The following is a 72,089-nucleotide window of genomic DNA, read 5'->3' as shown; positions in this document are numbered from 1 at the left end:
AAACATACTTTATTGAGTCGGAAAAGTAGTCCACCTTTCGTTGGCCATCGCAAAGTGAACAAAAGAGTATACCAAGCATTGCAGGAACCATTATGAGAAAACAGGAGTGGGATAAGTGGAGTGCCTCCTTTCTTTTGATGTCCAGGCAACATCCCACATACCCAGCAGTTCGAAGTATTCGTCATATTATGAGTATGATGCAGAATCTGAATGAAACTGTTGTTCAAATAAGTCTGTCTGTGCCGCTCCTCATGATAAGGCAGAGTAAAATGAAAATGTTCAGATGGAATTGGCGTAGGTGGCAATAAATGTTCTCTTGCTGGCACCAGCAACTCTACCACCCAAGCTATAACTGCAATCGCCACAATTGTTATAACAAAACGCACTGCACCAAGAATTCTCTTATTTCGCATTGCGGTAGATGCCATAGTTCAATGTTCAAAATGTCTTTAAAAAAAAAACCACACAACTAAAAAATAAAAATATGAGTGCTGAGCTCCGAGGTAGCCGTTGGTTTCTTCTCCGAGATTCAAGACGGGTGTCGCTACACTTGGCAGAACAGATCCCCCCCTTGATATTCCCGGCTTCCGTTTCACAAACCTGGAGCGGTAACTCAACCAGTCTCGCACAAAACAGCTGCTTTCCTTGATCGCAGATTGTATCTTTCTTTACCAGAGACAGTGTGGTCCGGGAGGGCTCCCTCCGATTCAGTAGACGTAACAGCTGGGCTCTTCTCCTCGTCCAAGATATCTCAATAATCAGACAGCACAGTTGGGCTCACCAGATCCGAAGAGACACGGCGGCAGTGAGTGGAATGCACCCAACGCTTCCTGTTGGTAACTCGCACAGCCGTTCGGGTTGCAAGTAGCACTTGCTCAGAGCCACGCCACCTCGGCTCCAAGCTTCTTGTTCTCTCAAAGGACCTGACCATTACATGGTCACCAGGACGAAGATTGTGAGCCTCTCCAATGGAATTGTCGGGGAGCGCTTCTCGAACCTGTTGATGAATGGAAAGTAAATCATTTGTTAATCATGCCAAATAATCGTTCATCATTATACAAGGCACATCATGTAACAATCGAGGCTTAGGAACTCCCCATATATTCATAGGCCTTCCAAACACCATTTCATAGGGTGTGAGGCCAGTTCGGGAATGGGGCACAGATCTGATAGATAACAATGCCAGAGCATCCGGCCATTTCAAAGATGTGGATGCCACGATATTTGCTAATTTCAGAGTAGCATTATACCTTTCCACAAGACCTGCTGACTGCGGATGGAATACAGCATGGAATTTCTGCTGAATTCCCAATCCCTTCATCACATATTCCACAACTTTCCCAACAAAATGAGGACCATTATCATTCCACAAAAATTTACAAACACCATAGCGCGGGAAGTACTCCTTGAGCAGGACCTTAGCTGTTGTCAGCGCTGTATTATCCTTCGTGGGGTAAGCCTCAATCCATTTACTGAAGGCACACACCACCACTAGGACATATTTAAGGTTATTACAACGCTCAAGCTGAATATAATCCATTTGTAGTACCTCAAATGGTGCAATAGGTGGAACAAAACCTCCTTTCGAAGTATGGGTCCCCTTAGCAGGATTGTGCTGCAAGCATATCAGACAGGTCTGCACTACTCTTTTGGCCGTATTGGCAATCTCAGGATGCTCCCACACTCGCGTTAACAATCGAGTAATTTCAAGAGCTCCAACATGTGCCAATCCATGTGTCATTTGAACCATCGCTTGCAAGTAAGCTGCAGGCAATTTCCATCTTTCCATATCTTTACTTCTCCAACAACCCTCGTCATCCAGCACTCCCTCTGCTGCCCAGGTTGCGAGTTCTGTTTCAGACGCTGATTTCTGAATGTCTAGTATCTCCTCTCTAGCATTATGCCATCGCTCAGCCTGTGATTTCACTACATACATTGGCGAGGCACTTCGTGACATAGCAGTTTCCCTCGCTATACAATCTGCGAAAGGGTTTCCCTGTCCTACTTTGTCTGTCACCTTCTTATGCGCACTACATTTGATGATCGCCACTTTCTTTGGACAAAGTAGCGCATTCAAAAGATCACGCACTAATTCTCCGTGCATGATGTGTACTCCGTGACGACCTGCTGCTTTATGTGCGAGACCTCACTGCGGTTCCGGCCGAGCTATCGGACATCTTCCAGACCTTCGCGGAGGTCTCGGGCCTCAGGGTCAACTGGGCCAAGTCCGGGGTATACTTGTTCAGCCGCGACCAAGAGGAATGCGATGTGCGTCTTGGAGGAGCCCGGCTCGCTTGGTACCCGACCACGTTTAAATACCTAGGGCTACACATCTATAGAGACCCACAGGACATAGTAGAGGGCAACCTGGTGCGCACCATTTCCTCCCTGCGAGCCCAGATGTCCTTCTGGAAAACTCTACCGCTGAACGTGCCCAGCTGGATAGCCCTTTCTAAAAATGATAGCGCTCCCTAGGCTACTCTATCACTTTGCGAACATCCCCACGTATGTCCCCACGCGGATATTCCGCGACCTGGAATCAATGCTGCGCGGCTTGATCTGGAACGCGGGACGATCACGAGTGGCGCTGGCTAAACTGTACTCCCCGACCGCAGAGGAAGGATTGGCTGTCCCCAATATGGAGCTGTATTACCTAGCTGCACAGCTCCAATGGGTGACGTACTGGCTCAGCGATACGCATCTAGACGATACGGCCACTGCGGACTACCAATGGACCCACCCCCAGGTATGCGCCTTGTTTCACCCATTGACCAAAGGACCCCGTCCTCTGCCCTTGCAAATGGCCGTGGCCCGCAAATGCTTTCTCCGCAGCCTGAAGCTGACACAAAATGTCAGACCGTATGCTCCTGCCCTCCCCCTGCTGGGCACCCCCAGGAGGAGTGGGATGGTTACGCCGCGCCATCTGGACCACTGGATCGCAGCTGGAGTAGAGACCATGGGTGACCTGTATGCTGACGGGGCCCTGCTCCCGTTTGCGGAACTATCGGACACCACGGGACTCCCGGCCGGACAATTCCTATTCCATGCGTCGGTACTACGGGCATACACTGACTCCTGGGGTGACATCCAGGATGAGCCGCCGATGCACCACCTGATCCAATATCTACATGTAATGGGCAGAGGCTCACATATCACGCATTGGCTAGCGCAGGCGCTTCTCATCCACACGCAAAAACCCACACAGCAGATCAGGGCTAAATGGGCGGCGCACCGAGGAAGGGATTGGACAGATAAGGAGTGGAACCTGGTACTAGCTAGTCCCGTGAACGTCCCCCGCAATTCCCGCTTCCGTATCATTGAACTGTACATATTGCACCAGGCATACCTAACGCCGGATAGAATAGACAGACACTTCGCGATCGACACTGCCGTTTGTCCCAGATGTGTCCTGCTGGGCGCAGATATCCTGCACATGCTTTGGCACTGCCCCACCCTGACCGCGTACTGCGGGGAGGTGATCTCACTCCTGAATCACAGCACGGGCCCGGGTCTGCCGGACACGTGGGAGGCGTGCATTCTCTGACTCTATAAAAGAACCAAGCTGAACAAAACACAGGCACGGTTCTGGGATCTGGGCCTTATCACGGCCAAACGGCTGCTCACACGACACTGGAAACGGCGGGAACCACCCACCCCGAAACACTGGTTCACATCCTTTACTAACTGGGCCAGGGCGGAAGGCACGGCGCTCCACCGGGAAGAGATAGCGGGCCTGAGGCAGTTCCCGATAGCACAGCTCTGGGATGGCATCCTGGGGTCCCTGCAGGGGGAGGGCGCTGTCAGGGGGCTCACGTAGAATAAGCGACACCGGAGGTGGGCCACAGAGGCTAATGCTCTATCGCAGGAACCACCGCATGGGGCGCCGCCCTTCCCCCCCCCCCGACACCGACTAGAATCACCCAGCGCGTAGACCTCAGACACGGCTCGACGCCCACACGGGCGCCCACCAGCAGTCATTGCCCAGTACTGAGCCCCGAGCACAGAGTTGCAGACACCGCCCCCGCGAGTACACTCCACCCCCCACCCCCTTTCACATATATGTTCACATGTTTGTAGTATCGGACCCCTGCTCACCGACGGTGGCCTCCCTAACCCCCCATGCTACGGTGGGTGGAAGCCGTCGGCGGCGCTCCAGGCGGCGACTGCAGGCATAGGCGCCGCTTGATACACCGACAGCGAGGCCACTCCACCTGACTGCTACATACTCCACTAACCAGGCCGGCGACCGGCGAAACACCATGGCCCAAAGGAGCTGACCCACTCTAAGTCCGAGAACACTTGCGCATGCACACCTCTGATCTCCTGATGTACTGTAACAACATCGACAAATACCACATCGATTAGAGGTGTCTCCCACTAACACCGTGCAAGTGGGACAGACTTTAAGCGGTGAAGTTGCGATAGGAACATTGGGACATACCGATACGAAATGTTTTGTTTAGTTTGCCGATTTCATGGCTCAGTTCTAGAAAAAATGAAAAAATAAGACGTCATTTCTGGACCTTTTTCTTTTCCTGATTCGAAGAAATGTGACTATACTATCTGTGTCCAAGTGCACCAGGGACACAAGGGGCGCAAAGACACACCCTCTTATGCTGACCTGCACCCTCACGATGCACCGTTCATTTGCAGCCGGCCCGCAGGGTTGTAGGCTTTGCTATATGTACTGCACCCTTGAACTTTAATAAACGTCTTCAAAAAAAAAAAATGATGTGTACTCCGTGTGAAGTCAAAAACCCTCGCTCTCTCCAGAGTAGGCCAAAATCATGCGCTACTCCAAAGGCATACCGGCTATCAGTGTAGATGTTCACACACAAGCCAGCACTCAATTCACATTCTCTTGTTAAAGCTATCAGTTCCGCTGCCTGGGCCGATTTCTGTGGTATTCGTGCTGTTTCTACCAGTGTCTTAAGTGTCGTGATCGCATATGCTGCGGATGTTGTACCATCTGGCAGCCTTAAACACGATCCATCAACCCACAGTTCCCCATCCGCATCTGGAAATGGCGTATCCTGTAAGTCAACACGACCCTTTGTTTGTTCTTCAGTCAGGAAAACACAATCATGGTGTTCTTCCTCCTGGCCCTCAGCAACTGGATACGGCAATAAAGTAGCAGGGTTCAGGGTAGCACATCTCTTTAGTGTGATGTGCGGCGCCAACAGTGTGAGCTCATATCCTGTTAAACGTGCGCTCGTGAGATACTGGGTCTTTGTTTGGTTTAACAGAGCATCTACCGCATGGGGAATTAACACCAGCAATTTATGCGACAAAACTATTCCCTCACTCTGCCGTATAGCTACTGCTGTTGCTCCGACTGCTCGAAAGCACCCAGGTAATCCTCGTGCTACAGGGTCAAGTATTGCCGAAAAATACGCGCAGGGCCTCTGTTTATCTCCGTGTGTCTGCACTAGGACTGACAATGCACACCCATCCTTCTCGTGTACATACAATGTGAAAATCTTCGTGTAGTCTGGTGTACCTAACACTGGTGCAGAACAAAGAGCTTGTCTCAATTGTTCGAACGCATTCTGACACTCATCTGTCCATTCAAGTGAGGTAATATGAAATGTTATGGTCAATTGTGTCCCCTAACGTAGACCCCAACGGCTCCATGTACGTGCTTTAAGTACATGTATGTTCCCTCCACAACCAGCTATGAAGACGCAAATACATTTGCGTCCAACGTTAACATGTCCTCTTTCAGATCCACCATGAATGGGTCGAATATTCAGTTCCTAAGTATGCCTTGCCACCGTCTTTACATGGTGCACTTTCACATTTTCCTGGCTCTGGCGAGCTAGGCCCTGATTTCTGCCATTGAGCCTTTTCTACCTTCTGCCTCTGAAAGCTGCAGCCAGGACCTGGATCTGTACCCCTGACCCTTACCTTACTCCCTGCGCGGCGAGCGGTGCCCGGCTCGGCCTGCTTGCCTGCCAAAACTGTATTTTGCCTTCAAGTTATCTGCTCCGCTCCTCGAAAATACATTCCTGTCTAGTAGTTTAGGTAAACATCCTCCCCAGCTGCAGAGCAAAGGGCCCGGCCTTTCTGTCTCCATGCAAGTAATTCATAGCTCCCGTTACCATGGTAGACCCATGGCCCCCTTGCTTTACACGTAGACACGTAGTCACATATGCACGCACTAGCAGTCAGTATAGAATAGCCTCTGCCCGAGAGACCTTTCCTTCTAGATAATACAGTTGCTCAAACACAAGATACCAGATATGATTTGGGATTAGGTTGTTCTGACACGCCAGACTTCTGTCTCCCCGTATAGCTTAAATGTCAAGTCCCCTTCACCCTCCAGTTCCACGTCAATCACACGTCATGCTGCTGCGCGCGCATCTCTGCCATATATTTCTGCTGACACTGCAGGATTCTTCTATGGATCCACCCACCTGTGACACTTCTCTATGACGTTTTCTAGCACACACCTCCGTGTACGCCCTCGTGCACGCCTTCTGTTACGCACATGCGTCCTTATCTCGTTTCTTTCAGCTGTTACGCCTTCTGCATCCATCACCACTGTATGCATTGACTATATATATGATATTCTGTTAATAAAGCATTGTACATGTCCATTGTCTATCCCTTCCTGAACCCTTGTGGTGATGGAACATGATACCTGGTTCGAACCAATTCCTTTTTAAGGAATAAAACCCTTATAAACTCAGATGCCACGGACTCTGCCTCTCATTTTTGATTGAGTTATCCTTATTGGGCTTTACCGCATAGAAATTAAGTATAGGTAATTTTTATTTACCACATAATTGGCGCCCGAATAGGGCCCCTCCCCCACCTTACGCGCCGGCGGTGCGTTGCAGGCCTGGTCCCCTGCCACAGCCGTGACGGACAACTACGCGTACCCGCAGGATTTCCTGTATCTCCCTCAGGCCAAAGGAGGTGACTGAGACTGCGATCGACACCCAGACGAGGCGGTGAGGAGTGCTGAGGATCCCGACCAGAGCCCAGCCGAGAGAGCAAGGTCCGAGGTGTTCAGAGGCCCACCAGTTCCGAAGTCCGAGTCGAGTCCAGTCCGGTCCAGTCCAGTGTCGAGTTTCCGAGGCCTTCCGTTCCGTGCTTCCCGGTGAGTACCATTGCTGGGGACGCATCTAGACGGGTGCATTAATTTGTGTCCGGTCAAGACGGGTTTGGGTACGCAGACCCGGTCTGCACTGTTTAGCAGTGTATCTGTACTGTTTAGCAGTATATCAAGTATTCAGCTATTAAGTTATTGTTCGTTGTCCGAAATGTTACAATGTGTTTTAATGTCGTGGTAAGAGTGATTGTTTGATTGTCATTACTGTGTTTATTGTATTAGTGGTGTCCAAATCCGAGTAAGTATCAAGTATCAAGTATCACGGCTCAAAATGCCGCTGTTTTCTAAACTGAAACAGATAGGAACTAGGAAAGGAATACTCGAGGAAGCTGTTCCCATCCCACCCAGGGACACTCCCGGATATTTTATGTACCACAAGCACGGCTTAGATGCCGTATTGTATCTTGACTTGTGGGTGGACTACACCAAAGATTTAGCAGAGAATCAGAGATGGCCCGTTACAGGGACATGGGATGCCGAGTGCATCATGAGAGTAGAAGAAAAATTATGGAAAAAGAAAGCCAGACAGTCACAGAAAGATGCCATTGAACTATGGCGTGAAGAATCACATAGACGCACAGAGAAAGCACTCAGAAAAGCAGAGAGAAGTAAAGAGGATTCCGATAAAGCCAAAGAAAAAGAACTACTAGAAGAAGGAGAACGAGTTTGTAGAAATCCAAGGAAAAAGGTGTAATTTAAAAGGTTTATTTCTCAGCAGAGCATAGGGTCTAAGTACAACAGCATCAGGATACAACTGACAATTCAGAGCAGAATGTTACATGAAGAAAGCTCTGTTAAGAACATGGAATACATTATGAAACACAACCAGTCGCATGCACTTAAAGGAGAAGGGGAGAAAAGAGGAAAGATTGGAATGTAACACATCTCCCTTATATGAAAAAATAAGAAAAATGAAAAGGAAAGATTAAACATAGTCTTGCAAAGATTTAGGTCTTCTTCTGATAGGTACATCATCTTTAACTCTTGAAGCCACAGTGTCAGAAGACAGTTCAGGACCAATGCTAACATTCGAATAGTCATTTTGACATTGGTTGTTTCTTAATTGAGCATCTTGAAAAGAAGGACATTTAGCAACTTTACTCACATTCCAAGTTTTGCCATCCTGGGTGACAACAGTGTTATTAAAAACTTTAACAATCTGAATGGGCCTTCCATACTTACTCATTCCCTTGCTTACCATAATGGGTTTCGCAATCCTGACCCAATCACCAATCTCAAATTCATGTACCCTTGTTTTCCATTTGTTGTTGTACCACAAAGCTGATTTATTCTGCTTGTCACAAATCTTGTTGGCAACACTCTGAATGTCAACTCTATTATCAATCAAGTCCCCACACTTCTCCTTGAACCACCAAGGACAGATCGAAGAAGCAGGATCTCTGCCTTTGAGCAACCTAAAAGGGCTAATCTCAGTAGTAGTGTGAGGTGTGATACGATAACACCAAAGCTTTTCCCTGAGTATATTTAACCAATTACCTTTCTCCTTTATGGAATCAGTAACAAAACCTTTGAGAACCCTATTGAACCTTTCTACTTGACCATTCTCATGTGGCTCATAGAGAGAGGTTTGAATGTGCCTGATGTTACAATTCTTCAGAAAGGACTTCATTTCTGATGAAACTAGCTGTACACCATTATCAGAAATCAAAACAGAGGGGCACCCTTCCCTAGAAAAAACTTCCTTGAAAAATGTAATGACGGCCTCAGAAGTTGCTTTTGCCACAAACTTAACTTCTGGCCATTTGGAGTGATAGTCTATGATAACCAAAGCAAAACGTGAAGATTCTGGAAGAATGTGGAATGGACCTGAGATGTCGAATGCAATTTTACTCCAAGGCAATTCAGGCCATTTCACAGTTCTAAGAGGAGGAACATGTACTCTAAGCATTTTATCATTAGAACAACACGCAGTACACTCCCTGACAGTACGATCCACATATCTGTCCATGCCTGGCCACCAAAAATGCAGTCTAATTAAACGCTTCATAGCTGATATACCTGGATGAGTTTTATGTGCCAGTTTTAAAATCAATTCTTGTACACCACTAGGTGGGACACACTTACCCGCCTTGAAAATCAAATCCCCTTCACAACCTAACTCTTCCATAACTTTATAAAAAGGAAGTAACTCATCCTTGATACAGTGTTTATCAGGCCAGCCTTCTAGAATGAATCTTTTAAGCAAAACAAATTTTTCGTCCTCATCCTGACACTTCAACCAAAATTCTTCAGAAATCTCCTGATAGTGGGGAGAAACAACATCAGAAAGACTTAACACACAATCAGCCTCAACAAGTCCATTTACACTATTCTGACTATCCACACAAGGAAGGCGTGAAAGGCAATCTGCAGTTACATTTTTTTTTCCAGGAATGTATTCCACTGTGAAATTGTATTCTTGTAACCTAGATGCAAGACGTGCAATTCTTGCTGTGGAATTCCAACCACCTCCAGCAGAAAGAATGTTCAAAAGGGGTTTATGATCTGTACGCAGAATAAATTTACTGCCCCAAATGTAAATTCTGTAGTGTTCAATCGCTCAAACACATGAAAGCAATTCACGCTCAATGACTGCATATCTGCGCTCAGTCTCATTCAGCGTTCTAGAGGAAAACGCAACATTCCATTCTAATCTACCATCAGTTTGTGACAACACACAACCCAGACCATACAAGCTTGCATCTGTGGTGATAATACATGTCCTACCCATTCTAAAGGGCTTTAACGTAGGAGAATTTACAATATCTTTTTTGATAGCCATGAAAGCCTTCTCCTGTTCATCTTCCCATTTAAATGCATTACTTTGCCTCAATAATTTCCTCAACGGCTCCATTTTAGTGGCAAAATTCACCACAAACTTACTGTAGTACTCACACATTCCTGAAAATGAAAGGAGTTGATCTTTATTTACCGGAGATGGAGCATTAAGGATGGCCTCAACATTGGATTTTTTTGGAATAAGGCCTTGTAATGGCTGGATTTTCTGAGTAGGTGGGATCAGCCCCCAGGGGCCCCTGTGACCCAGCCAAAACGTACTCACCTTCCGTCCTCAGGACTCCTCTATCCAGGCACCTGGTACCTACCTGAGGATGGGGAACTCGCAATATACAAGCTCATATTATTAAGAACACCACTAAATCTATAGGGATACTAAGAATACTCACTGATTACTAGGGATATCCATACCCTACACCACACTTATTCACATCAGTTGGTCTCGCGGCCACCCTGACCCAGACCGTTCTACCCTAGGGCAGATCTGACACACAATCTGGTGCGTCTACACACGGGCCTGCAGAACCCAATGCTCCCTTTTCCAAAGTGTTCGCGATCCTGCGAAACTACACACTAGTTCAACCACCTAGTGCTCTCATTTACTCAAGCCACAATCCAGTGGGTATACACACTGGTCTCCCACCCAGTGTTCTCATTAACGCCGCATATCAACGACGACCACATTCCTATGAACACCTATACACATATATATATATATATGGGGAAGTCTCTTCACTAAGGGTCTGCTACTACAATAATATTATGGGATGGTGTACTAACTTAGTCCCTTGGTTGCAAGTCTCCTCTCTCCCTCACTATTACTTACCTGATCAGGGGTAGCATCTGTTCAAACAGCAATACTTACCAGGAAAGATTATTCTTACTGTATGAGGACAAAGATATACACACTATGTGCTAGAGTTGTTCTCTGATTTAAGCGCTCCTACCCCCCTCTTATCCATCAGTGGCTCAACAGCAACTGGCTTGAAGCCAGGATAACTTTATCATAAAAGAACTCATGCACACTAATTCACTAATTAATGGGGTCATTTATTATTAGTACAACACAGATCTGACAAAGACTATAGGTAGAACACACCGCTTGAAAGAGAAGAATTACACATAACAGGAACACTCCGCTGAAAGGGAAAAGATTGGACATAAAGTGTAAATGTAACTAATTCAGACTACCTCACCTATTAGAAGGAAGATTTCTCTCTCTGCCTCTGGTGGGATTAGGGCTCTCTCTCTGCCTCTGGTGGGATTAGGGCTCTCTCTGTCTCTCCCTCCTTCACCACATCACCACGCCTCTGGTTCAGTTGCTCCAGCTGACAGCCTTCTTTGATGCTCTCTGCACTGCATTCTCTCTCCTCATCTTCAGTAATCATCTGCCTTCTTTCTCCATTCAAGAACTGCACTCTATTCTGCAGCTCCCAGCAGACATCCTCTCTCTCTCTGCAAGCTATTCGGAGCTCCAAGTTGTTCTGGGCTCCCAGCAGTCCTGTGCTCCAAGCTGTTCTGAGCACCACTCTGAACTGCACACCACGCTGCAATGACTTCCAAAACTGAACTGACCACTCCTCCTCTCCTGTAGCTCGCTATTATGGATTCCTCTCCCCTCATGGAAATTTCCACCGGAGGGCTGTCTCCTACCGAATTCCTGTGCCAGCTCCCAGGCTTCCACGCAACCGCAGTGGCCATCTGCTTGTTACGTCTGGGCCCAAGAGAAAAACACATTTCTCGGATAAGAAGCAGTCCTAACTGGATTTTCCCTCCAGCACAACAGCCTTAACTGAAAACATTGCCTTTGCCCTAAAAAGCCTCTCTGCTTCCATCAAGATGGAGTCTCTCTAGCTTTAGGCCTGAAAGGGGTGAAATGCTCCTTAGCTCTGTCAGAATACCTACATAAACCATACCAATATGTCTAATATGTCAAAGCCAATAGGCAATAGACAGGTTAAAGTCAAGAATAAAGGCATATTAAGCAGCTATCCTCTTCTAGGTCTGGAAAAAGGGCTTAAAAGGGCCAACACAGGCTAAGAATACCTATACTAGATGCGAGCAAGAATAATGATCTATATCACTGCTAAATAAAGCCAAAAACTCTGCCATTACACTCCTTCACCGGATAAAGTATGGCCCAAATATTCTACAGATTTCTGAAATAATTTGCACTTATGCCCTTTAAGGGTAAGACCATATTGTTCCAGTCTCTTACAAACTGCATCTAAATGTACAACATGATCACTGTCATTCTTAGAAAAAATTAATATGTCGTCTTGAAAACATTTGACGAAGGAATCAAGATCCCTGAAAATTTGGAACATAACTCGTTGGAATACAGAAGCAGCAGAAGCTAATCCAAAAGGCATCCTTCTGTACTGAAATAAACCCAAAGGAGTGATGAAAGCTGTATACTTTTTAGATTCTTCTGCAAGTTCAATTTGATGATACGCAGACCTAAGGTCTAAAGTAGAAAAAATCTGCGCACCATCAAAAAGAGACACAAGCTCATTAATGTTAGGTAAAGGGTGGCAGTCAATAATGATATTAGCATTTAAAGCTCTTAAATCAATGCAGACCCTCAATTTTTGGTCCGGTTTGCGCATGAGAACAATGGGGGAAACCCATTCTGAGGATTCAATGGCTTCAATAATGTTCTCACTCAACAACTCATTCAACATTTCTTTCAATTCATCCCTAACATTAAGAGGAACACCTCTTAATTTCTGTTTGACAGGGAGTGCTCCATCCTTAAGTACAATTTTATGCGTGAAATTCTTCAATTTACCTAACTGATCACAAAACACATTGTTGAATTTCTTGCTCCAAAAGGACATATTTTTCTTCTCTTCAAAACAAGGAGAGATAAAATTAATCATCTCTTGTTCACTATTTAACATATCTTGATCGCTGCATAATGACACAGGATCTTTGGCACGTGGATTTAGTGTGATGCCAAGCTCCCACTGATCATGCCATCCAAGAACATTTACGCCTTTGGCAGCAATATACAATTTGATATGAGCCATTCTACCTCTGAAAGTTAAAGGTACTCTAAAGTAACCTTCTACATTAATCTTAGCACCATTAAAATCATCAGCAAGAATATCAGGTGCTTCTATATTAGCAATATCACACACACCCAGTAATTTTTCTTTAAAATATTCCATGGTAATAATGGTCCATGGCGACCCTGAATCTACCATGAGTTCTACTTGAACAGAAAAAATTTTAAAGATGCATTTAGGTGATTTTTTACAAGTGAACAATACACGACCTGAATGTACAATAGAAACAACATAACCTCTATCTAAAACTTGTATGTATTCTTCAGTATCTGTAATAGAAGAGACCTTTGCAGGAGTAAAGTTACTAGAGGATGGTCGTGATTGTAACATTCGAGACTGATTATTGAAACGTTTTTCCCTGCAAACATTGCCAAAATGTCCAATCTTCCCACACACAATACATTCTTTATTCAAAGCGGGAAAGCCTTGAAATGAAGCAATATGGGATTTGCTCCCACATCTATAACAGACTAAGTTATTGTTAAATTCTGTTTTTCTATTGCTTCCCATGTAGGAGGTTTTATTCACTTTTTGTGTGGAAGAAAAATTTTTGTAGTCTCCTTTTGGCTTGACAATGCATACTTCTTCTTCTGTTGTGGTTTTATTTGAAGAAGAACTTTGTTTAACCACAATATCCATCCATTTTTCAGATAATTCCGTAGATTTGGCAATAGCAATAGTTTCTTCTAAATTAGGATCACCCAAACACCATAGTTTATCTTGAGTCTTTTTGTTTTTGACATGTACGATTATCTGGTCTCGAATCATTTCATCAGTCATTGCTCCAAAATTGCAATGTATGGACAATGCTCTCAATGCAGTCAAAAAGTCATCAAAGGATTCATCCTGTTTTTGTGCCCTAGTGTAGAATTTAAAACGATTTAGGGCAATATTAGCGGTCGGTTTGAATCTTTTTTCTAATCTATTTAAAGCTTCAACATAAACATTTAAAGTATCTCCACTTCCAGTAGGAACAGTCAATTGCGGTAAATTTCTGAAAATCTCTTGTCCTTCAGAGCCAATGCAATGTAAAAGAATGCTTTTCTTTCTCTCAGAACCCATGCGTTCTCCATCAATAGCACGCATGTAATTAAAAAATTCTTCTTTCCATCTAGACCAAGGTATGGGTGGATCACCTTTGGTTTGAAGAAATTTAGATGGAGGATCAAATTGCATTATGAAGAATAGTGGTGAAAATATTAAATTAAAATAAACAAAATGTGTAGAACTTGAGAAAATATTTACATTGCATATGTATAAAAACGTTTAAAATGTAAACATTAATGAAATAAACATTTCATAGTAAATAAATACTTGCAAGCGTTCTGTAATTGAAGCTGTGAAGAAAATGTAAGTCGCTTTGTAGAAAACGCCGGTTCCGATGCTTTATTTAATGAAATATTGCCGCTTTGATTGTTGTTGTTGGACGTTGCTTCATTTGTTATTCAGCGCGTAATGGCGCTTCCGTTGTTAGGGAGCGTGTAATGACGCTTTTGACCTCCGTTGCCAGGAAACAAAGGACGCGTTTGTATGAAGACGTGGCGCTTGCGCTTGTGATTTCCGTTGCCAGGGAAACACAGACGCGCATGCGTGGTCTCTTGTTAGAACGGAGGCTTGTCGGCAAACACGTCAGATAGGATTAATGACGTGACAGGCTTCGCAGCTCCGTGTGTGAAGATTCGAAGCAGCGCGGCTTCGTGAAGGTACAGAAAGATTTTAAAAGATGCAATGTGGCAAAGTAGTAGATTGACGGCGAAATTGCAGAAAAAATCCAGGTTTACCTCAAGTAGAAGTCGTAATGAAGTGGTAGAAATAATTTCAAGGTTGAAAAAATAACAGGCAGTAGATACATCCAGATGGGTTCAAGAGTAAAGCAAAAATGAATAAAATGGGTCCAAAACTCCGCTCCTCTGCTGGCAATGGCAGGAGTGAATAAGCCTCGTCGCCAAAATTTGTAGAAATCCAAGGAAAAAGGTGTAATTTAAAAGGTTTATTTCTCAGCAGAGCATAGGGTCTAAGTACAACAGCATCAGGATACAACTGACAATTCAGAGCAGAATGTTACATGAAGAAAGCTCTGTTAAGAACTTGGAATACATTATGAAACACAACCAGTCGCATGCACTTAAAGGAGAAGGGGAGAAAAGAGGAAAGATTGGAATGTAACAGAGTTAGAATAGAACAACACGATAGACGTAGTAATGCTATTATGACAGGATTGTATCCAGTCCTGGCCGAGGGCCTGCCCAAGGCAACCCCGGAAGTACCCAAAGATCTGCCCCCTCCATTGGTTCCGACTAAATTACGTCACAAGACCGCAGCAGAGATTTTCCTTTCTTCCTATTTAGACGATGCAGCTCCCGCATACACCAATGTTCCACCTGCACCTATACCACCCACTGATCGCCTTCCCCAACGACAGACCACTCCTCCACCACTTCCTGCACCCCCCATTAACCCTATTAATCCGCTTAATCCTTTCGGGCCTGGCACGGCCCTACAGACAGATCATGCTCAAGGCTCCGCCTCAGGAGGTGCATCAGGGGGTTACCATACCCCGCCACCAGTACGCCGATTAACTGTTAGAGAACTAGCAATGGAACGTACCCCGAAACCAGTCACAATTGAAAAGCTTAAAGAGTTCCTTACAGACTGTAGATATGATCCAATACCAGGCAAAGACGGTTGCATGATATTAGCCTCAACACGCATAAGACGTGCTGCAAACTTTTTGGTTTTATTTCCAGGAATGCAAGATTACCTAGACAGGATATATCATTTTGTTCAGACTGGGGAGGGTCAGGAATGTATTCACGAGGCCATGGCACATCAGAAAGTAGACACTCAAGGTGTACTATTAAGATTCCTCATAAATTGTGTCATAAGAGAACGAGACCGGCCTGGGGTAAATAAAGAAGAGATGGAGGTACTAACTACATGGGGTCAGAATATTGCAGACGGAAAACATGATAAAAAGGCATGTATAGAGGCCATGTACAGGAAAATTCGTAAAGAAATAACAGTATTTCATGCAAAAGAGAAAGCTGAAAGGGGAGCAGAATCAGACGGGAATAAATCCTCAGAGGATGAGCCAGAGACAGAGCCAGAAGATAGAGGAACAATAGCATATGTAGGAAAGGGTAGATCCTTTAATAACCCGATACGTCCAGAAAGCAAGAGACTTTTTCACTCTGCTATGTCAAACCCAAAGACTCCTGAACATCTATTTCAGGCTACCGATAAAATACTTCAAGAACGAATGGGGTACCATGTACTCAATTCAATGGATGAACAAGAATTAGCCAGGTCAGCAGTACAATGGGCTGACAATTCCGATAAATATAATGATGACGCATTAGCGCAAACATTTTCGAATCTTTTCCCAGACGAACAGCGACTAGCTGGTATGTACATGATACAACACCTCCTTATATTGTATAAGAGCCAACATTCTGATCCAGGTCCCTTACCTGATGTACTAATAGAATTACTCATGAATAAATGGAGAGGCCTGGGTACCGATTTAATTAAGGTAATTCTAGAACATCGCCACAGATATAGTGCTTTTCTAAAACCACAGTTTGTTTCAGCTCCACCCCTCGAAAGAAAGATGTTTTACATAGACAGACAGAATCCCTTGCGAGAAGTGCATCCAGTCAGGAATGATGATAATACCTTTAGACGTGTGTTTGTGTACACGCCCATAACTAAAATGGAATTATTGGAAATGAAGAAACTAGTGCCCAGTCACGATAAAGACCCCGCAGGTTTCCACCGTGAAATAAAAGACATGTTACTCATGGGAGATTATACCTATCCCGACATTATGAAAATATTGAAAGTATTACTGCCAGCCGGTATTTACGAGAAACTCAAAGAAAAAGAATGGAGGTGGGAGTGCAAAAGATAGATTGGGCTGCATTAGAAAATGAAGAAACGACTCGAACCCCAGGCCTAGGGCTTGGGGATAAAACTAAAGCATTACCAGGATTGTTAGTACAGGTTTTGCCACGTTTATTAGCAACTAAAAAAGAGGACTGGGATGCAATCTCAGCCTGCAAACAGAAACCCGATGAAGACACTAGTGATTTTTATTCCCGATTTGAGAAATGTTTTATTATTAATAGTGGCCTGAAAGCAAGTAGCGAGTCATATCCACATCTTTTTGTATCTAAATTAGTCGAGAATTCTCTGCCCCAAGTAAAGAATCGTGTACTGAAAGTCGAGAGCACATGGCAAGCAAACACGCCTTCCCAAATGTTACAGATGTTACAGTACCACCAGAACAGAATTAGAGAAGAACATGATCACGAACAAAGACGTATGAAAGACATGAAAATGAAAATGTTAGTAGCTCAGTCAGTTCCAGCTGACGGTCAGAAAAAGGGCATGACACAGTCCAATAATTCAGCAGCTCCTGTTAAAGGGACATGCAACTATTGTAAACAGCCAGGTCACTATATAAACGATTGTGCAGTTTTGAAACACAATATAGCTACAGGTAAGACTAAAGAGAGACCGCGCCAACCTAGACAGGACCAGGTCCAACAACACGTACCACAGAATGCACAGCCTATGCATGCTCCACAACAGACAGTACAGACCGTAGCGGTACCACAGCCACAACCGATTGCCGCAACGCAACATGCAACTCAGCAAATGTACCAGTATGCACAAACTGACTATCCCGATTATCAGCGATACACATGAAACAGCCTAGAGAGGGAGGTTGGCTTGCCTCTTATTGAGGTTCCTGTAGATCAAGAGGGTCCTTATGTACATAGTCAGGTATTAGGGAAAGATAGAAAGTTTTTGATTGATACAGGGGCAAGCAGAACAACAATCAGTCACGACGAGGTTCCAGGGGCACCCCTCTCAGGCTCACAGAATGTTTCCCTTGGATTTTCAGGCAAGCCTATTGTAAATGAAGTATCCAAACCAGTACCCCTAGCAGTTGGTCCGTTGTCTCGCACTACAGATTTGTTACTCACGAAATCGTGTCCAGAAAACTTGTTAGGTATCAAGACACTGAAAGCTCTAGGAGCTGTGATTTGCTGTTCTCCGGAAGGAGTAAGACTGTTTTTGCGTGACTTTAAGGGTCACTATGTGTTGAGAGATATTGATCCCAGATTACAGAATGTTCCTGCACATTTATGGGCACAAGGCCCCACTGATGTAGGTTGTATGCACATTACACCATATCGAGTCACACTCAAGCAAGGAGTAGTATTACCACGAATTCGACAATACAAGTTACCCCCAGATGCTGTAGTGGCTTTACTGAAAATAATTGACAAGCTCATTGCACAAGGAGTGGTTGTAGAAACCGACTCAAATTTATGTAATTCCCCTATCATTCCGATTCTTAAGCGCACTGATCCAAATGCACCTCTAGTTTATCGATTAGTTATCGATTTACGCGAATTGAATAAATGCATTGTACCACAGTACCCTGTGGTCCCAGATATCTCATCACTATTGACAGCCATTGATTCCGAAGCAACGTTCTTTACTGTAATTGATCTGAAGAACGCCTTCTTTAGTGTCCCCATTGATCCGGAAAGCCAATACCTTTTCGGATTCTGTTTAAATGGTCGAAGCTTCAAATTTGCACGCGCACCTCAAGGATTCACAGAGAGCCCCAGCATCTATAGCCAAGCACTGAAAAGACAACTTGACAGTATTCACATGCCTGATAACACTGCCCTACTTCAGTATGTCGATGATCTTTTGATCACCGCCCGAAGTGAACCTGAATGTGAACGAGCATCACTGACAGTCTTGTACTTCCTGGCTGACAAGGGACACAAGGTGTCCCCTTCGAGGCTGCAATTCTGTGTTCAGCAAGTGGTTTACCTTGGGCACTTGCTGTCCAAAGGGGGGAGACAGCTAACGCCTGACCGCATCCAGTTAATTGTAAACATGTCACAACCCAAGACGCAAAAGGAGGTACGGGCTTTTATAGGCCTCACTTCTTACTGTAGACAATGGATCCCTCAGTATGCATTCTTAGCCAAGCCACTCATACAGTTGACAACCCAGGAGGCAGCGACATCGACTGTCCTCCCATGGACTCAGGAACATACACAAGCTTTTGACGACTTGAAGACAGCCTTATGTCAAGCACCAGTTTTAGCGACACCACGTTACAGTAAGCCTTTTACACTTTTTGTCACCGAACCCGAAGGTACTGCATTATCAGTACTCACACAGGATCAAGCAGGTTCACACAAACCGTGTGCTTACTTTTCTAGTACATTAGATCCAGTAGCCCAGGCTCTGCCTGCGTGCTTGAAATCAGTAGCAGCGACAGCTCTAGCTATCAGACAGAGCGATTCCATAGTGTTAGGACATCAATTGACAGTACAAGTTCCACATTCCGTGGAAGTTCTTTTAAACCGTACACAGACTCAGCACTTGACTATAGCACGACTGACAGGTTATGAATTGACATTGTTTCAACCACACATAGAAATCAGACGTTGTAATACATTAAATCCAGCTACACTTCTGCCATTAAGTGAGACAGACCCTTTGGAACATGATTGTATTGAAGTCATTACCATTACGACGAAACCCAGACAAGACTTGACAGACACCGCATTACCAGACCCGGACCTGACACTTTATGTGGATGGTTCATGCATGAGAACAAGTACAGGAGAGTTAGTGGCCGCATATGCATAACAACAGAAACTGAAGTCATAGAAACACATCGTATTGACAACCTGTCAGCCCAAGCAGCAGAGCTCATCGCTCTGACACAAGCCTGTATTCGAGCCAAGAATAAGAAAGTTAACATATACACGGATTCACGTTATGCATTCGGAGTTGTACACGACTTCGGAGTACTCTGGCGAGAGAGAGGTTTTTTGACTTCTCACGGTGCCAAAATCCAGCACGGTCCCCTCATTCAAGCTCTGTTAGACGCAATACATTTGCCTACAGCCATATCCATCATGAAGTGCAAGGCACATACGAAAGTCACAGATACCATTTCCCAGGGTAACGACCTGGCAGACCGAACAGCCAAGCATACAGCTCAGACTCGGACTCACACAACTGACGTGACAAAGACAATAGTCCAGACACCGACACATTGCATGACAGTTAAGGATCCCGCCCTAGATGTAATTGATATACAGACACATGCTACACCAGACGAAATCAAGAAATGGACTGAACTAGGAGGGATCCAGACAGAACAGGGATGGATGACGAAGGGAAAATCTACATGGTTTCTACCCGACTCTATGGTTCAAGTTATCATTAACACAGTACACAGTCCAGCACATTTAGGAGAAAAAGCCATGTTAGACAGTATTCAAAACCTATGGTTCAATAAACATTTACGAGCAGCAGCAAAACAGAAAGTGCGTACTTGCATGATCTGTTGTCAGTTCAACCCAGGTAAAAGCATTCCCGTAGAGCAAGGTGGATTTCATCCTCCCGATCACCCTTTTGAAGTCCTCCAGATGGATTATATCCAGATGGAACGCTGTCGAGGATTTAAATATGTCCTCGTAGTTGTGTGTGCACTTTCCCGTTGGACAGAAGCATATCCAGTCCCAGATTACACTGCTCCGACCACTGCCAAGCAGCTGGTACGTGAATTCTTCCCCAGGTATGGTTTGCCCCGTATCGTATACTCAGATAACGGTCAGCCATTCTCGTCCGAGCTTATGAAGCAGGTATCACTCTTGCTAGGCTATCAATGGAAATTCCACTGTGTCCGATATCCCGAGGCAGCAGGTCTCGTGGAACGTCATAATCAGACCCTGAAAATTCGTCTTGCCAAGATCTGTAGAGAGAAAGGCGTCGACTGGATAGTAGCTTTACCAGTTGCACTCTTTTTTATGAGAATGGTAGCTCATTCAAGAACAGGGCTATCCCCGTATGAGGTGGTCTTTGGTAGGCCACCGAATATGTGGGGGGCGCCTCTGCCTCGCAAAATTACCGATGTTGATTGTAATATGCTGACAGATTACCTTGCCTCCTTGATGTCTGCACTACAATCATGTCGTTCACAGGTTGCTGCAGCCTTTCCCGACAACACCGAGGTGAAGCCACACGAGATTGTTCCGGTGGACCTGGTGTTCGTGAGGAACTTCGACAGGAGGAGTCCGCTGGAGCCCCGTTGGCAGGCGCCGAAACTTGTCTTATTGACTACAAGGACAGCGATAAAAGTGGAGGGCCGCAAGGGCTGGCTTCACTCGAGTCACGTTAAGAAATGCCATGGACTGCCGCCAGACTTTGACTCCCAGCCCTGCCCTCCTCCAGAGACTGACGCGAAACTCCCCCTGGTAGAGAAAACTTCTTCTCAGGAGTATAAATTAAAGTTGAGGTCTAGCAAGTCAGACAGTTTAATTGTTTAAGTCCTCCCCTAGGTGAATCGGTTAGACAAGTTTCTGACATGTATCCACTAGACCCCAATAGAGAGAGAGATAGACAGAAACAGCTCAAGAAACGTGAATATTGTAAATCACTCCGTAGTCACTGTATTGTGACACTATTGGTTATGTTTTTTCTGAGTCTTTTGATTATTGCTGCAAGTTTACTGTTACACGTATATTTTCCTATTTTCACACGTGCACATTCTTCTGCAAATGACACTGTCGAGCACACTTTCAGTGAATTACCTCCGCATGAGTTATCTTACAGACTTGCGCTGCGCAACAATACATTCATTAGTATGTTACACCATTCCCATCAGACCAGCAATGCTACCAATTGTTGGATATGTGGCCGACTCCCTCCTTATCAGAAATACAAGGGAGTTCTGCCCCTCTTTCCGTATCCGTTCACACACAATGGTTCCTGTGGTGCATGGTTTAGTTTGATTAATTCATTAAATTCTGATTCTGTAGTTTACCAGGGCAACTGGGTCTGGGGAAACCTGAACACAGTCTTGCATAAAGTATGCTTCCCTGACAAGGAGGGTCTTCCCCAAAGGACAGGGACCGATCTAGAAAACGAAGTATATGGATTAGGTAATTTTACACTTAACCTCATGATTCTGAATATTGAGTCCGATACAAAACCAGACTTACCCGTTATGTCAGTATTACCAGTCAAAGGTGAATTATGTGTCAGAAAGAATGGTTCAGTACACCTAGGTCATAGTACATGTACTACTGTTATCGAATTCAGTGATAAAGGCAAGTCTACATTCAAGGCTTCCCGTCATTCCTATTACATTTGTGGTCATACAGCATATATACGTTTACCTCTAGATTGGGATGGTACTTGTTACATTGCATTCCTTCTGCCACCTGTTTTCCTAGCCCCTCCTGATTATCATAGGGTCTCCCATCTAGTACACAATAGATCCAAGAGAGATCTCCCGATTGTCGACTATACTGAAACGGCATGGGAGCAGTATACAGACTTCAATAAAGGCTTCTTTCCTTACTTAGGTGTTGTCTTTAATAGTAAATTGATACGTAAATTAACTAGAACCCTTGAAGCAGTAGTGAATGAAACTACTTCCGCCCTAGGCAACTTAACAGAGGAACAGTCTGCTATGAGACTTGTCGTTCTTCAAAATCGTCTTGTTCTTGACGTCATCCTGGCCGATAGGGGCGGAGCTTGTAGAGTCATCGGATCGAGTTGCTGTGTTTTCATTCCAGAAAACGCACCTTCTGTATATAAAGCCATAACCCGTCTCCACAAGATTGCAAGACAGATACACCAGAATCCAGGCCCTTGGACTTGGTCCGGTTGGTTCTGGAGCGTGTTATCAGCCTGGGGATGGAAAGTCCTATCCTTCCTAGGAATAGCCCTTCTCATAGTATTCAGTTGTTGCCTATGTCTACAATGTGGGCCAGCGATTTGCGGCTTGTGCGCCACATCATGTATTCCTCATTCAAGTCCACGTTCGAAATCCCGTCAGAAGAAAGAAGAGCAAATGATGTTACATGAACAGATTGATAGATTAATGAGGATTGATATATCATGAAGGGTCCGTAGGGGACAAGGAGGGAATGAGGTAATATGAAATGTTATGGTCAATTGTGTCCCCTAACGTAGACCCCAACGGCTCCATGTACGTGCTTCAAGTACATGTATGTTCCCTCCACAACCAGCTATGAAGACGCAAATACATTTGCGTCCAACGTTAACATGTCCTCTTTCAGATCCACCATGAATGGGTCGAATATTCAGTTCCTAAGTATGCCTTGCCACCGTCTTTACATGGTGCACTTTCACGTTTTCCTGGCTCTGGCGAGCTAGGCCCTGATTTCTGCCATCGAGCCTTTTCTGCCTTCTGCCTCTGAAAGCTGCAGCCTGGACCTGGATCTGTACCCCTGACCCTTACCTTACTCCCTGCGCGGCGAGCGGTGCCCGGCTCGGCCTGCTTGCCTGCCAAAACTGTATTTTGCCTTCAAGTTATCTGCTCCGCTCCTCGAAAATACATTCCTGTCTAGTAGTTTAGGTAAACATCCTCCCCAGCTGCAGAGCAAAGGGCCCGGCCTTTCTGTCTCCATGCAAGTAATTCATAGCTCCCATTACCATGGTAGACCCATGGCCCCCTTGCTTTACACGTAGACACGTAGTCACATATGCACGCACTAGCAGTCAGTATAGAATAGCCTCTGCCCGAGAGACCTTTCCTTCTAGATAATACAGTTCCTCAAACACAAGATACCAGATATGATTTGGGATTAGGTTGTTCTGACACGCCAGACTTCTGTCTCCCCGTATAGCGCAAATGTCAAGTCCCCTTCACCCTCCAGTTCCACGTCAATCACACGTCATGCTGCTGCGCGCGCATCTCTGCCATATATTTCTGCTGACACTGCAGGATTCTTCTATGGATCCACCCACCTGTGACACTTCTCTATGACGTTTCTAGCACACACCTCTGTGTACGCCCTCGTGCACGCCTTCTGTTACGCACATGCGTCCTTATCTCGTTTCTTTCAGCTGTTACGCCTTCTGCATCCATCACCACTGTATGCATTGACTATATATATATGATATTCTGTTAATAAAGCATTGTACATGTCCATTGTCTATCCCTTCCTGAACCCTCGTGGTGATGGAACATGATACCTGGTTCGAACCAATTCCTTTTTAAGGAATAAAACCCTTATAAACTCAGATGCCACGGACTCTGCCTCTCATTTTTGATTGAGTTATCCTTATTGGGCTTTACCGCATAGAAATTAAGTATAGGTAATTTTTATTTACCACACAAGGGGCACTGGTGTAGTTTTAGACAATAACGCTAACAAAGGTTTTATAATATGTGAAAATCCCATTATCCACTGTCTACAAAAAGACGTTAGGCCTATGAAAGCACGCACATCTCTCTGGGTGCGGGGGACTGGTGTGTCTAAAATCGCTTGAATTCGATCAGATGTTAATGCACGCCCCTCCTTAGACAAAAGATGACCGAGGTAGGTCACCTTTGGTCTATAGTATTGAAGTTTCCTCCTAGATACTTTATGATTATGCTGAGCAAGAAAGGAGAGCAAAGCAAGAGTACTCTCCTCACACTGTGCATGCGTGTCTGCAGCAAGTCGGATGTCATCAACATATTGGATGAGAGCCACCCCAGACTGCAGATCAAAAGAATCGAGCTGTCTTTTTAAAGCCTGGCTGTAAATGCTAGGACTTTCTGTATAACCTTGAGGAACTCGACAAAATCTATACGATTTATTATTTAATGTGAAGCCAAATAGATATCTGCTATCGGGATGGATGGGAATGGAGAAGAAAGCATTTTTCAAATCCACCACGGTAAACGTGGTGGCAGTGGGCGGAATCAGTGTAAGTAAGGTGGTAATATCAGACACCACCGGGTACTGGGGCACTACAATCTTATTAATTTCTCTCAAATCAATAATAAATCGGTAGACTTTGTCATCAGTATCTTTCTTTAAGATCGGAAGAATCGGGCTGTTACAGACATTATAGGGAACTTCCTCCACTACTCCTGCAATAATCAAATCGTGTACAATGTGCGTTAAGGCGATTTCACCTTCCCTAGATATTTTGTATTGCAGCACACGCAGCAAAGACACTCCCTCCTTAACAGTTATTCGAATAGGAGGAATAAGCATCTGTCCCACATCCGTATCCGAAGTAGCCCATAACGTTTGTGGGAGGGATGCCAGTGCTTCAATTTCCTGCATAGTGTACACTCTCTCTACATCTGGGTAATTGTCATTCAAAATAACCCGCACTCCTTCAGGAGCGCAGCGTATTGTTACTCTGAAGTATTTAAGCAAATCTATTCCCATAATGTTATCTGGGGTGTTTGGTGACAATAAGAATGGGCACGGGCCGAAGAATCTGTCAATGTAAAATGTAAGGGGTTGTGACAATGGGCTAACAGAGGGTGTTCCATCGAACCCTATGGATGTAATCGGTTCGCCAGACAGGGGAGCCCTTGGAACCAAGTTTTTAGACAGAGCACTACGAGTAGCTCCTGTATCAACCAGGAACTGATCAATAGAACCCAAAACGCCCGCTGATACATATGGACCTCTTTGGTCTACTGATACTTCAACCGATTCCACACCCCATCCTACGCAATCCTATGCATGCACATAGTCCTGGAACTCCACATTCTCACCCTCCGATATCTGATACTGATTCCTTCGATCAAAAGTATTACGATCATCCTGACCACGACCCCTCGCTTCAAACCTACCACGATCACTTGCTCTGCCCCTCGCTCCTGAATAACTATTCCGTGTCCTTCCACCTCCTCGACCACGCTGATTATGTTGTTCACGGAGCACCGGACAATCTGAGGCCCAATGTCCAAACTCTTTACAGTATGCACACTGATCCTCAGCAATGTCGGTACGACCAGAAGACGCACTATACACTCCACGCCTGCCTCTATCGTTCCCTCTCGGCTGCATAGCGCGAACCTGAGCCAACATCACTTTCGTCTTCAATTCTTTCGCTTTCTTATCAGTACTTTCCTTAGTCTCCAATTCCTGTCGTTCATAATACTGAGCCAATGTCAATAAAGACGCAGGGGTCGCCATGGTCCAGGAACTTTCACTAGTCTTTAGACGTTTTGCAATCTCCGGCAGGAGATTAGCCACGTACTTGTCGACGAACAAGTGCCTACCCGTGTCATCTGTTAATAATTGCCCACTGTAATCATGAAATGCTTCCTCAAAACGTGAAAAGAAGTCAGAAACCGATTCATCTGGTTTCTGTTTGCAAGAAGCTAACATAGTCCAATCAATCTTTTTAGGGGGAACAAGCGTTTTTAATTTATTTAAGGTAGCCGTTGGGAGATCTAAGATTAATTGACATGGCTTACATGCAGGCTCCCTATCTAAATCAACTTGGCCTAAAGTTTTCCAATCCGCTCCCAAGGTAGCCTGATCGTCGAACTTACGAATCGTTCTCCACATATCAGGGGGCAATATCATCCCAAAAAAAAGATCAATATCAACTAACGTCATAACACACGAAGAAATAGCCCCTTCTACTCCTTCATAAAAAGCTGCCAGATTCTTACGGGGATCAGGCAAAGCAGTTTTTAGCGCCATAACATCTGCTCTATTCCACGGTGTATAAACCCAATTATATATAAAATAACCTTTTGCATCCCCGGACGATTTATCGTCACTGGTACCTTGCCCTTTAGGAGGGACATACAAAGGTGCAGCTTCGCGCATAGGCATAACATGAATGGTAGAACTCTTATCTGCCCCAAAGATAGAACACTCTCTGGATTGCTCAGTCGATCCCGGCGTAGGCGCCTCTGATGCCTTCCTCGCTTCCCGCAATCTCGACGCTTCATCCCGTAGCTGGACCAAACGATGGAAGAACTCGTCCGCATCTGTAATAACAAAAAGACCTTTACGCATATACTCCATATTGACCGATATATCCTTAGGCTCTAGATCAGCGGCATTTTTCCTAAATCGTTCTACACCTTCATCTCCCAAGGAGCTCAGAAAATACAACCGTTCTCGGTCAGACCATCTACTCATTTGATCATTAATTTCTGATAGCGTTATTCTATTCAAATTAAGTTTCCGGGCAAAGCTACGTAGTTCCGCAGTTGCACTGGCACTTAACCTCACACGACTACCCCTTTGATCATCTCCGTCCGAATCCTCGTCCGGGGCCGGAGGTGGAACATACGGAGGCGGGCAACGATCTAATAATGAAAAACCATCAACTTCATTAATAAGGACAGGATAAAGGGGACGCCGAATAGGGAATTGACCATTCATTTGCAAATTACGTTCCCGTACCTCCCTCTCCTTCTTTTCCTGCAACTCCTTCTCCTCCAGCTGTAAAGCCTTATCCCGAGCAGCCTTCCGCTGCTCTTTGTCCGCCAAGACTATTTCACGCCTCATTCGTTCACGCACCGCTTTCTCCCACATTTGTGCACAATCAAACATATCTTGTCTAGACCTACACTGAAACAAACATTGCTCCACATACTGAACCTTTCGCAAATCAAACGACCCATGTAGTGGCCATTGCAATTCGGGATCGTTTTTTGTGTATTTATGCCATAATTTACTGTATAGAATAGGGGGAAGGCCAAACTTTATATACATTTCTCGATTAGGAGTCCCCTTAGGGGGAGCCGGCTGAGATTCATTTAATCGATAATTAGTACTGTTTCCAAGACAGCACATTCCTCGGAGTGTGCTTAAAACAGGCAGGTCAAAAATATCACGGAAACGTGATATCACAAAATGGCACTTAATATACTCCACACAAATGTGCTGTTCAAACAAAAACAATTTTTAGAGAAATATCTCTACATGCCCGCCTATGTGAAGTGCACTGCACATATAAATCAAATCATAGAACCAAACGTTAGCTAACTCAAAACATATTCTAAAAGCCACAGTAAGCGTCCGAAGACAATCTTACCAATCACAAGCTTACCAAATCCTCAAATAACCAGGTTCCAACTGCCAAGATCTTTAATCGAATCAGCCAAATCGGCACTGTACGACAACTCGAACGAGCAGGATCTCAGTCGGGGACCGGCGCCACCTGGAAGGTCAGATCAGAAGGAAAGGAAGAAAACACCGTGGGTGCCAAGACTCGGGTCACTCAGTGGCAGCGTACGCGTCCATGGTGAGTTTCAATCCTTCGTCACGACCTCTCCTTCGGGCATCCGAGTCACCGATGAGTCCCTTCGTGGTCGCCAATTTGTGGTATTGGGTTCTCCAGGCCTACATATTCTGCGGAACCCGCTACACCATAAAAGAAACGTTGGCACGAGACCTTGAAAATGCAAAGAACAAGTTTATTAAGACCCCATGGGGTGGTGGTACATTCCTACAGCACCCTTCGGTAATGCAAGAAGTATCACACCGAACATCGGTGCGAGACGTCTTTAATACAGTTTACAGTAATAAAAAGAGTAGGCGGAACACACTTGCTCAGTTTTAGGTACATATATGGTCATTTTTGGAACACAACCAACTCATAGGAGGAGTTACAACCTCACTGGTCAGTTTGGAGGGACATTCCTAAGTGATGACTGTCCACTAGTACAGAGGGTTTGACTACGCATGTGCAAGCTTGACCAGTACTAAAAATAGCCTGTTGCTGGGCAAACTCGAGTGGTCAGTGGTACAAAGGAAGGACAAAAGAGCATGCTGACCACGAGGCAGCGCATTCTCTAAAATGGCTGCCAGTGTATTCAAAAATGGCTTCCGAGCATTATGGCCAAGTTAAGGGAAAATGCGTGTAGCAAAGCTTAACGCTAACCCGATCATCGTCAAAATACGACACAGTGTCAAAAGCGTTTCATAGCGACCAGTATATATGCTGCACACAACGAGGCTTGAAAAGTCACACAAATTGAAACAGCTGAAAAAATATGAGAAATTGATCGTATTAATTTGGAAAAATCACTTTCTGTAGTGGACAATGGGTTAATGACTCTGTCCTCCAGGATATATTCACTGGACAGCATTGTATCATCTGCCTTTGATATAATAGACAGAGACTTGCTAATGTTGCAGCATGGCCAGTCGCAATTACGTTCTATTGTACAGTTAGGCTGGACGCTACAAAATCTTCGTTCAGGCTATGTGCATTGGCGTTTGATAAACACAACGTCATTGTTTTCCATCTTTAACCTTACTGATAAACAAATCAGCTTGGCACAGAAAGGAGCAGACTATACAATCCTGAGCATCGAAAAACTTGAGAGATTACCATTGACAATGTCAGAAAACACGGGATTATCACAATTCCGATAACAACTTTCCGATTTAAAAATTGCCTTGAATACATACCTACTGGCCAGTATGAACGATTGGGTAAAGGGTACATTAAATCAGCATGGAAATTACCATACACACACACATGCTATAGTGACAGCAACAAAAATTTATTTCTTAGTGGTGAAAACTGTAAACATTCACTAAGCGGTATACTTTTGTGCCAGGGTATTAATTTACACGGAGCCTGTGAAGGTAATTCTAACAACCTTTCATGCCACCAACATGTCACACCTGCAACACAGATAGAGCCTTTCTTTATGCAACTTGCAAATGGGAGTTACATTCTAATAACGGATCACAGCTGTTGTGGCCTTTTGCCAGGGAAAGCCTATCTCGTCCACGTAACATCCATGGTCAAATGCTGTATGCAAGCATTGTTCCCGAGCGGCCCTGGAGACATAGAGACTCCCATCTGGCCTTGTTTGAATTTCTCTTCTATACGAATTGATACTTTAAGCAGAATGAAGTCTGTGCTTTTGCAGACAACAGTGCCCATCACGTCATCAAAAGAAACGTATGATCTCCAAGTTGCAAGGACGGCTTCGGAGATACATGAACTTTTATCAACAAATTGCCCCGTGCATTTCACAGAAATGCTTAGCCAAATCCTTAACATGTCTAGTGCCATAGGCATCGCAGGCATATTTAAGACCGTTTTCACGGGACTGCTAACACCCTTCAAAGCAGTCTTGGGCTTAATTCCAAATTTTGTCCATTCAGTTTTTGGCGGCATCCCCCTCATTTTGGGACTTGTAGCAGGTATTTTATTTTTGACCTTCCTGCTTCGCTATGGCAAGCCACAGCTCAGACATGACTCCGACAGGAATGGAAGAAACAATCCTAGCGATTCGCTACCGGGACAGAATAACTAGAGTCCTTGGATTGGCCAGGCTGAGAGATCTAAACATGACCTGGTTCCTTTCATTCAGACCTATATGGCAGAACTGTATCTTACCGGTACTTCGATGTATGCTATGCGGAGATGAATGCGGGTTGGACATCTGTCTTGCACTTCCATCAGCAGTACCAATGGATATCAATACTTTGCTCAGTCCTGTAACGGCTCACGCATTGTGTTGTCCCCAGCGGCTACCAATCCTGATGACGGCATTCGTTGAGACTCCTGTGCTACGACTAGGTGGTGACAGTGGAGGGAGAAACAAAAGCAACATCACCCAAGTACGACCTTCTGTGAGCATTGCTGATACAGACCTTGATGACAGCAATCATTCTCACACCTGCCAAGCTACAGCACTATCAAACTTGGTCGAACTGTCACCTGATTTTGTAGACCAATTTTTTGAGAGCCTGTCTGATATGATGTTCTCCCCTGAACAGAAACAATAACTTTTGAGAAGCATTCCGACACACAGCGTTCCCATGAACTTTGAATTCGGCCTTCAGTTTTGATCAACAAAAACTGCTAAAAAGAGTTGGAAGACTATTCCCCCGTTCACCAACAATTTTTTTTAATTGAACACTTTTTGAAAATATTTACCTTTTTCTGGCACGAAAATTCTTTGCTTAAAGTAGACCTATTCATAAAGAACAGAAGCTCCTACTTCTATTTTTTGGATAAATCTAGAGACATAATAACCTTACACCAGCCTCTAGCACAGGTGTCTCCAACCCGTCGATCGCGAGCTACCAGTAGCTCACTGAGGCCCTGTGAGTAGCTCGTGGCAGCATTTTTATTTTGTAGCCCTTTATTGTCCTTGTTGTTGTTTTGGCTTTTTTTTCAGTAGCCGTTGCACGCCCTCACCCAAACCTGCTGCTTTGATAAGCTCAATTAAGCTTAGATGAAGCCGGCGGGGCGGGCTGAAGAGGACATCATTAGAGTTATACTCGCGCAACCTGCCTTCCGCAGCCTGGAATCTCGCTTTCATCCCGCAGGACATGTTCCACTGCAGAGCAGCAGGGGCTGGAGAGCTTGGTAACGAGCAAGTGGTGTGGCACAGGCAGTATTGAACTGCTACCCTACCAGTACCCGCGCCACTTACATTTTCGAGGCAGGCACTGCATCTTTGTTCTGCGTGTGAAGTAGCAGATCGACCGGTAAGCCCTGGCCTGAATTAATTGTTCTTGTGTAGTTGTAAGTGTAAGCTGACTATGCGAGAAGACGCTTCCTACAATTCTTTCCTAGATTATTATCAGACCGCTTTATGTTTCATCATGGCACTGTGCACGTCCAATGTTGTGCGTTTGCAGCCTGCAGAATATCTTGACTGAATTAGTCGCAGCATATTTGTTTGCTCGTAAGCCAGCATTTGTATTTCTCAGCCAAAGGCGCCAAACATATTCTTGCCCAGAACCACGGTCAGTGAAAAGTATGGAGGGCGTGAAGAGAGTGATCAGGGGGAGAAGAGATCCGTGATGCTAACCATTAAAATAAAAATGTCAAAACGTACTTCATAATATTGGCAGTGAAACAAACCTAAACTGATCATACCAAAATTCACTAATTTAAAATGCACTTGTGAATTACAATATTTAGTGCAACATGTTGATTCCCAGAGATAGCATTCCCTAATGGAAAATAATTAGCAAGATAGAAGTTTCCCAGCAAACTGCATTTTCATCACGATATAGATTGCTGGCTCATTTTACGAAATATCTAAAAATAAAATGATTTGCAGGGGGATCTTGAATTACAGACCCCCTGATTTAAGCTCTCAAAGTATAGTGGGTGTGAATGGATGCCAACTCAGAAGTTATAAATACCTCTGCTCAGAGATGTTTTATACGTGGGCAAAGTGGACTCTGGCCCAAGGCCCTAGCCTTCCAGGGGGCCCTGATAGAGCAAGCTCTGTTCTTCACAGTCTTGCACTTATAACCGTGAATAATTCTTCAACATAGTGTTTTATTGTTTAACTTTAATTTATTTTTAATGTCTGTGAAAGTCTATTACAGACGTTTTTGCAGAGAAATGATGTTTGTTTCATGCAACATCCATAAATAAAGTTCCTATTAGATCAAAACAAGACCTCATATATGAGAAATAGGAGGGTGTCGCATGAATTATTTGCAGTAATATTAGTGAGCTGCTGCATTACAACATTGAAAACATACCCCCACTATCCCTGAATATATAAAATGTAACCGCTTTAGAATTTGGACAAATGTACCTCTGCACTGTCAGTGACCTGACCAAAGACTGCATGCAAGAGCTGAGAATGGATCATAAATTCAAAGCTGTTTTCCGAACAGGGGCCTCCAAGATACCTTTGGCCCAGGCCCAAAAAATCCATAAGATGTCCATATCTCTGCCTTTGGCCTGGCTTATAACACTTTCACCAGGGGACATATTTGCAGTCAGAGCAGGAGAGGAGGGCAGCTCGCCTTGATGGGAAGTGGTCTTTTGGGAAGCAGTAAGGGAGTCATTTATGGCCTACAGGTGAAGGCCAGAGATCCTCAGCATGAAGATTAAGGGTTCATTTCCTCCCCTCCACCCATGGTTACCATCTGTTTAAATTTGATTACATTGCAACTAATTAAACTAAGTGTTCACCATCATGGATAATGGGAAGGACTTCACTTTGAGGAGCACGGCAAGGCCAACCAATGCGCTGATTAGCTCAGATGAGGTCAGGTTTTTCTAGGGAACCCAAGTATTTTGTTCAAACCACAGTATGGGCTCTGAAGAAATTAGGCTTGCCTTAAAAAGTCAATGAAGCTGCACGTGAGAGAGTCTCTCGGAAAAATGCGCAAGTTGCTTGGCCCTTAGTTGCTCACTATGATTTTCACTGATCAGAAGTAGCTCTCACTACAGAAAAGGTTGAGACCCCTGCTCTAGCACATTTCACAAATGCATTTATATGTGATGGAATTATCTCGCCCTTCTTTTCTGTATTAAGAGATATTTCATGTGTAATTATTTCGCAAAATCGTTCATTGATTGCATATACTATAATTTTGAATGATTCCTATGCTTAAAAGACGTACAGTACCTATATTTTCACGTATTTCAAATACGCCTATTTCAAATGCAAATATGTATTTTGGGGTGGGCAATGTTACACATGCATCATATTGCTCTAGTTTTAGTAATTTGATGGACATAAATTCGTGGAGTGGGTGTCGCGTTCTAATCTAGGACCCTGATCGATACTGTGACCTTATGCCCCTATACGGCTATAATCCACTTGTTCCCCTATATTGGCATAACCGATCAAATGCAATATTCAGAAACTCGTCTCTGGCCTCACACGAGCAGAGCCACATTTCAGAATTCCTTCCTCTGCAACTTCCTTTGCAGCTCATTAGTGCAAATGACACAGCAGGAACCACTATCTAAGATTCCTAGATTAACACTCCGAGTTCTTCAACAAGATAAAACTTAGCAACCTGGGAAATCCCCGCTTGCTATGTTTTGATTAGTAATAGAACTCTAATGAGCACTGATAGATGATCACTTCCTAGTGACATCTTTATTGACGTCTTATGTCCAAAAACTTACGTCAAACCAGGCACCTTTCAGGTATAAATATTACCAACGTTGCCTTAAGCAAACGCTGATGCTGCTACATCGCTGAAAGCTAAAGCTGATGATACCATTATCGCTGATGCTATCGCTGCGAACTAGCGAACAATGGTGTGGTGAACACAGGAGCTGAACAGCCGTCCCCTGCAGATGCAACCAGCCCGCGGACGCTGCTCCTCCTCCTCCTCTTCGACGCGCTGAGAGACGCTGTCTTTTCTCCTGCCGAGAAAATCCAGCTCTGGCGTTTCCAGCCTACCCTTGCGAGTGACTGGGATATCGAGTCCCGAGAGGAGATACCAGACCTCCAACATTCTATTCCAGAGGTATGGTGTTGACTAAACCCTTAGAGAGAATTCTTGAAACAAACCTTGGCAAAACCAACTTAACTTAAACTGCTACTTACTTACTCCCTTCCACGTGTTAGGCTTAGGTCAGGTACACTGGGGTAGGCATAGTTAGAAGCACCAGTTGAGTATTTTAGCCTAATGTATATATGACTGTATATATGGTTTATTCATTTTAACCATTGTATGGCTAAGAAACCATATCAATGCTTTTACAGTATTATTTCGCAATACTCTTTTAACTGTACGCACTTTATCTAATAACAAGTATTGCAATTGTGGCAATCCATTTCTCTTGTATGAGAAGAAAGACTGTTCAATAAATAATACCTTTTATTGAAAACGCCTGTCTCTCTATCCTCTACATATTGTGAAAGTAATCTGCACAACAACTGACTGAGTAAAATAACTGTCTATTGTTTCACACGACTCTAGAGATTGACTCTTATCTGAGGAGCAAAGTTGTCATGTTGCACGGTTGTTGGAAAACTGAATCCCTTCTTGTCTGTACCAAGGAAGCTGATCACTTCCTATTCAGTCAAGAACGTTTCCAGTGACCTCTGAGCTAGTTGGTAACAAACCCAATTAAGTTTAGCATAGTCAGTAGAGGCCTGGAAGATCCGCACTTCTACGTCGATACTACTGTTTATGTTATTCCAATGCGCAGGGCCTATTGGGAAAATAGGAACTACACTACAGTCAATGGTTGTTAGTTGCATAAGATAAATATGCAACAGCGATGGCTTCGAAGCTTGAGAGGGGTGCTGCTAAGGGTGAAATGGCACTGTAGTAGACAAGCGGTACTTCGAGGGTGAGAGGGGTACCACAGGGTTCGGGGACGGGGGCTGCAGGGGGCAAGGGATGCCCTGCAAGGGGGGAGAGGGGACATTGCTGGTGGGAGAAGGGCACTGACGTGTGCCTGGGAGCTGTGCACGAGAGGGGATCACTGCAGACTTCATTGAGGGCATTGAAGAGGGTGAGGCTGGGGGCACTACCACAGTGAGGAGTGCAATGGCAGTGGCTAACAACAACAAAAGGATGAAGCTGATAGTGTGATAAGTGTGTAAATGGGCGCTCCTCTGGTGTGCATGGTGAATACCATCTAGGAAGTCACCGCAAGAAAAGTGTGTGCAGGGTAAGTGCGTGCATGGGGAGTCACTGGCTAGGAAGTTATTGCGAGGAAAGTGTGTGCAGGGTGAAGGCATGCATGGGGGTCACCAGCTAGGAAGTCGCTTTAAGGAAAGTGTTTGCAGGGTGAGTGCATGCATGCGGGTCGCCAGCTAGGAAGTCGCTTTAAGGAAAGTGTGTGCAGGATGAGTGCATGCATGGGGGGGTTACTGGCTTGAAAGTTATGTTGCCTATACTGTCAGCCACTCGAAAGGGTGTTCTGTGCGCACGTGCAGTGGGTGTTGCTGGCCGCCTTGTGGCTTCACAGTAGATCAGCAGATGTTAGCTGTGTAGGTGGTGTGTGGGCATGAAGGGTCTCTCATCCTGCTCCGTGACATCGACATGAAACCATGTATTATTACATGTGTGGTGTAGGAGGGTCAGAGTAGGATTGCATGCCATGAGACAGCAGGGGGCAGTGATTCCGCAGCTGTTTACTCCTGCCGCTCGTGAGTATTCTAAGGTATGGGTAATCCACAAGCACAGGGGTGTAATCACTCAGAAAAACACAGAAGGCCGCACACGATGAATACCACTTTAATTTGACAAATCCCAAAGACTGCTCTGTGATCAAGAACAGAGAATGGTGCGTGTGTTGCTTGCGTACGTGCGTGTGTGGGGACTGCCCTAGAGTAAAATGTCAATGTGAGAAGAAATGTTTCCTCGCAGATTTTTAGTAATTTTTGCCAATACTGCGCTTAAGGACCCTAGTCTGCGAAGATATCTGCTTGCGGGTTATTATGTTAACATTTTAAATGCTGCACCTTTTAATTTGTTCAGATATGAAAAGATCATTAACACGCATCAGCTTTGAAAATGGGAAGGAAAGCATTTTTAAAGTGAACTTGCGAGAAAGTAGCTCTTTTTCGAGGAAATATTGCTTGATTGTGGCGGATTGCTGTCTTCAAGTTGTACATTTGGGAAAAACCTGATCTATGAAAAGACCAATATTCGTGATGTTCATATAACTTAAATCTGGTAGTAAACATCTGGCACACTCCGAGATCCAAGTAACGCTGAACGGTCTGTCCCACACAAAATACTGGCTGCGCACGGAGTTTGCACCACGTGGGACGGGATCGTCCACTCGTAAAATCGATATAAAGCAAGGATTTTGACTTCAGCGTGTAATTATAGCTCCCGGGAATTCTGTGCTACATGTACACGCTTGCAGTGGGTGGTGACAGGGCTTGTGAAACGATATTACACCCATTGATTAATTTGTTAAAAACTTAAGTGCCAGGGATCTCGTCAGGAGGCATGTTAGGTACAGCGCATACCGACATTATAATTAAAACAAAAAGCGCGAGCAACAAGCCCGGGAATGGGCGCGTGCACGTGCAAAAAAAAACACGCGAGTGGTGCGCATGAAAGAAGGAGAGAAAAGGGCGCTGAAAGCTGGCGGCTGCGCGCCTGAACGCAAGCGCTAGGCCGTGTGGCAGCGCTTTTAAAAGCCCTAACAAAATGTCTCGCAGAGCAGCGCTGGCTCAGGCAAAACCTAAAAAGGGAAGGTTAACTAATGGCAAGCGGGAGAAATTATCCAGCAATAGGCGGAGTTTCCCAAAGCATATAGATTACTAGATGTCTCAGAGAGACAGCGCATGCGCTCTGCCTAGGCGAGACCTAAAAATCACCAACTGAAACAAATGAAAATGATGAGACACCAACATTCAGCCTAATTATTCTAGTGAAAACACATCACATTTCATTATTAGGTCAAGCCTAGAACAGCGCATGCGCTGTTTGCTTGACTTATAGTGCCAAAGTGAGGCGGCCAATTGTGCCACATCCACCAATCGTGCCGCGTCCACCACCACCACCACATCAACCACCACCACATCCACCACCACATCCACCACCACCACCACGTCCACCACCACCCCCATGTCCACCACTAGCCCGGCCACCACCATGTCTACCACCACCACGTCCACCACCACGTCCACCACATCCACCACGTCCACCACCCCATCCACCACCATGTCCACCACCACGTCCACCACCACATCCACCACCACCACGTCCACCACCACCATGTCCACCACTAGCATGTACAAGACCACCACATCCACCACCACCACATCCACCACCAACACTAGCATGTCCACCACCACCACCACATCCACCACCACCACCTCTACCACATCCACTGGAACCACATCCACCACAACCACGTCCACCACCACAACGTCCACCACCACCACATCCACCACCACTAAGTCCAACACCACCATGTCCACCAAATCCACCACCATGTGCACCACCACCATGTGCACCACCACCATGTCCACCACCACCATGTCCACCACCACCACCACGGCCGCCACCACCATGTCCACCACCACGTCCACCACCACCACATGCACGTTCACCACCACGTCCACCACCACGTCCACCCCCACATCCACCACCACCACGTCCACCACCACCACATCCACCACCACCACCACCACCGCATCCACCACCACTGCGTCCACAACCACCAAGTCCACCACCACGTCTACCACCACCATGTCCACCACCACCACCACATCCACCACCACCGCATCCACCACCACCACGTCCACCACCACCACCACCACCACGTCCACCACCATAATTTTGTAACCAATGAATAACAATAACAGATTTTTCACTGGCGCATCTGCACAAAAGTCCTCTTCCTGTTGGAAATTAAGAGGAACTTAACCCCTCACCCAAACAATACATTATGAAAAAAAATGGATTGAATGAGAGCCGTGGCTCCAGTAATATTACACCTGGCGGCCATGAAACCAAGCGCGTAGAAGCCCTAAGCGCTTGGCCGCCGCGCCGCCAATGCACGCACCGCGGCGGCCATCTGTGGGTTCTGCCCTGGTAGCTCGCATGGTTTATCCATAGGATTGGTTCTGTTGTGGGGTGGGAAGGGGGAATTCCATAAACCAAATGCCATTTGAATAAAATTAAATTGGGGACTTTACTATAAGTACAATAGTACTTCAAGGAAGTCAGCAGGCACCGAGGCATTTATGCCACACACATGTTTATTTGTTGACAGGAAAATACACTATGCAAAATGTTTCAGTAACTGACAGCTTTTGGTTAAACCTGGGCAGAATCATTCTGCCCAGGGCCCACACAAAAGCCCACACAAAAAGCTTCAAATTTAAGTTTTCTAATGTTACTAAAAAGACCATGAGTCAGAAGATAACAAGCATTTGCAATGCCGCCACCACCATGTCCAGCACCACCACGTACGTCCACCACCACACCCACCTCCACCATATCTACCACCACATCCACCACCACCACGTCCACCACCACAATGTCCACCACGACCACCACCACCATGTCTACCACCATCACCACCTCCACCACGTCCACCACCATCACCACGTCCACCACCACCACGTCTACCACCACCACATCCACCACTACCACCACGTCCACCACGTCCACCAGTACCGCGTCCACCACCACCCCATCCACCACCACCATATCCATCACCACCGCGTCCACCACCACGCCCACCACGTCCACCACCACATACACCACCACCATGTCAACCACCACCACATCCACCACCACCACAACATCTACAACCACCACCACCATGTCCACCACCACCACATCCACCACATTCACCACCACCATGTCCAACACCACCCCCACCTCCACCACGTCCACCACCACACCCACCACCACCACCACCACCTCCACCACTACTACCACCACCACCACATCCACCCCCACCACGTCCACTACCACCACCACGTCCACCACCAAGTACACCACCACATCCACCACTACATCCACCACCACCAGGTCCACCACCACCATGACCACCACCACCACGTCCACTACTACCACATCCACCACCACCACCACGTCCACCACGTTCACCACCACCACATCCACCACTACCACGTCCACCACCACCATGTCTACCACCACATCCACCACCACCAGCACCGCGTCCACCACCACATCTACCACCACCACATCCACCAGCACCATGTCCACCACCACCACGTCCACCACCACCATGTCCACCACCACCACGTCCACCACCATCATGTCCACATCCACTAACAACACCATGTCCACCACCATGTCCACCACCACATCCACCACTACATCCACCACCACCATGTCCACCACCACCACGTCCACCACCACCACATCCACCACCACCACCACCACCACGTCCACCACCAGCACATCCACGACCACTACGTCCACCACCATTACGTCCACCGCCACCACGTCCACCACATCCGCCACCACATCCACCACCACCATGTCCACCACCACCACCACGGCCACCACCACGAGGCCACCACCACGTCTACCACCACATCTACCACCACCACATCCACCACCATGTCCACCCCCACATCCACCACCACCACATCCACCATGACCACCACCACCGCGTCCACCACCACCGCGTCCACCACCACCACTGCATCCACCACCACATCGTACACAACCACCAGGTCCACCACCACCACCACGTCCACCACCACCCCTACCTGCATGTCCACCACCACCATGTCCAATACCACCACCACGTCCACTACCACCACCATGTCTACCACCACCGCTTCCACCACCACCGTGTCCACCACCAGCTCCACTGGCTGCCAGTAGAACGGAGGGCGGCCTTCAAGTTGGGCTGTCTTACGTTCAAATCCCTCCACTGCACCAGATCAGCCTTTCTTAATTCACTGATCACTCCGTATCAACCTGCACGTAACCTCCGGTCAGCCCACCATCACTTACTTGTCACTCCCATAATCAAAACCAGCAAGGTCGGGGGCTGTCGCTTTGCCCACCTTGTACCTAAACTCTGGAATTCTCTTCCAATGGCCATTAAATCCAGTGGTTGCCTACTCCAGTTCAGGAAGCTCTTAAAATCTTTTCTGTTCTCCACAACCGGTTAGTTTCTGCCTTGGGACTCTGTTTATGTTCTGTCAGTTAGCGCCAAGAAACCTCTGGTGTTAGTGCGCTTAAAAAGTTTCATTTAACATAACATAACAGTGTGTCCACAACCACCATGTCCACAACCATGTCTACCACCACTATGTCCACCATAATGTCCACCACCACCCCCACCACCACCACGTCCACCACCACCATGTCCACCACCACCACCATGTCCACCACCACCACCACGTCCACCACCACCACCATATCCACCACCACCGCATCCACCACCACCACATCCAGCACCATAATTTCCTATGCACTCAATAACGTTAACAGATTTTTCAGTGGCACATTTTCAGAAAAGTCCTCTTCCTGTTGGAAATTAAGAGAAACTTAACCCCTCACCCAAACAATACATTTACGAAAATTATTGACTGAATGAGAGCTGTGGCCTGCAGCCATGGTGCTCCAGTAATATTACACCTGGCGGCCAAGAAACCAAGAGCGTAGAAGCCCTGAGTGCACGGCCGCCGAGCCGCAGACTCACGCACCGCGGCATCTATCTGTGGGTTCTGCCCCGGTAGCTCGTGTGGTTTAATGTAACAGGCGATTTGCTTAGAATAGATCCCACTGGCTTCCCAGGGGCGGGATACACTTACAGGGGCAGATTTAATCTTCCATGAAAAATCTGTGGGATGCTAGTGGAGCATAGGACAAAGAGGCCCCAGCGGTTTATAGCCGCTGCCAAAGGGACCACTGGACATAACTTCTCCAAACAGTATCTGTCCATCTTCACCTTTGACCCAGTAATGCACACCAGAACTGGAGTCCTCAAGGAGAACTGTGGCAATCAAACCACACACACAGGTATCTAGGTAATCCATAGGATTGGTTTTGTTGTGGGGTGGGAAGGGGGAATGCATAAATCTAATGCAATTTGAAAATAATTAAATTGGAGACTTTACTATAAGGACAATAGTACTTCAAGGAAGTAAGCGGGAACCGAGGCATTTATGCCACATACATGTTCATTTGTTGACAGGAAAATACACTATGCAAAATGTTTCAGTAACTGACAGCTTTTGGTTAAACCTGGGCAGAATCATTCTGCCCAGGGCACACACAAAAGCTTTAAATTTAAGTTTTCTAATGTTACTAAAAAGACCATGAGACGGAAGATAACAAGCATTTGCAATGCAACAGGTCGCGCATTTACATGAGTTTAAGCTATTGGGATTGTAAATGACAAAGCATTTTATTTATGTTTTGAAAACCAAACATAAATAAAAGGAATGCGAATAGCTCAAACTTGCGTAAATGCGAGACCAAGTGCATTGCAAATGCTTGTTCCAGTTTGTTGTGTTTCCAAACACCCATTTGGTAGCAAGTAGCAGGTTTACCCCAACTGCCTGGTATTTAGTAAATATCAAATGAATCGCTAGTGGGCTGCCAACTATCAGGGTCGCACTGAGATAGAGAATATTTACGGGCACCAAAATAAAAATGCTCACCATTAGTGAATAGCTGAAGAAGTGGCATCTATAAGCTAACTGTAATGCACGCTATCATGCAAAAGGAAAAGAATAACAGACTACTGCGTAGAATATCTGGGCAATGCATAGATATGAAAGCCAGATTCAGAGAGGACTATATTCATTCTATATCATGCATTTCAATATTTTAGCTTTCTCCCACTGGAAACTTGCTCTGCCCAATAAAAGTTAATGTTAACATGTTCCCACAGGTTTCATTAAAACTCTCCCACATTGTTGTACCAAAATACATTTAAGCCTTCTTCATTTATGTACATGAGGGCATACACTGCTCATGTGCGTGCTTATATTACGTGAATCACGGTTCATTACCATTAAAGAGAGGTATAATAGACTTGCAATGTCCCTCTCTGTGACATTACTGCACACTGCCTATGCTAATTTGCAAACCCTGCCCCTCTAAAACCTATTACTCTGCATTTTTGTACTTGCGGTTTGCTGTTTTCAGTATCTGTATGGACTTAAATATACAAAAGTGATGTTATTACAAGCCTTAAAATAGCAAATGTGTCACAAATTGTGGCTTAAGTGAGGACGGATGGGCAGGAGACTGATTAGTTAAGTGGTGAATTAATAAACCAGCCTCGTCGCACTCACACTTCCTTGAAGACTTGTTCAGGGCCCAGCACAGTCTGTCTCACACACTCCGTTACTGAAGGGAAAACAACTGTGGCAAGCCTGGGAGGGAGCCTCTTGATCCAGTAATTTTTGCAGAGCCTGGGTAACTGTTGACTCATGATGCAGGCGACATGTCTACAGTGAGGGTGAGGAAGCCGCCTGTGTGAGATGAGACGGTATTGCTACTTTCAGTCCTGTGGAGCAGAGGCTGACTGCATCACTCACCTTCGGTGCTGCCAACGCCTGTGGACTGAACTCCCTTTCCCTGTCCCTCCATATTGGCCAGCCAAACAACGCCGCCATCGCTGGGGTGGGACTCGGTCCCCTAGCCCGACATGCCTCCTGGAAAGGGGCGGGCCACACACACCTGATGCCGTAAAGGCGTGCCTGCACTCCTGCAGCGGGGGACGCTTTCCTGTGGAGCAGAGGCTGACTGCAGCACTCACCTTCAGTGCTGCCAACGCCTGTGGACTGAACTCCCTTTCCCTGTCCCTCCATATTGGCCCGCCAAATAATGCCTCCATCGCTGGGGTGGGACTCGGTCCCCTAGTGCAACGCGCCTCCTGGAAAGGGGCGGGCCACACACACCTGGCGCCGTAAAGGCGCGCCTGCACTCCTTCAGCATGGAACGCGCGCAGGCATGCCCGGGCTGCGCCTGGGCAAAGACCGGGACATAGGCTGGCCCACCTGTGCCCGTCCGAGACTGGACGAGGATGGGCTGGGCCACCTCCCTTAAAATAGGATTAGAAAACAGTCAAAAAACACAGATGAGTGCTTTATTAATCTTGACAAAGGCTGCTTTGACCCCGCGTTATTACTGTCCTTGCCGTTAAGCTGTACCGTTATTATGGGGAAACATACTACACCACAACCCGCACTCCCGATAACTGCTAGTATTGACAGCATGCTTCAAGGGGCCGTTAGTATTGTCTCAAGTGAAATTGAGCTTATGGAGCGCCGTCTGTCTATGGGTATTGAGGGACGGACTGACCTTACAATTTTAGAGGAACATTATCAGAGCATACGGGAGACTTGCCCCAACCGCAGCTGGAGGGCCTCCGGATTCATCAAACTCCAACTGTTTGGGGAGCACAAGTGGGCAAGATATAATTGAGGAAGCAGACCCACACCCTTGTATTGGTGGGAATTCCTGCTGTTAAACGGAAAAGAAAGTCTGGGCCTGGGAAATCAATCTGTAGAAAAAGGAAGCAGCCTACTGGTAGCGTCCCTGCCCGTAGCCCAACACGCCTCTCTACGTGGATACAGCCATCATCAGGTATTGGCACAGCTGAAGCCCGTGACTCTTCTGTGGCTATACAGACTGTGAAACTGAGTTGCTCTATTAGTGCACAGACTGAAGCAGCACCTAGCCTTGAGAACTATGGGGACATTCTCGCTAATATGCTGCGGCGTTGGAGTCTTATTACAGAGGCGCCTGGATAATCTGGCTACACTCATAGGAGGGGCTGGTCAATTGAAGGGAAATGTACAAATGATGATTGCCAACGAGGTTGATGGGAACAGGGCCATCAATAGTGTGGGTGTTGGTATGAGTATTTTAGATCCCAAAATTGTGTCGCAAATCGCCAGAGTTACGGCTCCCGCAATCACCCTTCACCGGATATACGATCAATCCAGGGGCTGTCTGCCAATTCAAACATGGCTGTAACAATGGACAGAAATGTTTTAAAGACAGCATTATACGCACTTTATAGCACGGAAAGACTAGAAAGGGAATTGAATAAACAAACTGTCGCAAAATGTATATCCATTGAGTACCCTGAGCATTTTCTACCAAGTTATATTGCAATACCCATGTCCCAATGGGAGAGAGGCCTCCTATTCCGTTTAAGAGCTGGGACAGTAAGATATTTGCTTTGTTTTCCCTATGGGTATAACGCAAAACTTGACTCCCTGCCATGTCCATGTGATGGTCACAGCGGTCAAACGCTTTTACACTTTTTAGTCTTTAGTAAATACTATATGAAATATGCACAGTGGTTGTTAATTCTGTATTTTAAAAAATTGCCATCTAATAATTTAACAGACGCTCTTGACTGCAAATTTAAATTGGACAATGTTGCATTGATCTTGCGCATTGGCACCATTTTGAGAGTAGCTACGGCTGCACGGAAATCTATGTGCGATCTATGAAGTCATTTGTATAGTCCTATTCACAATATGCACTTTACCAAGGTTTACTGTATTTTGCTACATTATGGATTGGACATTGCTATCTATTTAGTTTTCTAATTTTTTTTATCCTGTACATGTGTTACTTTTATGGATATGTTCCTATCCGAATAAAGTCTTTTGGATTGGGATTGGATTGGCTACTTTCAGTCCTCTCTTTCTTGAATGGGATTAGAAGTGTTTCTTTAAGTGGGATGCTGCTTCTTATGGCTTTCCCTGACAGTGGTCTGTGGATAACTCATGTTCCTGCAGTTAGCAGATAATTAATTTCCAAGTTTGAGGGCTCTCTGAGAGGCACAGTGACAAGAGCTGGCTCACAACTTTTTGTGTATTAAGCTTCTGTGCAGGTCAGTAGTGTAACAAAACTTGAGCCCTCCCCCTACTCTCCCCCTGCAAAAAACATGGATGCCCTCCTTCCCCAGACTGTCAGGACCTCTCAGGCCAGAATGAATTAAATGAAGGGTGTCAAGTATTCATATTGTAACCTCAAACTGCATATTATTTTGTATGATCATGCTTCACACTCTAATCATGGCAAAGTGTAATATTGTTTTAAACCTTCTTTGTCTAATCAATGTAGCAATTTAACTTGCTTTTTATGCGCAGACTTTCATTCACTGCTCTGGGTAAAAGCAGCTTGTTCTGCTAATCCTTCCCTAACTTTCCAGAAGTGTCAGAGGCAGACATGCTCGCTGAGTCATTCTTGGTTACTGAGTGAGTCAGTTACATTTTTGTAACATTTCTTCCTTGAGTCTGTTTATTCTTAAATGATTGTGACAAGAGACTCAGAGAAGATGTTTATGTATTTGTAAGGTGCATAGCTGACCTTAGGCTTCCCAGCGCTAAGAGAAACATAACTATGGTGGACTAAGTCAAGTTGCCTGAGATCGGGTGCTTTTAGGAAAAAAGCAATGTTTGGAGTCTTTTCCTGAATGCTAATTCGTTGGTTATCATGCGCATGTCCCTGGGTAGTGTGTTCCACATTTTAGGAACCTAGGGCCAGATGTAGGAGCTGAAATACCGGTCGGTAACGGCCGATTTCGGCCGTTACCGACCGGTATTTAGTATTTGCCATGTAGGGGCCCTATTTTACCAAATCAGCAAATTTACCGAATCTGTAAAATACAGAATCAGTATTTTTACCGATTCGGTAACTTGCAGATGTAGGTGGGACTCTTCTGAGTCACACAGGCCTTACCGAATCGGTATTTTACCACCCAATCCAATTGGGTGGTAAAATACTGATTCCAGGTGTGCATGCACATGTGTACATGCACACCTATGCCATGTGACAGAGAGACATGCCCTTAGGGCATGTCTGTGTGCCACATGTCTCACGTGCCGGAATTCGGGGAGCTAGAGGGTGTCAAAGTGACACCCCCTGCACCCTTGCAACATTCGTTATTTACCGAATCGGTAAATACCGATTCGGTAATGCCGATTCAGTAATGCCCATTGATTCCTATGGGCTTCAATGCCCATAGGAATCAATGGGCATTACCGAATCGATATTTACCGATTTGGTAAATACCGATTCTTACAGAATCGGTAATTCAATTACCGATTCTACCTAAATCTCCCCCCTTCCATTTTATCTATTCATAAATACCGAATCGGTAAAATTCGGTATTTATGAATCGGTAAAACAGAATTACCTACATCTGGCCCCAAGTGCTTGAAGGACCTTCCTCCCCATTTTTCTATTTTTATTCTGCCCTGTTGCATAAAAATATCCTCTGATGACCTTAGGGTCCTACTCGGTGTATAGTGGTAACCAATTTTTGGATTAAGGCCGGTCCTCTGTCATTTATGGCTCAGTGGGCGATACACAGTGCCTTGAACTTGATCCTCGCCTGGACTGGAAGCCAGCGAAGTGTCCTCAGGGCTGCCCTGGCCGACTGCTCTTTCGAAATATGTAGCAGGGTTCTTGCTGCGGCATTCTGCACTACCCGCAACCGGTTAATGATGTATTTTGGTGAGCCCAGATACAGCGAGTTCCCGTAGTCCAGCTGTGACACGATTAATGCTTGGATCACAATTCTACGAGATTGTTTAGGTAGGATGGGGAGAATTTTACGAAGCATATGGAGTAAGCCAAAACATTTGCCTGAAAGTTTCTTTGCTTGGGTCTCCACGCTTAAATGTTTGTCTAGCCAGATTCCCAGGTTTTTGATGGCAGTCTTGGGGGTTGGTGGTTCTTCCAACTGAGTAGGCCAGCTTATAAGATTCCTGGGGACTGTTTTGTTTCTCAGGAACATAAGTTCAGTTTTATCCCCATTCAGTTTAAGGAACCATTTACACATCCATTCAGCTATTCGTGTCATGCAAGGCCCTAGGTTGTTGTGTAGGGAGTGGGGGTCGTTCGTCACTGATAATACAAGTTGTGTATCATCCGCGTACAACACTATGGGTAGACCAAATTCTTGTACAATCCCTGTCAGAGGTTGCATGTAAATATAAAAAAGTGTGGTGCTCAGTGCAGAGCCCTGTGGGACTCTGCATGGTAGTTGGAGGGTATCGGATATATAGTTCCCTTTCAGCAACTCTGTCTTTCAGAAATGAAGTGAGCCACTTTATTGCTGTGCCTGTGATACCTTCTTCCTTTAGCCTATAGATCAATGTGCAATGGTCCACTGTATCAAAAGTGGCACTAAGGTCCTGATGGAGGGTCCCGATCTACCATCTAACATCACCAGAAAGGAGAGCTCTAACAACCATGGTAACATGAAGGTCTGATGTAGGCCCTGCGTGATAGAAATCTGAAAACATGCTAAAATAACTAGCTTTCTCCATTAGTAAATAAAGGCCCCAGGGCCCACTATGCATAGGCTTACATGCACGCGTTTCTGTGCATTGAAATGAACAGGGTAAAATTAAGCCTTCAAAGATTAGTTAGTTTCACGGCCTGCTTCAACACACACACACACACACACACACAGATGGGTGCCCGTGGTACAGCTTCCTGAAACCCTTGCTAACGTTATATTTTGAAACATAGCTTGCACAAGTATAAGCAGCAATTTCTAGCAATAAACAGCGTCTAACATGGGAGTTCACACTTTCAGATATGTAGAAATGTACGTGACAGAAAAATGTCCTTTTTTTAGTAATGTACAACATGTAACCATTGTGTTTAGACATAAGTGATGATAATGTTCTCTTCCTAGGGTACAAGATGTTCTGAAAATGTTCTCTTCCTAAAGTACAAGATGTTCCGGAAATGTTCTCTTTCAAAGGTACAAGATGTTCCGGAAATGTTCTCTATCAAAGGTACAAGATGTTCCGGAAATGTTCTCTTTCAAAGGTACAAGACGTTCTGTTCTAAAAATACACGGAACATAATGTACTGAAAACATTTCCTTCCGGTGTCCAAAACACGTGTGGTTAAAACACCTGCACCGAAGGGCCAGGGGCCAGCGTCATCATAGAGCCCTAGTTCCTCAATTTTGGGTATAACAGGCCCAACCGTCAAATCTGAAATCAGAACTTTCCTGCGGATGCCCTGCTGCATGAGCGTGGTCTGTTCTCTCGGCTAGCCGAAGACTATCTGACTTGGAGCGTCGACGCCTCACTCAGGTTGTGGATCTCCCAGGGCAGATAGCCCATCTCTCTCTCTCTCTAGATCTCTGACCCTTCAACTATCTCTCTTCATGGATATATTCCTGTATGGTAGGCTCTTTTTAACATAGGTGACTGGCCTCACTCTCAGCTGTTTCCAGACACTGAATTAGTAGCAAAATGTTGTATCTTAGCTAATTCTACTTGCGCCTTCTTTGCCCTGCCCTCATAATTCAGGGCTCTGATAGAAATGTGCACTCTATGACAACGGACCTGTTTTAGATGGTTGGCCCATAGACAGTTGGGTTCTATATTCTTGTACTCAGTAGTGTAGAATCTTTTATCATCTGTGTTAGTACTCTTTTAAATACATTTCATTCCAGTGTTACTTTGAGATATTTTGAGCATTAGTCATCCAGCAGTCATACCAGACAGAGCGAAGTCTGGGTCATATTTAGAAAATTACATTGTTGCTTGAATTGATATGCATTTAGCTCTCTGTTTGTTAATTGAAAAATAAAGTGCCACTCCAATTTGAACGTCTGGTATCTTACATTTGTATTCCTTCTCTTACTCAGTGAAGTGTTGTGTTGGTGATGTGCGAATTTTAGCCACACCTAAAGGTGGTGACCACTGACCGAAGGGGTCAAGACTTTCCCCTTCACACGTGGCGCCCAACTTCATCGTACCTGCCTGATCCATTCTGAGGAGGAATTCGGTGGTCTTCCACGAGCCGCATTGGGTGCCCCCGCCGCAGCCTCTTGCCTACCATTGGTGAGTCAAGGAACGTTTTATTTTTTTCCCCTTCAGTCCCGGTGTTGGCTACTTGGCTGTGTGCGGGCCCCGTGGGCCTGGTTCTGGGCTAGACTCCTGCGCCCCCCCCCACAGAATTGCACATGGTCACGATCCAAGAACCCTCTGTGCCCCTCAGTGGTCACATTTTCCAACTTGTCATTACGATTTTCATGTCAATGGTTCTGCGCCTCATTTTTGCAAATATCTGTTCTTAACAATTGTTGTTGTGGTTTGTGGTTTGCTGGTGTCAGACACTTCTCTCTCTGTCGGTTCCAGTCCGAGGAGAGCGGCTCTGTGGTTACTTTTTGCTGTCAACTACCCCCAGGTTTATGATCCCTCTCGACAGTTTGAGTCTGTGAGCTGGGTGTGGTCCGGACATTACAGGTCCTGACTCGGGTTTAAGTCCCACCCTGCCCCTTTTCTGTGGGCAGGTTTCTGATCCCTCTTCCAAGTCGAGTCTTGGCAGCTGGGTGTTCCCTGGGATTATCCAGGGTCGGAGGTTCTAGGTTCTCCACTGGGGGTCGTTTGACACTGACTTTCACACTCTGCCCTCCTTGCCACCTGCCTTTACCACTGCCTACTTCCCTTCAGTCCTTTGCACAAATATTACATTGTCTTCTTTCCTTTTTTCACCGTCATGCCATAAATACCTTTCTCTTTTTTCCTATTCAATTCACTACATACTGTGCCCTCTCTACTTCTGCTTTTTCATTGCCTTCGACTCCCCCCCCCACCCCTCCCTTCACTCCACTTCTCAGCTTTACTGTCCACTTCTCTTCAATGAGGGCTCTGCCTTCGCTTTACTTTCCTCCAGACCTATTTTTACACGGTCTGGCTGTATTATTGTACATTTCCCTGCCGCTTCTCCAGCCACCCAGCCAACGCCCCAGCCAACGCCCACGGACTTCCTGCCCTCCGCACCAGCGGCAAGAGGAACTGCTCTGTGCTATCTGTGGTTCATTCCGCTCATCGCCGGCCCAAACTCTCCTCAACCATCCGCCCCCCAACGAAGATACATCACCCCTTTTGAGAGCACTTCTGTCTGACCCTTCATAAAATCCTGGCCCCAGCATTCTGCCACACCTGCAGAGTTCATCACACTGCTCCAACTTTCACATAAGGGAATGTGCGATCATACCACTGATCATATCACCATATTCCTGATAAACAATAACGTTGTAGGCATTTCTGACGGCCACCCCTCTTGTTTCGTCCACGTCACACCCCTCAGTAGGACTGTTCTTCTCTCAATATTTCGGGCACTCAATATCGACTACGCCTACCCTCCTCAAGTCACTCTATCGCTCGCACCAGCATTTTCACGCCCCGCCGAGCCTGTAGTAAAGGCTCTCCCACACAAACAGTTCCACGCACCACCGCCCCCATAGTAAAGGATCACAGCAGCACTCACTACACCTCTGCATCACCTGCCTATCAATCACAGGAAACAAACCCCATGCAGGCTCTTCAGGCAGTTTACGATAAACGAATATTTGGCACGTCAGTGCATAAAACTCCAGAGTGGATCTATATAAGGATCCGCCTATTATCCCCAGGCCTAGAACTCCCCACTGTATTTACGTCATCCTGGCCACGGAACCCACTGCAAAGCAAAATTCGCAACGCCTTTGCCCGTCACAATCTTGAATTCCCTGACTTCTCCCCAGAGGGAAAATACAGGGGACCTGACGAAATAGATTTAAGATTCATACTCTACCGCATTGTCTGTACTGAAGTAGGAGAAGAGCTCATCAGAGACCTGCCTCCTCACGACTATAGCCCTGCACAAACTTCACAGTCCACAGACCCCAGCCCTCACAACAACTAGGCGAAACACACCCAGGCAGGGTCGCTCAGTCTCTCATACATACATCAGACGGTATCCCACACAGGTTTGCAGCGACCATATAGGCTCTAAAATAACTTCATGAATAGGATAGAGAATCCCACCGTGTATAAGACACCTTACGGCTATCATATATATTTTATTGTGCATCTTGCAAATTTGGGAGGACCAGCAATCCTGTCAGGATTCTTCCCCAGACACCCACTCCAGTCTCAGATAGCAGACGCCTGCTTTGGTGGCCAACTCCAGTTCCCTGGTTGCACCCCCACACAAAATAGGGAGTCGCAAAAGGAGGTTTATGACCACGCCCTAGCAGGAGTAGCAGAAGAACTCGTGCCTGATCTCTAGAGAAGCGTGGCCAATACCCCGCGTTAAAGCCCCGCGTTAAAGCCCCGCGTTAAAGCCCCTGCCTTGCCGGCCCACAAATATCTTGTCATGGCAACACCACTCCAACATGTCCTGAAAACGTTCAGTGCCCAAGAAAAACGCATACTCAAACACTGTAGGGAGCTTCACAAATTAACAAAGAATATGGATTATCCGTGGCCCTCTGAAGGATCCTTCGACGTCACTACTCTCGAGCACGCCACCACATTCCTAAACACCAAATATTCTGGATCCAAATTACAAAAGAGGAAAGAATCCTTAGCGCTTTGGCGCATTTTTAAGGAGAATCCGCAAGAGCATCATGCCACACTGTCCACTGTCCACTGTACCTTCTGCACCCCCACCATATCAGGCAAATGGCATGTACCCGGCTATAGGATCTGCAAAGAACAAAGAACTAGATTTACAGAGCACAACTAACTCCTTACCCACTGTCGGATACGATCAACTCCCAAGTGACCTCTTTTCCACACCCGAACGCCCTCCACCAGGTGGTGACGGTAGTACTGCCTCATCGCCACCACCCGGCATCAGCAGTGGACCACTGCTCCCCGTCACAGGTCCAACCACCACACCTGTCACAATGCAAGCCCCAGTCAGTCCCCTCCACGTAACCCCTGCTGCCGGTGGCAGTCCAACACTGCACGCCACAGTGCCAGGGTTGCCAGGACAAATAAATGCGCAGTTTTCACTGCAACTGAACCCCACCTCCATTCCAGCCCTACCTGGTGAGGAGGAGGAGGAAAATGCGTACTGTATGTCCATCGCCTCATCAAATAATTCACACGCGTCATCACACCACTCCTCCCGCCATGCACACCCGCACTACCATGATCTCAACAGCCTCCGCGAGACCATTGCTCCACCACCCCAGGAACAAGGGCCCACCTCACGAGACAGCATACCATTCGGCGGTACAAGCACAGGCGAACCACTAATGACATTTTCCTCAATTCACCAACAGAATAAGGATAGAGAGTTACAAGACCAGCCGGCACCCTATGTAGTCCACTATGACGCATGGAGACCGGCCACTGAACTCAACAAAAGTTTAGAGTGCAGTCCCAAAGGGTATGCTAGAGCGGACCGATCGTCCAGCGAGCATGAAGAAATAACTCAGCTACTCCGACGCACTTCATGTAAGTTAGAAGAAATAAGCGACAGATTCTCAGACTCCCTCAGGCTTACCCGTCCAAAAACACCACTCGCCCAGCATACAAAAAATACCTCACCGCAGCCCCTTGAATACTCAGACATTTTTGAACATACTGAAGGGAATGAGGACCTAGGCCAGAGTCAACAGCAGACTGCCCACTCCCCATCCACACCCACGCCAAGAGTAGACCCCTCCCAAAACGTAAGAAACGATGGAAGACTAACGGAAGTAGTGTGCCATCGGACCCCCTCACCTTGCCGTCAGGCAGCTGCACCAGACCATGCACGCACGCCTACTGGACGAACACAGGTCCATTTCACAACCGCTGCCGTACCATCCCGACACCCCGCGCCTATAGTTGATCCGTTTTCCCAACACTCCGCCACAGCCATGACAGACTCCCCCAGTCAGTCGCTCGCCCCACACTCCACAAAACAGTCCACAAACCCATTCCATGAAAATCAATAACTACGAAAAGGAAGGGATATGGGCGGGTACAGGAAAAAGAGAAAAACGGAGGTAGAGAGACTTGCAGTGTTAGGAACGCACGGAAGACCAGACGACATCTTATACAACGTATACGATGCCCCTGGCACGGAAGATCACATTAATTACATGGTCACTGGCACCGCCTCCATGCGAAACACTCGAACTAGACCAGGCAATGGTATGTTCCTCAGCAGGCCATGTGCCCTGCGAGACAATGACCTAACTCCCAACCAAATAGTGGAAATAGGAGAGAATTCAGATTTTGCTGTCATCCCCTTCACAGACAATCTGGCCGGATGGACGGAATCCTTGGCCCCGCAGATGATCCCCTGGCCAAGGGAAGGGTCTTTCGAGCCACAGCACATGGCCACAGCAGTAGAATGTATCCTGGAGGGTGTAGGGGATGAAGACTGGGATTATGACTATATGCGAGCCAGTCTCGAAATTTGGCAGAAATATGCCATAAGATATGACACCACAAGACCGAAGTATCCAAGTGTAGGGATTAGCCGCCAGATGCCGCTAATATACAAAACACCAGGGGCCCCCGCCATATATAACTGCTGGTGTTATGCAGAGAAGGAAGCCATTAAAAGGAACCTTCCACCCCTCACAGAGGGTGCCAGCAAATGGATAGTGGCCCTAGAGAAGACCACCACAGGCACCAAACCAGGGGTTGGAGACATGAAAAGCTTGCTTATATCCATCATGGGAGGGGAAGCAGAAGAAATTTTCACAAGCATCAGTAGAGGATTAATAACAATGAACGAGCCAAAATACGATGGGGAACCATTTGATAAAATAAGGGCGGCAGTCTGGACTAAGTTGAGATTAAAATACCCTGATGTTCCCGATATCGGGTCTCTCATGTCTCTGACCATGCAAACAAATGAGGACCCTATTAATTTCATTTCTAGAATGAAAGAAAAATGGCATCAAGAGCCAGGTGACTCCTGGAATACAACTGGAGGAAACAGCAGGCTCTTTTACCACATGGTAAAGAGAGGACTGCCAGACGACGTGCAGGAGAAATTAGATGGGGTAGTAGCCATGGAAGCAAAACCATGGCCTGAGATACAGGACCACATCATACATTACTGCAAAAAGAAAATAGAACAGGAAAAAAGTAGACAACTAGCCATTGAAAATGCAGCTGCAAAGCTAGTACAGCAGAAGCTTAATAGGAAAAAGGATACAGTGGACACTCTCATGCTGGCGGCACCAGTCAGCCAAATGACAGCTGTCACCACCTTTCCACAGGACGCTCGAAATGTCCTCGCCAACAATCCCCAGCCCACTCCGCAGCAAGTGCAGCAGCCTGCCGTGCAATATGCGCAAGCACAGCCGCCACAAACACAACCAGCCATACAGTATGTACAGACTTCACCACAGCCAGCCATACAGTATGTGCAGACTCTGCCACAACAGACAGTACAGTATGTGCAAGCCCAGCAGCAGCCCACAGTGCAGTACATCCAACAACAGCCCCCAGTGCAGTATCTGGCACCACAACCGGCCTACAGTAATGACCAACATCAGTATTACAACAACAATAGAAATACCGGGATGCAGGGAAGGGGCAATGGACAACAAAGGGCCCAACAACAGTCAGGCCAACGTACATGCTTCTATTGTCACAAGGTGGGACACCTGCAAAGAGAGTGTCGCTCTAGGATTCGAGACCAAGGCCAACAACTTATGGGTCCCGCCCAGCATGCACCCCTGCATTTACAACCACAACAACAAATGTACGCACAGGCACCCCAGATGGTGTATGCTTATGCCCAACAAGCACCACAGCAGAATATATACTTCCTAGTTTTCCATGATCTGTTGGTTTCTTTTCTGTCTTTTGCTGTGTTTTTTTCCTGTTATGTTATCAGATTGGTGTGCAAATTAAAGCGTCGGGACACTCGCTGAGTAGCCGTACGCTATACAAAATACAGTTTAACATAACATAACATAACATAACATAACAATATGAAACTAGCACAGCTCCAGACACCCGTAATGACCCAAGCTCAACAACCATCCACAACGATGCAAGTTCCCGTGCAACTGCAGCAACAGTCACCCTCATACCAAGTGATGCCCCAAGCCCAAGCTGCCCCACCACCAGGTGGTGTGGTAGTCACTTCCAATAACCCATTTGCACAAGGCACCATCCAGCAATACTCACGCTAGGAAAGACCACAGACAACTCTTGTGTGCCCAGTTTTATCATGCATCATGAGCGGTGAAGATGACCCCACCGTCCTGGTCACGATAAATAAAAAAACATATAGCTTCCTCATTGACACAGGCACCACGTACTCCTGCATTACAGGCGGACACCTGCCTATTTCTGATCAAGTAGCGGACACACAGGGATTCTCTGGGGCAATAGCAAGGGTCCCATTCACCAAGCCAGTACCCCTGCAAATAGGAGACCGGGTGCTGGAGCAACAACTGCTTTATTCACCGCACTCTCCAGTCAACCTTTTAGGGAGAGACCTAATGGCTAAACTAAACATGACCATTCACTTTCATGAGAACGGAACAATGGTTTGCTCTATACCTGGCACACCCTTAGCAAGAATGATGGCACTCACTGCTCAATCTTCCCTGACAGATCAAATGAGGGCTCGCCCTGTGGATGAACAAGCGTTCTCCACCGCGTACACATCATTGTAGCCAACACACCTGAACTGCACCAGCGCACTGTCCAGCTCCCGAAGGAATTTCTCTTTCGTCCGGAGTCCCAACACTTTCAGATATGGGACAAAAGCATGATCTTAGGCATACATGCTCTTCACATTACACCTACATACGGGGCATTCATAGCAGGAGACGACAATATGCGCTCATGGGCCTGTGTGATTTTCATTGAGCCCGGACACCAAGTGAGGGACATTTCAGATGAACAGCTCTTTGGTGATCCTGATAACTATCCAATAACAGAGATTGTCTATGAGTATGAGGTACCTCTATCAGTGATAGTGGAAAAAAGAACGCCCACTGCCCCGCAGAAATATGACTCAGTGCGTGAAGCTGACTTAGCTCAAGTCCCGCCACACCTGTGGACCACTGGTCCCAATGATGTGGGCCTCATCCGTTCTGCTACTCCTTTTAAGATAACACTGAAACAAGGCGCGATTCTACCCAGAATAAAACAGTACCCACTTTCCAAGGAAGCAGAGGAAGGCATTTCCCCAACAATACAAGCCCTGCTAGATCAAGGAGTCATATACCCATGTGTATCTCCAGTTAACACCTATCTTTTTCCTGTGCGCAAGGGCAAGACCAATCACTCTTACTCAGTGAAGTGTTGTGTTGGTGATGTGCGAATTTTAGCCACACCTAAAGGTGGTGACCACTGACCGAAGGGGTCAAGACTTTCCCCTTCACAGTCCAGGAGCAGGATGGCCGCTGTGCATCCCTTGTTTAACACTTTTTTAGTTCCTCAGTTACCACCAACAGAGCTGACTCTGTGCTATGTTGGGGACGGAAACCCATTTGTGTGTTGTGTGCCGGAAACCCATTTGTGTGTTGTGTGCCGTATTAATTTTTTCTTCAAAGATTTTGGTCTGTGCTTGGATAATCTGCCTATGATATATTCTAATAGCTGCCTTATATTGACTTTTGATGGTGGGAATCATAGTTTTTTCTCCACAACCTTTTCATTCTTTTACATGATTTTTTTGCCTGAATTAATTGCTCATTGAACCATGGGGCTTTAATCCTAACATCAAGTTTACTTTGTCTGGTTTTCTGTGTGTGTGTGGCTGCAACTTTGTTGAGCCAGTCAGCCCAAATCTTGTTGGCTTCTTCTACGTCATCTGTTTGGCTTGATGCTTTGTCCTCTAATTCAATCCTTACGTTGTCAGGTGGGGATTTTGGTCATTTATTAGTAATCCAGGTTACTTTGTGACTGGAGTGTCGAGCCTGTGGACTTTCCAGTGTAAACGGGATGAAATAATGATCCAACCATGGCATTGGTGTAGGGGTCCCTACTTTTAGCTTAGGGTCATTTGAAACAAGTATTGGCATAGCCAATCGGTCTTGCCTTTGGGACCTTATAAGTGTATAGCCATGCACAAGTTGATGCTGTTGCACCAAGGATATTGTGCTGCATGACTAAATACTTGTATGGTCCCAAAAGCGAGACCTACTGGCTATGCCAATGCTTGTTGTTCATGTTTAGCTATGGTGTTTCCTTTGGTACAGTGCTATAAACCGTATTTTAAAATAGGGTTAATACATTTAATCAAATAAACGTTGCCTGTGCAAGATCGTTTCCTTCTGTTTTTGTAGTGTTGCTCTGGTGTTTCCTTTCTAATTATTAAAAAATGTTTTTGTGTCAAGGATCAGAGCGGCAGGGGAAATATACAGTGAATCATGCACTCTAATAGTGGGTGTAAAAATGGCATCCTTGTTGTGCATTGGCATGCTAAAGGCACCATATATGCATGTTTGTAATTCTGAGTAGATATCGTTGAATGAACAGGTTCTGTTTAAGTAAAGCACATTCAAATATTCTCCCTGTAGATGTGCGTGCATCAGTGGTAGGAGTGATCGTTGATGAGATTTGTTAAAGCAAGTGCCATTTGAAGATGCAAGAAGTGCCTGCGTGCACTTGCGGCACGTTAGAATTTCAGCATGCGTGCGCTCGCAGTCAGCTCTTTTTGGAAGCACACTCTCATGCTTGTGGCGCGCCCCTCCTTGCTGCCGCAAGGCCGATGCAGCCACAAGCACGAATATGTGCTTCCAAAAAGAGCAGAACGACAGCTAAAGGTCCTCCTATGCAGCGCATGCGCGCTGCGTATGCGAGACCTAAAAATGGCATCCTGTATGGTACCCTTTACATGGGTGCTCATCAGTTGTTTGAGTTGCATGGCCTCCATGTCATGAATTAATCTAACTGCTGTGGTATTAGCTGGTTCATCCAGATGGAAGTTAAAGTCCCCCAATAATGTACTGGAGCTCTTGCTGGCCACCATGTCTGCTATTAAGCTGGGAAATTCCTCTAGGAATGGAGTGGGGGGTCCTGGGGGTCTAAAGAGCAGTGTGCCTGAAAACGAGTTAGTAGCCTATGTTTTAGGCTGAATTGTACAGTTTCACTGTTGGTGGTTGTAATGGATGATATCAAGCATTCATAGTCGTTTTTGTAAATGATTGCTACCCCACCTCCAGTTTTTACAATCCTATCTTGTCTTTGGATAAGGAAGTCCGGGGTTAGTCCTTGGATTATTTCAGGGGCGGACCAGTCTTTCAACCACGTTTCAGTAACTAAGAGAATGTCAAGTTCTTCATTCTCTATTAGCATTATGATTTCTGTGGTGTGTGCTGGCAAGGATCTACTGTTAATAAGTCCCATTTCCCATTGCTCATTCCTCGTGAGCCTATCTAGATGTAGTGGCCCTTCAATCTTGCCTCAGTTAAACTTAGTCCGACAGATAGGGCATGACATCTTCTTCCCTATCAAGCTTGTTGGCGCTAGAGTCATCTCACAATGGGCTCTACCCGAATATCTCAATGAGAGTAATACTGCTCTATCATATGTGATGAGCTTACCGTTTTCTGGGACGAATCCGCATGGTTCCTTGCCCTTGACCATGGCCGGACGCAGACGGGCTTGCCTAAGGCACGCCTGCAGCGTACCGCTGCGCGTCGGTGCTGCGGGCACCATAAGTAGGCTTTTGCTTAACTACTAAAGCGCTGACCTGTCCCTCGCTCTCCATGAGGGCGAGTCCTCTCAGCTGTGCTCACTGGTCCTGCCCCGCCCAGCTCCCATTCTACTGTTCGACGTAAATCAGGCTTCCCCACAGTGACTAAGCATTCAATTCAATTTCAGTTTTTAAAAAAACATTTGTTTCAAAAAGCTTTACATTTAAAATGTGATTGTCTTAGAAGCGTTCAGAGTAATTTTAAAAGCGATACGTTCAATCATTCAAAATACTCTGGCTTAAAAAGACAGTGCAAACAAGCAAGTTCTCAGTTAGTACTCTCTGGGACTGTGTGTCTGACCTGTGTCAGTTTCTCTGATTCTTCCTGTTTCTCTTGTAAAGCCATGGCAGCTTCTTGAGCTGTGCAGGGTGTGAGCATCTTGAAGGGCAGCGCCAGCTCTACCCCTCCCACCCCCCCCAATGGACGCGCTATGGCTTAGCAAGAGAAACAGGAAGAGTCTGATCTGAGCCTCTTGTCACCATACATTAGGAATAAACAGACTTGCTGAAGAAATGTTGCAAAAATGTAACAGACTCGCTCAGTAACCAAGAATGACTCAGCGAGCCTGTCTGCTCTGACACTTCTGGAAAGTTAGGGAAGGATTAGCAGAATGAGCAGCTTTTGCTCCCATGGGACCACCGAGAGCAAAGGAGATACAGCGGCCCCGGCTCAACCCCGACCCCTTTTTGAACATGCACATGTGCATTGAAATGCACATGTAGCTGGGGCAGTCGCCAGGAGGATCTAGATCAGTGATACTCAAAATACGGCCCGGGGGCCGCATAAGGCACTCCAGGTCTTTACATGCAGACACCCCGGCAGCAGCAGCACTCGACTCAGAACTAACATGAAAAAGAAACATACATATATAGCAAACACTTATTTAAAGGTTAATTGCAGTTAGGAAAAGGAAGTAACTAGGCCCTTAACTTTAGGAACACCTTCATTCTTAAAGGCAGCCACTAGATATACATGCTTTGTTTCCCTACCCTGACTTTACACCCAGCTGGCATCAGTGCGGCCCTCGGTCACACCATAGACCAAACTTTGCGACCTAGATCAACAAAAGGAGGAAGTAGTTAGACTCGAGGACGAAACAGAAGCATGCATCTCTAAAAGGCATAAACAGGAACCAATTAAAACAAGCATTGGCATAGCCAATAGGCCTTGCCTTTGGGACCTTAGAAGCGTTTAGCCATGCAATAGTTGATGCTGTTGCACCAAGGATATTGTGCTGCATAACTAAATACTTGTAAGGTCCCACAAGCGAGACCTACTAGCTATGCCAATGCTTGTTGTTCATGTTTAGCTATATAATAATTAGGTATTCAATCTTTCTATCTCATGACCTCACCTGGGGTTTATTATGGGTGCTGTGGTCCCTGTTGTGGGTCTGGCACCCTTGGCTGGCCCTGCTGAGCTTTCTAAGGCCTTTTCGTAACACCAGGACTGAACTAAAGAGGGCCTGTGGACACAGCCTACCAGGGCGGAGCGCGGGTTAAAGAGGGCCTGTGGATGAACAACTGTGCATGCGCTGAGGACAGACACAGCCTCCTGCCGCCGAGCGCTGGTTCAGGAAGGTCTTGAATTAACACAGCCTACCACGGATTAAAGAGGGCCTGTGGATCACAACTGCGGCGGAGCACGGGTTACAGAGGCCATGGGTGAACAACTGCACATGCGCGGAGGACAGACACTACCTCCTGCTTCAGGAAGGTCTTGAATTAAGAATCTGGGACTCACTTCCTCCAAACATTAGAAAAATTCCAAATTCCAAACACGGCAACATTCGAAGCAAAGATCTTCCTAATGAACAAGTTCCTCCCTTAGGCAAGACTTTCCATCAGTACTACTCTGGAATCCTGATGTATAACTTAATGGCAATACATATCCGGATCATTCGGAGAGGATTAGAGGTACACCTTTGTACACTAAACAGATCCTAAATGTGTTATTGTTGAAACTGCTAAGAAAGACATATACCGGACTCTAATATATATTAACACTACTATACCGTTGTACTCTAACTGTAACACATGTAACTGTGAAACGCTCTGATACCCTTGGGTCACGTTCGCACTATACAAAACACTATAAATAAAAATAAATAAATACAATATGTTGTGTGTTTTGTTTCATTAATTTTCCAGACCATATATTGATCTGCATACCTTGGTGATGTATTCTAGAACTGTCTTTTCATTCAAACAATTGTGACACCTAACTGAACACATTGTAGCCAATATCATTAGATACACAGGTTCTGATGGACATGTGGCAACCCCATTAATTTTTATGGTAACATTCTAAAAGTCAAAGAATTGAAGAATAAAAGTGTCATTTTCAGAATTGTAATTTAAAATTCAACTTCAACATGAGTTAGGATTTTAAATTAGGATTCCAGAGACACCAAACTTGAACCAAACATCTCTTCCCATTGGGAAATTACACTTCTAAAATGTAATACAGCAACTCCAATGTTATCCTATGAGAGAGAGATAGGCTGCGCTGTAGTAAAAAACAAACGTAAGAGCTTTTCACTGCCAGGACATATAAAATGTAAAAGCACATGCCCAACTTTTTAAATACTGCACCCTGCTCTTAGGGCTACCCAGGGCCTACCATAGGGGTAACTTACATGTATTAACAAGCAATGGCATAGCCAATAGGTATCACCTTTGGGACCTTATAAGTGTTTAATCAGAGCTTTCGATTTTGGCAATGTTTTTAAGCTATGTTACCCAAGTAGACAGATATGCCTAAGTAGAAAAGAGAGAGTTTGATGTACCCAACAATTGAAGATCTTCTTAGTGTGGATTAAAACGATACACAAACCCTAATGCACACACAGATGTTAAAAGTGCTTGTGGCTGAAGCAGAGGGACCGTGAAGTTTGCAAACTTAGTTTGGTGTGGGTGCAAATCCTGCATTGTCTATTTCTGACGAATTGCCCTACCACTGCTGAAAAAAGGCCAATGGAGGCACCAATGGGTGAGGTGGACTGGCCTCAAGGGTTATGTGACCTCAGTGCCAAAGTCACTGTCGCTATAGCGTGTGCTGCTTCATAGGCCTGCCTGCAAGACTGGAGGTGAACTTCGGTATGGATTGTGGTAACCTTTAAGGTTAACCCATACCTGCCACTGCTAGGGTCCACCTGCTGGTGCTAAGACACTAGGGCTTCTAAGGTCCAGTGGGGCCTTCTAAGGTCTAGCATGGGAATATGCTCCCTCGGGAGAATGGTCTGGTAATGGATGCTGAACCTGGTTCACCAGTTCCAAATTCGGCATCTCTGGCCTTAGAGCCAAATTCTCACCCCCACTGAACACCATACTGCCCCACTGAGAAAAAGGAGTCCCATCACGTAGAATTTTGTGAATAAAGTAAAGCACCACCTGAATATCTTTTGAGGTGTTATTCCTCTGGCGCAGTAGGGACTACTTTATAGTGTATTGCTCTGATTTAAGAGTATACAAGCTGTTTGTTTTGTTCTCAGTAGGGGAACCAATCATTGATTTATTGTTTTTTTTATATTTTGATATATGTATGTGTTTGATATATGTTGTATATATGTAGTGTATCAAATATATGAGTGTGATTTAATTGTTTGTGTAAAGATGTGTACAGTGTGTATATATGAAAACTGTATATGTATTAGTTTGTTGTGACTATACTGTGTTTCTTTTCCCGTCACTTGAAACGTACACAAGCTGTAGTAGCAGAAATTAATTTGTCCTTAATAAAAATAGAGATTAGCAGGGTAATTAATTGTACTCTGGCTGGAAATAAATGTTTTTGATTGATCCCTCCATACCATTCTTTTGTGACTTTACATCATTGATGTTATTGCCCTGGTATTTGAGAGCAATTTGGGCATGGCCCCTATTATGTATATACTTGTCCACTGAGAAAAACTTGCACTGCCTTTAGCTACAACTAAATTGTGCCCCGCTATAAACACCTGGATGCGACTCATTTCAAATTATGCACTCGACAAGAGCAATATGCTGCCTGAAAAAAAAAGTAACAACCTCCTGGAAAAGCAAACACTTATAGGGAATGCAAGATTAAGTAAAGCATGTGTAATATTAACTGGAACAACATGGTTACCGTAACACTTTTACACTCAATATTTAGAAATCAAAGAGTGTTTTTGCCTGAAAAGTAAAGGACATGACTACAGGAATAGGAAGGGACCTGTTTCAATGCCCATTGCTTATATCCTTACAAAACGTAAGCAGTATGATTTAAAAAGACCACATCCCTGAACACAGAGCCGTGGTACACATTTTATAAACTATAATAAGGAAAACAGCCGATAAGGATTGCATTAAACGTTTTCCACCCCACGCACCAACAGAAAGACGAGAAAACGAAAGTACTGTTTCACTGGTAAACTCCGTGACGTGGCGCTAATGTGTTTAGGTGTGAATAGAACCAATCTGGCCACTTTGCGACCCCTCTGTTTTGCTTTACTTTGTATTTTTCTTATTTTGAACCTTTTTTCCTCTTCATCCCGAGGCTGCACTTTGGAAAAGAAAAATTTGAGCGAAAGTGTTTCTTTCTCTTTTGGATCCATTTCACAGGGGAACAAATGAAGGAAACGAGAGGAAAGAGAGGGTAATAGCCGTTTCTTGAAGTCACGTTTTCATTCAGCAAGTGAGGAAGAGCGAGACAGAGAGCGGGAAGAAGAGGAAGAAAGGAGGGGGCTGCTGACCGCGGCAAAGCAGGAGAAGTGGACACTCTCCCAGTCAGAGTAGAAGGCGGAAGTGCCTCTTTCTGGCCAGACACACCCGGACGCAGCCTGCGCGTCGATGGGTGCGTGAGTCCAACCTCCCATGGTATGAAAAAATCAGCAACAATGAGAATGTAAATTTCCCTCAAATGTGCAGGTAAAGAAGTGTGGTGGCAAAGATTCCTCACAGTGCAGTATAAAGCAGTGCACCGATAATGCATCTCTCCTAGTGTATTAAACATCAGTGCAGAGTACACATTTTCACTGTGCATGCCCCCCTGTAGTGCAGTACAAAGCAGTCCATTGTGAACATAGTCCTCATAGTGGAGCATTATTCTTCACAATTATTTTAATTCCTATTGCTCTTTATTTGTGCTATTGTACTGATGTTTTACATTGTTTTCTTCAACTCGATAAAGCTTTTCAAACTTAAAAAACGTAGTACAGTGTGCAAAGATTTCTCATAGTGTGGTAAAAAGCAGTAAATTGCACAGAGATTTCTTATAGTGTGGTAAAAGCAGTGCCCTGTGCACAGATTACCTCTTTAAACTGTAAATATCTTTTACAGTGCCCTGAAAAGCAATGCAATGTGCACATATTTCTTATAATTAAGTAATAAACACGTACAATGTGCACGGATTTCATGTAGTATTGTAAAAAGCAGTCCAGTGTGCAAAGATGTCTCATACAGTATTACAAGTCATGCAGTGTGCAAAAATGTAAAGATTAAGCTGTAAATACCTTCGTTCCCAGAGAGCAGTAAAAAGCAGCACAGTATGAACAGATTTTTATATAGTAGGCTCTCTCCACCTCCTGGGGGGGGCAAGGGGGGGCAGGTTTGGATTCTGAGGGGAAGGGGGCAGATCTGGAGGGGGGGTGTAGATGAAGATAGCTGCACAGACACCCGGAGAGGGGGTCCTTCCGCTTCTGCAATCAGCTGAACACAGAAAGAAGCCGGAAGGTATCAGCATCTAATGTTTGTGCTGAGTCTGTCGCCCCTGACCCGGAAAACAAGTTTCACCATGATTGGGCCATACTCAACAATTGGACGGAAGTGAAGTCGGGATCTGCTGGTGCTGACTCTGCCGTTGCTGACCCTGAGTCCTTCTTCTCACTATATAACTTCGCCCAGCGCGGTCAGACACAGCTCCTCCGCAAATGCGCAGACTGCCAAGACACCAGAAGTGGCTGGACAAAGCTCCTCCGCACGTGCGCAGACTGCTGAGACAGAGGCAGTGGCTGGACACAGCTCTTCCGCACATGCGCAGACTGCCCAGACAGAGGCTGTGGCTGGACACAGCTCCTCCCCACATGCGCAGACTGCCCAGACAGAGGCTGTGGCTGGACACAGCTCCGCCGCACATGCGCAGACTGCCAAGACACCAGAAGTGGCTGGACACGACTTCGCACATGCGCAGACTGCCGAGACAAAGGCAGTGGCTGGACACCGCTTCTCAGCACATGCGTAGACTGACCTAGTCACCGGACGATAACACTGAGTATTTTCACATAACTTAGCCTAAAACACGCAAAGGGTAAATACACTTTCTCAATTAAGAATGTTGTTTTTTACCAGAAATCCACATCCTGCACTTCACGTGTGAGAGACACACACACCCAAAATGATGTGGCGTAGCGGACAGGGCTGCCGTCTTTGAGTCGAGTCCCGGCGTCGGCTCACAGACCTGTGATTCTGGGCAAATCACTCCATCGCCCGGGTCTGGAACAAGTGAAGGTGACCGTGTGTAAAGTGACTGGGCCTCATGTAAAACGCCAAATACATTCAGTAACAACCAGTGCCCCCCCCCCCCCCCCCCCCGCCCCCTCCCCCAGGAAACTAGGCAGAGCTCGGATCCAAACAGAAACAAACAAAGCAACAACCTCGAGTTTAACACTCCCTGCACTGTCACTCACTCCCTGCATAGTCACTCAAACCCTGCACTGTCACTCACTCCCTGCACTGACACTCACTCCCTCCCTGCACTGACACTAACTCCCTGCACTGTCACTCACTCCCTGCACTGACACTCACTCCCTGCACTGACACTCACTCCCTGCACTGTCAGTCAAACCCTGCACTGACACCCCCTCCCTGCACTGACACTCACACGAATTGCCCTACCACTGCTGAAACAAGGCCAATGGAGGCACCAATGGGTGAGGTGGACTGGCCTCAAGCGTTATGTGACCTCAGTGCCAAAGTCACTGTCGCTATAGCGTGTGCTGCTTCATAGGCCTGCCTGCAAGACTGGAGGTGAACTTCGGTATGGATTGTGGTAACCTTTAAGGTTAACCCATACCTGCCACTGCTAGGGTCCACCTGCTGGTGCTAAGACACTAGGGCTTCTAAGGTCCAGTGGGGCCTTTTAAGGTCTAGCATGGGAATATGCTCCCTCGGGAGAATGGTCTGGTAATGGATGCTGAACCTGGTTCACCAGTTCCAACTTCGGCATCTCTGGCCTTAGAGCCAAATTCTCACCCCCACTGAACACCATACTGCCCCACTGAGACTGCCGAGACAAAGGCAGTGGCTGGACACCGCTCCTCAGCACATGCGTAGACTGACCTAGTCACCGGACGATAACACTGAGTATTTTCACATAACTTAGCCTAAAACACGCAAAGGGTAAATAGACTTTCTCAATTAAGAATGTTGTTTTTTACCAGAAATCCACATCCTGCACTTCACGTGTGAGAGACACACACCCAAAATGATGTGGCGTAGCGGACAGAGCTGCCGTCTTTGGGTCGAGTCCCGGCGTCGGCTCACAGACCTGTGATTCTGGGCAAATCACTCCATCGCCCGGGTCTGGAACAAGTGAAGGTGACCGTGTGTAAAGTGACTGGGCCTCATGTAAAGCGCCAAATACATTCAGTAACAACCAGTGCCCCCCCCCCCCTCCCACCCACTTCCCCAGGAAACTAGGCAGAGCTCGGATCCAAACAGAAACAAACAAAGCAACAACCTCGAGTTTAACACTCCCTGCACTGTCACTCACTCCCTGCATAGTCACTCAAACCCTGCACTGTCACTCACTCCCTGCACTGACACTCACTCCCTCCCTGCACTGACACTAACTCCCTGCACTGTCACTCACTCCCTGCACTGACACTCACTCCCTGCACTGACACTCACTCCCTGCACTGTCAGTCAAACCCTGCACTGACACTCCCTCCCTGCACTGACACTCACTCCCTGCACTGTCAGTCAAACCCTGCACTGACAATCCCTCCCTGCACTGACACTCACTCCCTGCACTGTCACTCACTCCCTGCACTGACATTCACTCCCTGCACTGTCACTCACTCCCTGCACTGACACTCACTCCCTGCACTGACACTCACTCCCTGCACTGATACTCACTCCCTGCAATGTGGTAGATTCAGAGCATACAGTTCACTGACATCTGAGCCAACAGTGATTGAGCAGAGTCTCTCCAGCAAAGCAAAAATGCACAGGAGAGGTGAAGAAAGTTTAGGAGTAAGCATCCAACAACTATAGCCCAGATGTCAGTAGGAGCAGGGGAAACACAAGGTTTGGCTGGGGTAAGAAGTGTGGGACAGCATTCTCTTTGCTCCCTGTATCTAGTTAAGATATAGTAAGGTGCTTACTTAAAGTGCTCCCATGTACCAGTTCTGTCCGTAATGTGGAGCGCCTGACACCTTCAGTTAACGTCCGTGCTAAATAAAGGCATAATAATACTCAAGAGGACAGGCCACCAAACCTTCCATCGCATGGTGTTAATACAACTCGCCCCGGAAGAAAGAGTGATGCACCAAGGCAACAGACCGTAGACTTCTCGGAGTAGGCACTAGATTAATTCAAAGTGTACAACGACCTTCGCTCAATTTTTCGAATCATGCAAAGCAATAGAACAAAACACACCACCATGAGGCCACATTCATAAGTGCCTGCGACCATTGCCAAGCGCTAGAAAACCATCTGCTCCAAATAAGTGTTGATAAACTACCGGCGAGGCAAAAGAAACTCAAACTAAATGTGTACGGACAGATAGTCCCACTTAATTACGGATAACCCATATGTGAAGACTCCAAACAGCATAACATTACACATGAACACAAGCATAAAAGTGAAGATTGTGAAATGTTACACTGGTAGAAAGCAGAGATGTTCGTCGCACTTATTAGCCACCACCTACTTGTGTGTGAGCGATCATTGCGCCATTATGTACAATGCGCGCTCGCCTGCAAGACGACAGCCCTCTGTCCCGGCACGAACATGCCTAACCTAAACATGCTCGAACGATGCATGAATGCTTTGCCACTCAATGGTGAACCCGACATAATGAACACATGCATGCCGCAGGAAAAGATAACCACGAGATCTATCGGCCGAAAGCAATCAGCATGCATCCTGAAGTGAAATGGAAACCCAATTCCCCTCGAGGTAGCAGGGGCCACACCACTGGGCTACCCGGACCCAGCAGCAAAACAGAACCATAAAAGCGACGACCGAAGACGGATATTCTCCGGTAATTGAAAGTGGGCCAAAAGGCCCAATTGTGAGCCCCCAATGGGAAATCTGTTCCTATCGAGAAGCGCTCTGACTCTAAAAGAAAAGTAAACGCTGAGTAACACAAAATTCCGGAAGGATACATGAATCCTAGGCGATCGCGGCAAGAGCAGGACGAAAGCGTAAGCCCGCCTGATAGAAGCGTTGGACCTCTGACCCTTATCAAAGATGGCCACCGTGGGTAAAGGGGGTGGGGGAGGCCGCACATGGCCGACGAGCCTTCGCAGCAACGCTGGTAAAATGGCCGCCGAGCTGGAGCGCCATGACACTACCGCTTTGTCCCCCCCACCAAACGATATGATCGCCCCCCGCCCGGTGAATAAATAAACCTAGTTAGCATTACTGACACTGTGTGATATTCCACAGCCGAAAGGACCGAACCAACGTGTGCTGGTAATAGCATTATCTTGGAATCAGCGCGCGCCATGCCGCCTGTTCGCAGAGAAGCCGCACAGTGTAAGCCGAACTTACAAAAGCACTACCGCCCTCTCTATTATCTGAAGGAAGTCCTCCCATTTTAGAAAATTCTACTTTACATGACTATGGACGTGCCTTCTCAGTGTGTTATACCAGATATTGCAGTATTATCCTTCTACCTGTGTTTGGTACTCGTTTGTAACATGCACACGTCACTTATCTCTTGTAACACACTGTTATTTACCTCTTACATTTCGTTTGTTTTCGCTACCTGCACAACTGCCACCAGTGCCTACGTAACGTTTGTTCTTGTGTTTGAGTGTCCTCCATATATTGCAGTAGTATACCTCTATGTGTACTTTGTAGCTTAATAACCTGCACACATGTCACTTTTTCCCCCTGTAATGCACCGTTTGCTACCTCTTGTATTTTGTTGGCACACAAATATCACTTTTGCCTTATTTAATGTAACGTTTGCTTTTGTGATAAGCTCACTTGTAAAGTTCTCATGTATCAGTTCTGTTCCTTCAGTGAAGCGCTCTGACACCTTCTGTAAAGTCCGCGCTAAATAAAAACGTATAAATAAATAAACCCAACACAAGCACGAGGGTAGGATCCTGATGCGAGACAGACGGGGGCCCGAGTGAGCCTCACACGCACAAGCTCACCCCAAGCACACTCGACCCGCTAGGCATGCCTGCCTCAAAGGAGGAAGTAGCCTCCCCTCCCCCGTAGAGAACAGACCCAAGGTGGCCACTGGGCAGCCTAGCAACCCCGAACACGACAACTGGTATGCCCCGCCCAACCAACTCCAGCCCCCCGTAGGTGGGAGGAGCTGGCACGAGGGGGGGAGTCTAACCCAAAACGGAGCATTTGGAAAACAGCCTCTGCACATCCTCACTTCCGCGGCCCAAAACAGGCCGCCTGACCCCTCAATACCTCCATAAACCAAAAAAGGGGGGGGCACAAAGGGGGGCATATGCACAGCCCACAGTGGGAATTCAGTGATTAAGCCTGGAAGTGCTCCCGCGGCTCAGACCCCCAGACTCCCGTACCCTAATGATGCTTAGGAACTCATACTATTGCAATTTACACGGAGACCTGAACCGTGCAAGCTGCGGGGAATGAGATTTTGATATCTTTTCTGATCACTTTGATACCTATCTCATTCGTCAAATTTGGATCGATTATTTTCTGTCATTGAGTAAAAGACAAACCCCGCATAGGTTAAATCAACCCCATAGACTGACGCAACTCTGAAGAACCACTTACGACTGATAAAGTTTAAAAAGTTTAATATAAAATCAGAATAAGTTGCATATACAATCCTCTCAGGATAAGATTCAATAAGTATACAGGAACTAGAAGGAACATAAATTCCCTAAAGAACCTCAGTCTACAAACGAATACAATTAATATCAATTCAAGAATCAGCAGATTAAAAAGCAGAGACACAAAGTGGTTCCGTTGCGTCATCTACAAAAAGAGAATAAACAAGTTAAATCTGTCCCTACTCTATGCTAGGTGACATCCCTACTTCGCAAGTTCCTTACCTAAAAAGGTGTCAGCAGTTTGACTTCCAAAGAAGTTCAAACTCTCTTAGCCTCTAATGGTAACTTATGTTAAGAAGCAGTACCCTCTCTGCCTACCCATCCGCTCTCTAAGGGTCCTCGGCCTACTGCTCTCTTGCGCTCTGATCTCTGCGCTCGCTCCTAACTTCTCAGGCCATCTGCTCTGCCTTCTCCGCTATCTTCTCCCCGGGGTGCTGTCCCTAAATACACAATCACAGTATGGGTGGAACGCCCCTTTGACGCCCACCACGTACACATTCGCATGATGTCATTTCTGGCTCTTTCCATAGCTTCATCTCTTCGCGTCGTTCGTTAAGTTGACCTTTCTTCTTAGGCGCCATCTTCGTCTTCTTGCTGGTGACTTCATTGACATTCCATTTGACACTTTCAGAGCAAAGTCTTTCACCTCAACAGAACTCTACTCTTTACGATTGTGTTCTTAACCTCTTTTGGTCCTGTGAACGGTCATTTCTAAGCAAGACTCAAATTCCAAGCGTCTCTTATCTCACTTAGGCCATAAACTTCGTCCAGCATTGTCACTTGAAATTTAACAAGACCTTTGACTCTAGGCTCGCACGTTCAGATCAAGGCTATCCACGATTCCTGTGAGCCCACTAAATTACATACAGCAGACTACAGTCCCGCGAACCCTTGGTCAGTTAGGTTAAAATCACACATGACCAAACTCTTCTAACATTCCTACAAACTCTTCTACACAGTATAACCTTTAACACACATTTATATGTAATCGCATTTAGCAAATCGTTTGATTATACTTGAATACATTTTACATAGAATACAACTTATATTCTCGTTCGTTACATCGTGCTATATATGCTCTGCACATTTCTTCGCTTTTACATTTCTCGCCGCTTTCTCCGTTTAATAATTACACACGTACATGAATTCTGGTTTGCACGTTCTACGGTTCCTAAACATTTCTACACATTTCTATATTAGCCCACTATGTATACGGGCCTTTCTTAATTCTAATGCATATTGTAGAGTAAATACAGATACATTTCCTATTATTCCTGTTACATCGGCTAACTTTATGCTACAAGTGCTAACTTCACGTTATAGATTCTATGTTTGCGTTATATGCTTGTGAATATGGTACAGATATACTTTTCATTCAAATTGCGCTCTCTCAGTTCCCCCCTTTGATGACCTCTAGGGGTCATCACTAAATGCAATTTGAATGACGCCTTACACAGAACTAGTTACAAGATTCCCTCTTTTTATCGTTTCGAGAGCTCTTAAACTTTTATACTGTTGATCTTGTAAAGCAGCTAATCTCCTTTCTTGCTCTCTCATGGACCTTTGTAACCGGTTCGACCTATACCATTTGTACAGTCTCACTAACCCTAACAATGTGATTATGCAAATCAATATTATTAAGACAGGTTTCAATATGTACCACACAACACTTTTACCAAGGTTGGCAAACCAACTTCCAACCTTTCCTACTCCATGACCTACTTTTTCCCAAACATTTATCTTTGTTAAATCTCCTATTTCTTGGTGTATCTCTGTAATGTTTTGTATGACTTTCTCAAGTGGTTTTGAATTATCTGGAATATAAGTACAACATTCCTGGACCTTCAAAGCCTTGCAAACTCCGCCCTCTTTTGCTAGCAGAACATCTAAAGCAAGACGGTTCTGAAGAACCATTGCCCTAATCGACTGCATCTCTCCTTCTACTAGCATCAATGACCTTGCAGTACTTGCAGATAATCTATCTACAACTGTAGCTAGTCTCCTGATCTTAACATCATTAAGTATCAAACCTAACATAGGAAACATTGCTCCAAATATGTCTCCAACTACTTCTGCATCTCCTACTTCTCTTTTCGCTCTTATCGAAGCCTTTCCTTCTATGATCGCTAAATCCTTTGCATGATATATTTTGGGGAAGACAATTGCCAAGTAACACGAACCATACCAATTGTCAGGCAATTTTACATAGGCATTTCTTCCACATACAAAATATACATTAGGAATAGCTTGCATCCCTTTCATAAAATCTTTCGTATAGTACTCTAACCTAAAAGCATGTTCGCAATTTACTTCACCTACAAATACACTCTCATAATATGTCTTGCTTCGAGTTAAACATAACTTTCCTTTCTGCGTTCTATCCAAAGCTATTGGACCATTGCTACCTTTCTTTTTGTGTGCCTTCTCTTCTTCGGTCCAATCAGTTTTCCACTGTCCTGACATTTTTAGAATCTTCTGCCTTCTGTACCGGTCATCTACTTGTCCTATGAACTTTTTCTCAACCTCTGACACTTTGCAAGTCAGATTATTTCTGCGTGCATATGAAGTATCTAGTGTATCCCAAGGAAGAAAGAATTTTGCTAGTCTATCCTCCTTTTTATAATAGTCCCACTTATTCATTTGTTTA

The sequence above is a fragment of the Lissotriton vulgaris genome, chromosome 1_1, assembly GCF_964263255.1.
Source record: "Lissotriton vulgaris chromosome 1_1, aLisVul1.2, whole genome shotgun sequence".
In the NCBI taxonomy this organism is placed as follows: domain Eukaryota; kingdom Metazoa; phylum Chordata; class Amphibia; order Caudata; family Salamandridae; genus Lissotriton; species Lissotriton vulgaris.
Note: the sequence above shows the minus strand (reverse complement) of the source record.